Source organism: Panulirus ornatus, chromosome 43, assembly GCF_036320965.1.
Source record: "Panulirus ornatus isolate Po-2019 chromosome 43, ASM3632096v1, whole genome shotgun sequence".
Lineage (NCBI taxonomy): Eukaryota > Metazoa > Arthropoda > Malacostraca > Decapoda > Palinuridae > Panulirus > Panulirus ornatus.
The window spans coordinates 28345757-28398616 of NC_092266.1; the positions used below are offsets into that span (position 1 = coordinate 28345757).

At 40.8% G+C, this 52860-nt stretch overlaps 1 protein-coding gene across 1 annotated transcript; it reads left to right on the forward strand.

Moving 5' to 3' along the window:
* Positions 1–34186: 34186 nt before the first annotated feature.
* Positions 34187–48547, forward strand: LOC139762459 (uncharacterized). Its single transcript, XM_071687366.1, has 5 exons — positions 34187–34344; positions 42242–42313; positions 43328–43606; positions 46872–46961; positions 47498–48547. Exons 1-4 carry the CDS (start codon positions 34245–34247, stop codon positions 46949–46951), a joined length of 531 nt encoding a protein of 176 aa, XP_071543467.1. The 5' UTR covers positions 34187–34244; the 3' UTR covers positions 46952–46961; positions 47498–48547.
* Positions 48548–52860: the final 4313 nt, after the last annotated feature.

The following is a 52860-nucleotide window of genomic DNA, read 5'->3' on the forward strand; positions in this document are numbered from 1 at the left end:
AGTCTACTGTGCACTCCTGCTCAACCTGTGGGCGATGCTTAAAAAGAGGACATAGAGAGCATATAAGACCCAGAAACTGGACCACAGGCATTGCATTATATAACATGATATATGAAATGTGAACAGTTCACAACTGGCAAAGTTAGGATGCCTAAAATGCAAATAGTATTGCAGGATATATATCGGGTTCTGCATGTATCTTAGGCTGCGTTACAATAAGTATTCCTTAAGTTTCCCCTTTCCATGATATCCTTTCTCATTCATTTTCAGTCGTAGGAAAATCCAATATAGAGATTCATGTATATGTTCCCCATACTTTTTCTTGCCATGATTAATGGCTGAACAAGAACTCGAAAATCTCCACAATACGCCGCACCTAATGGCTCGAACTGAACCCAACATCCCTTACACTAATACATCATACAGTGAAAAGGGAATTCGCGCTTTTTGTGCTCCTGAGAACCGAGTGTGAAGTGAACGTACAGGAATGAAATAGATCTCCACGAACGCATCTTATTCTTTTTTTTTTCCTCTTAGCTAAAATATGTGAAAGAATATTAGCTTGGGTGAAATTCTCAAGGAGGATCGATGGATGGCAAGATTTAAGTATTATTAGTAGAATTTTAAGATAAAAACACATGGTATCCTTATGACTGATAGTGTCGTGTACTTAGAATATACACTGGAGCCTGTCACCTTAAGTCATTACATTATACCCAACAGTCGTATTGGCAAGTTGAGGGGTCGTATTTTTATGCTAGAATAAAAAAGAAAAGAAAAAAAGGTTGAGATGCATCTACATACTCAATCACTGATTCTGAAATTCCTCAACATTGTAATTCATCCATGCAAAGGTCATTCGCAGCACAGTGCTGAAAACGCGTGAAATATTACAGCCACATCCGTTCATGTAACTTAAAAGTTACTTCCATCGTGTCTTGATCATTCTTATGCTGTCTGGGAAGAAGGCATTCTACCAGCCCCAGAAGTTTCCCAGAAAACCCGACTCCCGCGTTCGACACACACTCAAGATGCACCTGGCGAGCCATCAGCGTCTGACCTACACAACAGTCATAACTACTTGAATCCTTCATCAACACAACGTCTCCCAGTTCACTCATACCTCGTACTCTTTCCCACTGTCGGAAATATTCGTACATAAATGTAATTGATAAGTTCCAATTAATGGAACAGTGTGCAAACGGGTCGGTGTCAGGCCTCGTGAATTTTTCGTCCTTGTTTTGTTATTCTGAAAACTAGGTATCAAGTCTACCCGATGTAACCGAGTTCGAGCATTAATGAGGCTGTCAATGCACTGCTACCTATGAGAGCAAAACCTTACCGTCTTTTATGTAACAAAAATTTGATGTGGAAAGATAGACCTGTGAAATAACGAGGGATCGATCTGGTAATTCTCAGATCGATATTGTAGTCCGATTTTTTTACGACCTAAGTTTGGAGATCGGTTATTTGAAGAAAAAAAAATCGATGTTGAAGCGATGTGTTGGCTTTAAGGGTGTTTAACAAGTAATCGCAGCTCGGCTGACATTCTCCAAGTAGCGGTGAAGGATGAATTATTCTGACGAGACTCTCAAAGATAGGTCGCCCTGCGGCTACGCAGTGAATGTGCGCGCGCACGCACTTTCCATTGGAGTTCTGGGACGCAACTAATTTTTTTTTCCTTTACTGCTTCATGTTGAAAGACTTCTATACCCTATTTTTTTCTCGTGCAAAGATGTAATCGAGGGTAAAAATACACCAAATATCCTATCTTATATAATACAACGACCTTTGATCAAACGGGCATTTAAATGGAACCTGGCCTGACCAATACCCAATTTCTGATCATAGCCAAAAATTTGACTGTGTTGTTCCATTGGCCGTAAGTCAAAAAGCTGAAGTAGCTTGTCGTTTCCAATGGTCTTAACACCTTCCGTGGGCGTTGCTTCACTCCCTTACGTCTTCGCAAGGTCCTTGATGCCACGCTCGCCCGACCGTCCTTGCTTGTACAAATAAGTACATTATAAGTAACCTTCAATAAGTACTTTCAAAAGCAACTGACGTAGAGGAGAATCAGCACTGCTGCATACGATAGAATATTTTAGTAACTAAAAGTTTCCCTACCACTGTTGTCGACTAGCATCATCATACACTGTTCTGACGCTTTACGTAAGTCGTTACTGTCCCGGGGTTCGTTCGTGTGTTTGATCGGCCTCTGTTTACCTTGCAGCTCCCTTTCTCTCGACGTTAGAGCTAGTTTTGTTGAAGTGACTCAACTCCCCCTTCCCCCCTCCCCCCAACACCAGGCCGCCACTCCTCCATATCCACGCTCTTACCCCCATTTCACCCCATCCATCCCTCCCACTCTTGTGTGTTGCTGCGTAGCTACAAACAAACGCACTAGCCTCACTCTCGCGTCCCGTGACATACGACGCAAAAAGCAGATTAGCGTAACCCCACACGAGAAACTGTTTTCCCCTTGATCAGAATTATGTATGGTTATGGTGTCATTCTACCATAATTGATTTTGTGGATTCGAACAGGTGGCAATGTGAAAGTAAAGACGGGTACAAGGGTCTGAAGCCCAGGCCACTCATATAAACGGACAAGTGGCGTCATGATGTGAAGTTCAAGCATATGCTCTGAATTAAGCGCTATTCTTGCTATAATACCATCCAATTTACATAAGTAGAGAGATTTCTATAATTCAGTTATAGGTATTGTAAAAAAAAGACAGTTTTTCATTAAAATTAGGCAATTCAGGAGAGCTCTGATCAACTGAGTTCGAACAGATGTCACTGTTAGTAAAAGAAAACCATAAATATGATTTTTTCAATAATGTACTTAAATCTTCTTGTTATTGTTCATCGCCTATACCTTCACAGACTAACGGCATTTATTCCATATAGTGATCTGTTACGACAATACTAAAGAATTTACATGCATTTTGTAACAGAAAACGATCAATTTCTGTTACAGAAAACGTATCCCTGGTCACGATTTAGGGCCGTCTTTGAAAATCACACAGACACACACACACACACACACACACACACAAACAGACACACACAAACAGACACACACACACACACACACACACACACACACACAATTACCAATTTCCAAAGTTAAGTCCTGACTCAAGATTTTTCACAGGTTCCTGCAACAAATGGGAGCGCTACTTTCAATAACTGGGATAAGGTTAATCCCTTTCAAACAAACAAAAATTGTCTATCAAAGACTGTACCCAGTGATACAACCTCTTCAAAAGTGATTTTACTCGATTAGTAAGATCATGCGAACAGAGTCTGGTTATATATATATATATATATATATATATATATATATATATATAATATATATATATATATATATATATATATATAATATATATATATGGTAAATTGTAACTTCCTCTTTCGTGTCAGAGAAGATTCTTCGCTAGAGATGAGGAGAACTCTGTTCGACTCCCAGTTCTTGCAGTTCCCCTCGCTATCATACTATCTTAAACCAACTAAAGTGGAAAGGTCTTTGAAGTTCGGAAATACATCGTAGGAAATATCAGCTGTGTCGCAACAGAGAGCAAAACTGAGCCTATGTAACCTAACATACCAAAAGAATTCTGATGAGCGCTTTTCAAACATGGGCAGGCGATGAAAGAACACAGTGTCGCCATTTTCTTTTCTGGTTCCAAACAAAGAGTCGGGCTGTGAGCCGCCGCAATTCAAAAAGGCGCGTCTGCTACGCAACCGCGTCGCTAGGCAACCGCTCCTTTTATTTTCGCCCGTCGTACGATTTATACAGAAAAAAAATAATCAAAACTAGAAAATCATGAGTATACAGTAATACATAAACAAGTGGATGATTACGACATAACTCCACGTACAGTTAAGACTTGAATATATAGTACAGCGTAGATGTTCGGCGTTACGCTCAACTTCCAGGAAATGATGGAACAAAGACAGCGTAGCGTTTTCCTCAAGAGAACTTCCCTGGAACTGATCTGAGTCTGTCTTGAAAATTCCTCTTTTCTTTGTCTTTAGAGCCGTTTTCTAATGATCAAAATTTAATATTCATGAAGTTGAACGATTATCTCTAATATATATATATATATATATATATATATATATATATATATATATATATATATATATATATATAGGAACCCAAAAACGAAGAATTATTAATTGCTGATGATAAATACTACGGGAAGTATTCATAGCTTTTCAGATGGATTTGTGATATGTTAAGTAAAGGAAGACATTCAACCCTCCGAAGAAAAGGTTCGCCTTTAAAATAAACTCTCTGTGCTAAGAACGAGAGCACTTCCAGCACTGCAAACACTTATACCAAGAATTCACAAACACAGGCTTCAATACAGAGCAAGTTCAGCCTAGAATTAAGGGCAAGGTCGACTTAATATAGACTCACTCATACTAGGAATGAGACACATCTGAGTCAGTGACTTGGGTCAAGTGAACAGAGAGAGAGAGAGAGAGAGAGAGAGAGAGAGAGAGAGAGAGAGAGAGAGAGAGAGAGAGAGAGAGGGATCACGTAAAGTTATTCAATCCTAGACGGATGCTAGATGAGCAGAGAATTAGGTCAACACGGTCAAGATGGATGATATATAATACTTTAGTCCACCTTCATCCGATGAACAGTGTTGATCAGTCACCCATTATTACATTCAATTCACGAAGACATTTTCTACCGTGTTAACTGCAGAGCCCAAGAACGTTCACCCGTGAATCTTTACCAAAGCGAGCAGTGCGAGGCTATGGTGTTAAGAGGATAGCATGACTGATGATAAGATCCACGTTGACCTCAATAGCTTCCCTCCGCCCGCCCACTCTCCCCCTCTCACCGCCATACACACACACACACACACACACACACCGCTTTGTTCGTCTCAACTGTGCAGGTTTCTCTTTAACACAACTTACCAAGCGTTGTAACAAAGAAACTTACAAGACAGCTCTGAAGTAAAAGATAATCATTAACTACTAAAGGTATAAATTCTTTGTCATTAGGGTTAGCGCGTGGCACCATATCACAGCATTATATCATAGCCCCGGAAACCAGTACCCTAGGACTGTGTATGATGGAGTTGTTTGGCTGGAGAGCAGGGCTTACGGCTTATCAACTACCAGGGTCACTGAGGCCATCAAGGTTTAGATATAACCACCAAACGAATAATCCTTAACACCTAATAATTCTATAACTACATACACTCTTAACTCTGACCCTTGTTGTCGAAACCTTGCCATCTTGTTTAGAATCCTTGAGCATAACGGTACAACCCTTGAACACTGGATCAAGGCGGTGCGATCCTTAAGCACGGCCACACCCACCGAGCAAGATAATATACATGACTTGCGTATGATGGCATGATCCCTTTCCTGACCCTTATGAATGAGATCAGAACCCAGGCCGCCATAACCAAAAGTTAGCAACGTCTTGCTCAAGGAGTCATACAGCTGTACTCAAAGCCAGAAATCAAACTTAATCAGCTGGAAAAAAAAAAAAGGTTAAGTCTTGGTGTAACAGAAGGGCTTTGATCCTCTCGATCTGAGCAGCTTTGTGAGGCTAAACTTGTATAATATTCACGGTTAAGTAATGGATATAAACTTGTGGGTTACGTTTTATTACGACTGAGTCATAACACTCTTTTCTTCAAGGGGATTGTTGACATAAGTCTACGAAAGGCTTAAGGGGAAGTTGAGGGCAACACCATATAAACCGTTTAACAAAAGATTTGACAAATACTTCGCTTCAAGTCCGTGAATTCGTGTCAAGTCCACGCCTCCTCAGTAACATATTTCTCTTTAAATTCATGTTTGCTTATCTTATCTCACTACACTTAATCTCTCTGCTTTTTGAAGTCTTCTGGTATCGTAAACAGTCTCGTGAGGGCTTCGCTGGTCTATTGCTGTTTGCCTTCCTTTGAATACATTGTACTCAACGGTCGTAACCCTGTGCTCAAGGGCTTGAATTTCTCCTTCAGGTACCTCTTGCGTCGGACAGAGAATCAGCTCATCGCAAGGTTGTAGCGTCAAAAGAGACTGTCTGCTGTACTTTACTGTAATGTACTGTACGGTGCGGTACTGTACTGTACTGAAAAGGGACAAATTTGAAAAGATGTAATTCGGAATATGACGGTCAATGTAGCACTTCAACCGTTGGTAGAGCAACATTAAAAACACTATATAACATGAACCAATAAGGAAGACTGTAGAGACGACGAAGGAACTGGGAAAATGTGAGATTAAAACCTAACTTAAAGCTCAGAAAGTCTATGATTTCGTTAGCTTGGAACTGGATACTGTACCGTGCGTCTTACACTGCAACAGTCGGTAAAAACCAACAGTGCCATCGGGGTATAACCTAACCTAAATATAAACGTTTGGCGAGAAAAAAAAATCCCAATTGCATCATTCTATAAAATATGCACTTCGTATGAACTGCATATAAAATGCAGGTGACGAAATCTACCTTATCAATTCTTGAATCCAATTCAACAATGATACTTGAGAGGAAAAAATCATATGCCGTCAGTCAACCATACACTATTGTTAGAACCTGAGAACAAAATCATGAGCTCGCTGTACCTCCTGCTGACGCTGAGAAGTGCATCATGCATCTTAAGCAGAATTCAGCAGCAAGAGTCAGCAGAAGTCGTATCGTGGACACTCCACCTCAGTGCATTCTAAGGGTAGCTTTGTGGTACTCTTGCCCACGGTATCATGACTCTCGTTTATGGTGCTGGGAAGCGGCACCTCATGGTATCCTGACCTTCGAGGGTGCTGTAAGCAAGCCAGCTCATGGTATCCTGACCCTATAGGGTATTATAAACAGGCTAGATCACGGTATCTTGAGCCTTGTGGGAGTTTATCCTTGGGGGCGGGTCCAACCGCTGCAGTCTCCTACATACTAGGCAAGAGTACATCCTCCACTGTTGGGTACAACTACAGCAAACCTTCTTTCATCCCAAGCTTGGACAAATCCTCCACAGTTGGGTACAACTTCAGCAACTTTCGATATCCCAAGCATAAGCACATCCTACACTCGTGGGTAAAAGGACAGTGACTTCCTACATCCCAAGCAAAAATACATCCTACACTGGTGGGTGCAACTACAGCAGCTTTCTACATCCCAAGGATAAATACATCCTACACTGGTGGATACAACTACAGCAGGCTTCTATATCACACGCTTGGATCAGTCTTAAACTCTTGGTTACAATTACAACAACCTTTTACATCCTAAGCTTGGTTACATCCTACAATGGCGGATAGAACTACAAGCTTCCGTATCCCATGCATTAGAACAAGTGGGTACAGCTACAACAACCTTCTACATCTGAAGTTAATAGATCCTTCACGGAGGATGCAATTAAAGCCTTCTACATCCCAGATAGAAATACATCCTATACGAGTGGATAAACCTAGCCCAACATTCTCCATGCCAGGATTGTTTACATCCTGGTTGGCGGGTAGGGGCGTGCGGGTGAGTTGCATGGCGGTGGCAAGCGTCGCCCTCCACTGCCGGACCTGCCGATGCTCCCCCCAGTACCACCACCACACTGCTCCTGGTGGGTCCACTGGTTGTCAGAAGACAAGAGTCCGTGCCAGACATAAACCTAGCGACTCTTTAACAGCCCATTGCTGAAGGCACCTTCAAGTTGCTCAGTCTTGTATCCTCACAATTTTGGTTATATGTCCTTTCATTATTCCCTGAGCCCATAATTGCAGTGCTGACTTTGCTTTCTATCACAGGGTTTAGCCATACCTAACGACCACCTCACTCAATGGCTAGAGATTCCCAAGGCAACCAAAGCTTCCTTTCCACCCTTGCTCTGTCTATCCGTCTGCCAGTCACAGGTTGAGGGGTTCAAATTCATTCGGGTGGTCGTGGAAGCTGACGCATCACGACACTAACCTTCGTCATCCGGTCAACTTCGGACTGCTGTCATTGCTGCGGAGATTATCGCCTCCGTTTCATCGTTTCCAGAGGCTGTTATTGGGTGTAGTTTCTCAAGAAATGAAACAGCGGGAGGCTAGGCAAGAATGGCAAAAATCGACAAGGCATCTCGGATCCTCAGTTGTATATCATCAGTGTAACACTACGTGTTCTGCAGCTTACACCTGCATTGATGACGTGAATGAAATTCACCATCAATACGAACATCATTACAATCATCAGACATAATTATATACTATTATGCTTCATAACAGGTTTCTCCAGAATCTGAACGGGAGTTCTGGCCTACACACACACACACACACACACACACACACACACACACACAATTTGGAAAAATATTTCATTCTTTGTGCTGGTCTGTACTTTTTTTTTTTTGTATGAAGGATCTGATATAAACATCTATCCGTATGTGCTCGGTCAAGAAAAAAGTGATCACAAAGTTTTACAGATAACATAAATCACAGATATCAAAACTCCTAGCGATGTCAAGCAAAACATTCCTTATCCACAACATTTATTCTCCGGAAGGGAGGGAATTAATGAGCCTGTTTTTCGCTGGAACACGACATCCCTTACCACGTAAAACGGAAGCCTCTCGTTACATCTGTAACGACCTGGAAATGGGATAAAAAAAAAAAAACTGCGACGTAAATGTGGCTGTAACTGAAGTATTACTGAAGCAAATATAAAGGGTAGTTCAAATTACATATGGCGCCGTGTGGTAAGACAGTGTATAGTAAAGGATGGTCATGGAAGCCGCTCCGCGCCAGAAATACTAGGCAACAGATACGTACCGCTGGTAGGAGAGGAGAGGGTATGTGTTATGACGCCCACACTGACCCGCCTAACCTTTACCGATTACCCGTCCCCTTTACCCACAAATAATCATATTGACGTCACTGATAACCGCAGCATGTGTTTTCACAACGCTGAACATCTGCACTCAATTTAGATCCTTTGTGTCAACCAGAATCCGCGCCATAACGTAGCCGAAAACACAATCGTAAGGTCCTTTGTTGCTGCCCGTTGGTTCCGCATGTTGCAACACTTCACCCTGCGGCTTCTCTTCAGCCAAACCTGATGCAATATTTCATTCCTTAGCCATGGCCACGGCTAGGGTTCCGGGGTGAACCTACGATTTACGAGAAGAGCCGCTGGGGGGAGTATGGAATCTTTCATTTTCGTTTCTCCGTGGAGAAAACGGGAAATGTCAGGTAAGGCGTAAACGAAGCACATACGAAGAGACAAAGAAGCTGGAGAGGTTCGAAGTCGTGGAAATAGTCCTTTCTTGGGCTTTGTAGCTTGCCTATCCCATTACAACCCATGGCGTTCTTTTTGTAAAAAAAAAAAAAAAAGGTACTGTTCCTTAAGCACAGGTAAAACAATGAAAGATAGTTATGCCCAAAAGTTCAGCAACTTCCTACATGAACATAAATCAGTTTTCAAGAGTTAATATAATGTTCCGTGAGATGGTTTGTTCCAAGCCATATATTGCGTTGTGTACTTGCCATGGGAGCGGGCGAGGTATGAATACGTGAACAGGCACACGTCAGGGTCTCTCTATGTGAGATGTGAGAATTTAAACCCGTAGACTTGCACTGTCTTCTTGCTCATACCTTTGCTTTGTTCTACCGCTTGTTTGTCTCTCTGGACCCGCATACATTTTTATGGAAATAAGAAATCACGAACACAAAAATGAACAGAAATATGCTACATGAACCTCAACACAAATAATGACAACGTAAACAAATCATAGGAGCATGAACGCACACACATCCTCAATTATACTTCAACCATACTTTTCGTTGGTCTATAAGAGAGTGTGCTAGGAACATGCGCAATATCAACAGACTCTATGTCCCGAAAGGACCCAGCCGAAACACTTGTTGCCCCCCCCCCCCTCCAACACCGACCTTAGGACCCCAGAGAGCTGAGTGACTGCCAAGACTGCCAACAGCACTCGAATCGCTGTTTCTTGGACTGCCATACGATGCTGTTTAAAGCTTGCAACACAAGAAAATGTCTAAAACTAAACAAACCTAGTACAATCTAATGACAGGTATGTAAGTCACTCGTTTTGATGCACAGAAATGCAGTAACTATCACCCCTAGTTTTATTCACTAGCATTTCCCGTACCTAGCGTCCGCCGATCTCACACTCTCACCCAGACATGCAAACGTGCTTATATAACGAATCAACTATGGCGCTCCTTAGTTTTAACCACGGACAAACATTGTTTCAAATGTTTATAGTCGTGGTTGTTTGCCGTACAACAACGTCTTGGGAGTCACACTAACTATCGAGGTTTGTTTTTTTCCTACTCGGTTCTCGTCAGGAAGCTGAGAGGTAAACCTTCACCGAGAAGCATGCAATAACAACAAAAAATACGTTGCTCCTGACACCTGTAAAACGGCTCGAGAACAATCAGATTCTTCTAGACTAGTTACATTTACAAGAGATGTGTAACCTCAAGCTTCCAAAGGTGGGCTTTGGCTCTTAAGCGAAAGCAGTAGAGGCGCCACTAAGTCGGGATATCCACCCTCTCCACCCCAGTGGGCTCCCCTAGAGAATATCCCCTAACCCCCCCATCCAGAGCTTATGACCCCCTACTACGCAGCAGTTTTGAACCGCGACTGTGGAAGTAAGGTTTAGTGCTCGCGCAACCCGACTCTTTTAAACAATTCTAACACTTTGAGTTTACTTCATTTTCATAAGAAATGCTCAGTAAAAACGTTGCAATGTCCCTAAGTTGGTTACTGTCCAGCCTATATCGAACCAGAAAGCTTTTCAGACAAAATTTTGGATTTTCATTATACAGAACTTCATTTTGTAACTCTGACACTATAACCATATTGTCATCTATTTCTAGTAACGTAACAAAACTTTTCGTCTTATGTATGTGAATGTTACCTGAAGATAATCGGATTCTAAATTCAGCTGCTACTACCCCGTGGCGAGGTTCCCGCCAAAACCTGCCGCCCGCCTCGACCAGTTGTGCGGGCTGGCCCAGTTTTGTCTCGCTCCAAACACCACACTCCACACAGCTGTCGTCACCGGTTATTGCGTAACGTTTGACTTGAGTTACGATGAGCAACTAAAGTGGTTAATATGAAGTGACCTGTAGCTTCACTGACTAGATTGCTATGCCCAACTCATCTTCAACAATGATGAAACGCTTGAGAGCGGCTCGCTGCAACAGAGGTTGCTATTGGTCATTTGTTTAGTTTGTGCTCGTCGCAAACTGAAAACTTTACGGTTTGTTTACTATCAGTAAGGAGTCATCTATATGGTACGGATTGATTTGTCACATCTCGGGTCGATGGAGCGTACTGCAAGTCGTAATATGGACAAGATGGACAAGAACTCGGAAAACAATAGTTTTTCAGCCAACTTAAAAAAGTTTGTTCTTTGGGGAAAAAAGTCTGTATACTGCTTTTAGCGAATGTGGTTGCGATGGCACGTCAGGTAGTCGCTGTGATAAGCATGTAGTCAAAACCTCTCAAATGCTTACAGCTTGAGTCAGCTGTAGCATCTCAACTACTGCTCTCACCAAAAAGGTAAAGAAAGTAAGACTGATGTTGCTGTTGCTGCACTGTCGTGGGGTACGACACTGGATTACCATTTTGGCAACAACAGGTTCATTTGTGGTCTATATGAATTGCCTTCCTCTACTTCTCTCTCTCTCTCAAGTTTTTATCACCTCTGTTGTTCCCATTAAGAAAGTTGCTGCTTGGTCTAGAACTTTTATTCTTTTTAGGCAAAAACATAAGGTGATGTGACGCAGTTCTGTACTACAACAATCAAAATGTCTTTTGAAGTTTTCAAAAACTCACAAGTATATCCTTCACTCACATATATAGTGACATTGCTCGTATTTCCTTCATCTGTAATATAAGTGGAGGAGCACATATTGACAGCCTCTACACTGCTAAACAACCAGTACTTAACTAACATTATGGATGTGTTCCAAGTTACATTTTACGTGCGATGAGGTTTTTCTTTACTTCACGAGAAACAGGTAAAGCTTACCTACATAAGCCAAATATCATCAGCGCGAAAGCATCTAATCCTATAATCAATTTTTAGCGTTATGATTCTTGGTCCTCTTGTTGAGATCGGGGCACTGAATGTACCAGTTCCCAAAATTTGGGTAGATATTTTTTCCAGAAACTAGAAAGTTTAGTTTCTAATAAAATTCCGCACAAATCTCACTAGTTCAAACATACACTTACCGTCAAAGAACAACGTATGTGCCTTTCCTGAAAATAGTGAAATCGATTACAAAACTTTCTCGAATCAAATCAATATAACGCAGCAATGAGTGGTATAATTCCGTTTTACTCTGTAAACACACAATCTAAAGGCTGAAGCCACACTCAATCGTCTTCTGGTTAACTTTGAAAAAGGCCTCATTATTTCTCCCAAGCTTTTCTGAAGAGCAAGGGCTGCATGCCAAGAGCCTGTGTATACAGTGGCCAGTGTACACACCAACCATCCCTGGGTACGATCTTTAGTGTACGGTTTTCGGATGGTAAGCATCGTACCTTGGCATACTATCTTTGATGCGTCTTATTTTGATATGACGTCACAGGGCATCGTGTTTATATTCTTCATAAGAAAAACAGATTATACTTATAATGTGGGAAGGACTGTATCATAGCTACCCCTCAGATATCGATAACAGCAGGCCCTGTGTATGTTAACTTCCAGTTCTTAAGTCTGTAACGACCAGTCAGGGAGGGTAGATGCCAACAATTGATCCCTACTGGTTTGTACCCAGAGAGTAGTCATGATTCTTATTATACAGGTTGTAAATATTTTTCTTTCTCATCATAATAAAGTCTGAGGTTTACTTTTCCAAAGTGAATGATAAACAGAAAGTCTGGCCACCCCTGGACCCTTCCACGTCTACAAATCTCATGTTGGCAATCCAGTTTTAGTAGTGATAGTGATATCTTTTTTCTCTTTGAAGGTTAATAAAGGAAGACGTGATCGATAAACACAGATCACCATTCAAGAGGATCTTGCACAGACGCATGAATATGGCCCAGCACATGGGGGAAGTAACGCTGGTGTCTTGGCAAAATGCCAGAAGTCTTGCAGAATCGAGCAATGATAAATTTACTATAGAGCTTTATCAAAGAGAATGTTACAACGGATCTATACGACATAAGTGACACCTTGAAACATAATTGTTGAAAGTTTCGCTAAGGGCTAATACGTTAGGATATTACATCGCCCATGGAAACGTATCCTCTCATAAAAAAAAAAAAAAGTGGTCGCCAAAGACACAGACAATTTGGAGTACGTATCGAACAGTTTGTTAGTCTGTCAGAATATGAAAGCGTCACTATGCCATAACAGATATACAATAAAATTCTTTTCATGTATTACACTACTTGTTTTTTTTTTTGGGGGGGGGGGGATGATAGCCCAAACTTTCTGCTCATCCTCTAGAATTCTTATCGTGTGTCCTTCAGAGCGGACCAGCGCACCCTCGAGGTAAATAGATTTGTACCCATGCTGTGTACTGGTTCAGACTAGTTCCTTTTGCTGGGCTAAACCTGAGTCACCCTGTAGGTAAACCTGGCTCATCTTGTAGGTAAACCCGAGTCATCTCATAGGTAGACCTTAGGTTACACTGCAGGTAAACCTGAGTCACCATATAGACAGAACTGAGTCACCGTAGATAAAACGGAGTCATTCCCTTGGTAAATTCAAGTCACCCATTTTACAGATAAGTGACACTAAGTAAATCCCAACAAACTTGTTGGGTAAACATGACACACCAGATGGATAAAACCTGACTCACCTAAACGATAACATCATTCTCGTCTATTGAATGTTACCTGACAAATCTAATGGAGAAAAACCACCTTGATCTAATGGGCTAAACTCACTTATATACAGGTCAGACCTCATTCGTCTTACGTGGGTAAACGTTACACGTTTTCCACTGACTGGCTGTGTGACTTTGGCCAGCCAGAGTTTAAGACCACCAATATTGACACGGAGGATGCAGTAATACCACCTACACCTTTAGCAAAAACTGTCGTAGTAGCAACAGTATGCACAAAATATTTGTCGCAAAAGTCATCAGAGCGTATGCAACAGAGTTTGACATCAACAGCGGTAACTGTATCAAAGTGAGCAGCAAAGCCTCAGCGTTGCAGTAACTTGGTCGATGTACCTACCTACGGTAGCAGTGGAGGCAACAGTAGTGGAAGTACCAGCGATAGATAAGATCATTGTCAAATGCATCGTTAGTGGTGCTTATATTCTGTCGACTATTGTTGAAGGTTTCTGCAGAAGTGCTTTTGGTAAGAGTACTGCTGGTTTCACCATTACTAGCTTTATTTCTACAGATATTATCATATCATAACGACAGCAGCTATAGCGCAGCAATAGCATTTTAGCAGAAGTGTTAACGTTCCTGAAGCAACTAAGGAGTGGGATGGTATGCTTGTGGCAACATTTGAGGGATGCTTCCCGCGCTGGCCACACCTGCAGGGTACGGAGTACTGGTTCCTTTATTTGAATTTACTGCCTTTGTAACGGATTTCTTTTTTCAAGAGCGTGAGACGTTTTGCGTACCAGTCTGACACTGTGGGTGACTGACTGTTATTAAAGTGACGTGTGGACTTCCCAAGCCTCCACTGGTATCAAAATATAGATCATAAAGTTGTATACAGATAACCCGTTTGGCTTGACAGAACGAGCCAATCATCAACCATCCTGTACCCGCGGATGTTGCTAGTGGCGGATGTGCCATTTTTTTTTTTTCATTTTACTAGACTGACAGAGCACTGCTGACCTAGCAACCATCAACTCATCACGGATTGATATCCTGTATTTCATTCTAGAAGCACGACTGAGAAAGATGTCACCATTCACAACGTTTTCTTTTTTTCTTTTTACCATATCATTACGCGTGGTTGGTAGCGTGTTAGGTGACCTGGCTCGGTACCCTTTTACCGTCTGACAGTCGCAGTCATTTGACTCAACAACAGACATACGCTATGGATCTGTCTCTTTTTTTTTTTTTTAGTCCTGAAAACTAATGCGTTCATCGACGAAGGAAAAACGTCACATTGGTGCGCCTCCAGTTCCCTGATCTTCACCACAAAACACTCAAATGTGTGGCTAAGGATGTATCTTCCATTCTCAGCTCTGCTTGACTTCAGACCCTGAAGAACTATGATGGGGCAGAGAAGTAAACTAAAAAATCTGGTTTGGATGGAGAAGAAATGTCAAGCTTAAACTATTGAAGAGAAGACAGTGAAGTAGCAAAGATATCTTGAAGCAAGCCAAAGCTGACTTGAACCACTAACTCAGCTCCTAGACTGGAGAGATCCCAGGCCGTCATTATTGAAAGCATCTCCAGGCATTTAGCGATGTTTGGTGTATCATCTGGACACACTCATGTCGTCTCTACCGTTCCAAACATCATGTTGGCAAAAGTGATGCCAGTTCATACAGGAAGTGGGAGAGGTGTACCCAGCAATCACTGCCCTGTGGCCCTTCCCTCACATCTAATCCAAATCTCTGAGGTCTTGCAATCACAGTTCACAAGCCACCTTGAGTTGAATCACTACCTCAGTCAGGATCAATATCAGTTCCGGGAAGGAGGGTCAACCTTGACCTAATCACTGGCCCACCACAAAAACATATGTCGACCTCGATTTTGCCAAGGGTTTCAACGTGGTGAATTATTGTATGAACTTAATGTTTAGGAATATATGGGTTTTTAAGGAGACTGGGCCGGTGGCTCCATGTTCTTTCTTTTTTTCTTTTTTTCTTTTTAACGGCGTCAGGTCATCTATGTGGCCATAGCCAATTTTGCCTCCACTCTTGTCAGCAGTGTTACCCAGGGGTCTGTACTGGGCTCTGCACTCTTCCTTGTTCTCATCAGTAACAAAGAAGTTACGTTCTCTTTCCTGAAGTCGTACGTGGATGACACCTGATTGACAAAGGAATTGAAGACAGCACAGGATGGCCGACGACTACGGGGAGATCTGGACTTCATCCGCACTTGGGCTATCACCATCACGGCTTTCAACTTGGCCAAGTTTGAGGTGACTCGCCACAGAAGCGACGGCGTCCAGATGGAAACTACTGCCTGATATGAGTCATCACAAAGTAATCCCACATAAGGGAGAGACAGGATGAAGGAACTTCGAGTTCCTTATGATCAATCCCAGTGCATACTGAGAGTGTTCCATACACGAGACCAGACCCTCCTAGTGCCTAGAGAGATATTAGTATTGACTGGGCTAGACTATTGCAAGAGACATTACACATACTGCTCTTGGGGACTGCTTGGGAGCGCCTCAGCCTCCATGGCCTCGTCCAAGAGGAAGGGAGAGACATACATGGTCATCTACACTCGAAAGATACTCGAGGACCTTGTACCAAACCTGGCTCCAGCAGGGAAGGAATCACCGTCCACACAAACCCACGAACAGGCAGGATCTGCTTGTTCCAGGCCACCACTGTCCAGGGCAGCGTCAGAACACTGTGAGGGGGGGCTAGTTTTGCCTCCCGGGGTCGGCTCCTCAACCTGGCAGAGCCCGACAGCTCTGCTGATGCCTTCGAAGACGCTTGGACAGGTTCCTTCGCGCCGTACCCGACGAACCCTCTCTGCCCACACTACATGGCGCTCCAAGGGGTTGCCTTCCACTCGATTTATCTCATTTACAACAGCTTTGGACGAACGCGAAGCAGATGCTGAGCGTTGGTATGAAACCAAATAACCACTTTAAATAAATTCAATAAAGCAGTGGTCATAATGGCCAAGGAAAGAGAAAGTATTACATAATATGACGAGTAAATGTAGGAACGCTTGAGGGAGGAGTGGCCACTAACAGAAAACTTTACTACAGGCAGAGCATGACTCCTCATCGCCATGATACAGACCAATATCGGCGCCACAATATGATTATTAAGTTAATCTTCTGAGTCAGATTGGCAGGACGAAATTGACATTCATGAGTTTGTTCGTAATTACGTTCGTACGTTCGTTTCGTGTTTTCTTTTTATGTGTGGAGAGTATCATGGGTTTGTGCTGCATGTGTAGTACAGTGTGTTTGCGTGTGGTGATTTCCTGCTGCTGCTCACAGGTTTGCCAGGCAAGGATTATGACAGACAATAAGAGGAAAACGGCCTGAACCCGAAAGCGAACAGAAGCTTAATTCAGAAAGGATATACATTTATGAAAAAAAAAAAATCCTGCATAACAGCTGCATGATACAGGGAGCTGACCAACTGAACTCTACGTAACTCAGCGGAAACACCAACACTACCACAAAGGCTCTAAACTCTGTCTGTATTTATGATTACTGATCCCTCACATTCGTCGGGTCTCCGATGATATCTTGCCCAGTCCATGCCATGTGAGGCAGTAAACGTAGGAGTTGAACCACCTAAACCAAGAGCGAACAGACTTTTCAGCTTTTGGGTATCCACGTGAATTTCTAAGAGGATTAACCCTTGCCCCGGTGTAGCTCATGAAACAGCCTGCCTCTAGAGAGCCTTAACGGAAGCCCAACAAACAACCCAGATTTAGAAGAACTGAACAAACTGGACCGGGGCGCAGGGCATACCCACTCACCCTAAAACTCCCCGAGCATTCTCGGTGCTTCACTTAGAGCTATGAACACTCTTGCACGTATTTACGGTTATTTTTGAACACTGTTTAGGGAAAGCGAGTTTTGTAACACGAAGCCAGCATAGGGTTGGTAGACAATTGGCTTTGTTTACCACTTGTGGCAGGTGTGTATTGTTGGGAGTTGGGTGGGTGGGGTGTGGAGGGGTGGTAAGGGAGGGCTGGCGAGGAGCGTCCACCTCGGTGGCAGGTTGCCAGAGTCCGCTAGATAAGCCGGCACTCTAGCTAGTCACTGTGAGCAGGACCCGTACTACGACTTGGGAAATGGTTGGTTGGGGGGTAACTCAGTCTGGGGAGGGGAGGGACCGGTTCTCTCTGGCTACGCCCCTACTGAGTACTACAGCGCATAATGAAATGATGGTATGGTAAAATTAGCTCAGGGTTCGTGGTGACACATGGTCAGCATTTATTTCCCATGATCAGTTTTTAATGGTAAATATTGTATCACAATATCAAACGTAAATTTTCAACCGAAAATTATATTGAAAATGGCAAACATAGCATTTTCAGATGCTCCTAAATACAAATCTATTGATGCGTTGAGGTGGAGCATGGGTGAGAGGAGTTAGCGTGTTAATGTTTGCGTACCCACGAACCCTGTTCGATCCACTTGTATACATACGCGACTTATCATTTCTATTTTGTTGACAGGTATGACGAAACTCTAGATTCAATACGAATAAAGACAGCCACAGAAATCTTTCTTGAAATCGTAAACCCTTTGATCCTAACTATTACGTGGTACAGCGCCCAGTTGCGTGTGGCAATCTGCGGTTTCCGTCCCCTCTAGGAACATCTACATTTGGATAGATTTTTTTTTTCGTCTATGTCTTTGTTAGCGTTTGTTGTATGCATGTGTTCATGTATAACATCTGTACGTGCACTGAGCATGATATTCTTAATACATGAGTGTGATTTTTTAATTCAATTATTAAGTAATAGTTTAAAGAACGTTATCATCACAACCCACGCTGGGGAAGACGTCAGTTGGCATGGCTGCCCTTCAGGATTGGGACGCCGCCTATTTCAATAACACTATATTTAGGGATGCAGGTGTCGCATGATCACCCTCACCTCCCTGAGCGCTTGGCCCTCCCCTCTCTCCTCTCTCTCTCTCTCTCTCTCTCTCTCTCTCTCTCTCTCTCTCTCTCTCTCTCTCGTAGGTGCCTGTATACTCTTGAATGAGTGTACTGAGAGAGCTTTAATGGTTATCTTACTATGTACTGAAGTATGTTTTTATATACCTAGACGTGTGTGTGTGTGTGTGTGTGTGTGTGTGTGTGTGTGTGTGAGAGAGAAGGCCAGCAAGCCAGTGGTGTATGTCCAAGTGTGTCACGCTGAGGGTGTCATAACTAATGTTGTCAGCTAACTCCGCGCTTCTGGTACCAGGCTCTCTCTCTCTCTCTCTCTCTCTCTCTCTCTCTCTCTCTCTCTCTCTCTCTCTCTCTCTCTCTCTCTCTCTCTGTCTCTCTCTCTCTCTCTCTCTCTCTCTCTCTCTCTCTCTCTCTGTCTCTCTCTCTCTCTCTCTCTCTCTCTCTCTCTCTCTCTCTCTCTCTCTCTCTCTCTCTCTGTATCTAACTATCCATCTTTTTACTATTTCTATTATTTCTTTTTCAGACTCAGGATAAGTTGATCAATGTTCACCGAAAATGAAACGTAGCAAATGTGACTGACGCTACATTTGAAATAATGTCCCCGGATCATTGCAAATATATATATATATATATATATATATATATATATATATATATATATATATATATATCACCAGATTCCTCTCGCTTTTGGTCACACGCGAGTGAGGTCATTTAAGCGAGGCTACAGCATCGTCTGTTGACGAAAAAGGGTGTATGGTCTCTCTGAAAACCTCCTCGCTCGAAAGAAGTCCATCATTCCTCTACTGGAGTTTTAGGCGCAGCCTAGTCTTGAAGTTGCAGGAGCCCCTTCAGTGAAAGGAGGAGGCCTTGGGGTTACAGAATGATAATGATAGAAGGAAAAGATCCGAGTGTGACACTGATATAACATGGAGGCCCCCGTGTTCCACCCAGTGTGTGACCCCTCATAGAAGTGTCTGTGATGCTGACTTAAGATGGAGGCCCCCAATATTACCCAGTGTGTGACGCTACCAGAAGTGGCCATTAAAGAAAGGTGTGATGGCGAGCCACACTCACACACACACACACACACACACACACACACACACACACACACACACACACACACCCCTCGCATTAGGGTCAAGTTGGCTGCCAGGGTCTCTCGCATTCAAGGCCTTACCTCTCGGTCTAGACAGAGGGAGAGAGAGAGACAGGGAAGGGCTTGGGGGAACCTTCAGCTTGGAGGACAGCAGCTACCAGACGCCCAGGCGTTTACGCAATGATAAAACTTTAAAAGGCAAAAGGCAGGCAAATAGATGGAAATGAAATAGAAATAAACAACTTCAAGGAAAATCATTATATCAAAAAAGTCTTGATATAAACAAAAATGCATATTTCAACGTTATTAATAAACAGTAGGTAACTCTACCAACGGTTTCATAAACTGCAAATTTTCAAATTCAATATTTGCACTTTAAGCTATGCATCCTCTCATACAGAAGACATGAACAAAACGAAGGTGCATTTACTGGCTATATAACAAAAAAAAAAAAATTTACTCCAAATTCACAGTTTTACAACAGGTCTTCCGTTGGAAATTGAATACAAAAATGCTTTTTCTTTTTTTCAATTTATGACGAATTTTCATTTATTCTCAGAGCAAAATCTCTCTTTCCTTTCGGAGAAACTTTGAACAAAATAAAGGTTGTTTTTATGGGTAGACAACATCGTTTTGTTTTCAAAATAATTCTTCGTCTCGCCTCACAAAGAAAATACAGAAACACTAGATTGTTCAACTATTGGTTGGATGTAACAACAACAATAAATAAAGAACATTTAGTTGAAGTGTTCGGAGCACATTTGAGCCATACAACAATGGCGGGGTATACATCACTTTCAACTGAATTTCCATCAGGAACCTTTGCAGTGTTTTTTTCCAATAAAGTTCTCTAAGTCTTGGGTAAAAAAGAGCAAACTTCTTCATATACAGCAGGACACATATCCTGACACTTATCTCCCGTAGCACTACTAATTTCCCTCGCCATCTTAGTAACAAGAGGCAAAAAGAAATTGTTACGGTCTCGTCTCTTTCCCCCCCCCCCCCCCCCCCATAGTGCAGTAACAGCATCTGGTAACCTCGAAAAGTGAGCAGAAATGAATGCCGGATCTTCGTGGACCTTCTTCAAAAGAATTTTCACTTTCCTTCCTGATGACACACCATCCTCGCCAAAAAGCTGGTCATGCTTACGATCATCTTGTCAAAATTTGTGGTATGACGGAGCCCTGACTGACACCTCTTCAGGAACGGGTTGAGAGATGTAGCAACAGGTCGGGTGAGATTCCGTCAAACACCTGGACTCGCGATGGAGCTTCAAGAATTGAGCTTATACCCATTTAGCACGAACAGATCAGCGTCATGATACAACCCACGTATCTTCTCTGTAAGTGTGTGTGTGTGTGTGTGTGTGTGTGTGTGTGTGTGTGTGTGTGTGTGTGTGTGTGTGAACGGCATGCACTCATGAAGTCGAGTGAACCACTGCAGGGAAAAGGACTAGCGGAGTTCCTGCGGCTTTATTCGAGGGTGCAACCATCCTTCAGGAGCAGAAGTGCATTTTCGTGCTTGATTTCATCTGGCCAAAGCAGTCAGTGCATTTGTAAAAAAGGTGGCCGAAGGTTACAAGCGCCTCCGACACAAGTATGTATATTTTAGTGGACTGACTCACCTCCTCCATGATTCCAGTGATCACATCGGCAACATACAGTCCCACAGCGTGTGTTGCATTGTCGGCGGAAATCCAAATCAATTTGATGCTTACTTCATCCTTTATATTCTACAGACCATGAACAAGTGTCCACTTAATTCTTTCTTCATATAGCCTCGGTACGTTTTCCTATTTCTCAACAAAACAACTTCAAAGACTCGTTATCCGTTCTCCACAGTCAGGTCGGCATCTAGAAAGACCTTGCACAGATCCAGCGGAAACCGATACTGCCAACCGCAGGCTCCAGTATATGCAGAAAGGAGATGCGTCCTCTTGGACACAGTCAGGAGAACCTGCACAGAAAAAGCCTTCCCGAAGCCAAACGCAGGTTTCAAGACGGATCATTCCTACATAATTCATAACGGGACATTTCGGACATCGTCTTATCGTCGTCTACATCTTCATTCCCTTCGATAAGACTCGTCAACGAGGGTAGCGAGTCTGCCTGCCTCCAGGTAGCTGGGCGTCCCTGCCCTTGAGACAGCCAGCCTGCAAGGTAAGGCGGTTAGAAAGGTCCCCGAGACCCGGGGTCTGTAAGACCGTTTTCGCCAAAGGGAGGTTCACAAACCTGATGCGACTCGTGCGTACGTGGCAATAGGGTTCTTCATGAAAAATAGATGTAGAGACAAAGGAGGGATCTCACAGTCTAGGGATTTGTCCAGATCTGTTGCAGTTGCCGAGTCTCTCTATCCCTGCAAGGAACACGGTAGCACAGGGTACTGAAGACTCCGTCGGTATGATCAGTCTGTCTGTCCATTCATTGTCCCTCCTTTCCATTCACCTATCTATCCGTCCATCCTCCCGTCTTTCCGTCTATCCGTCCGTCCAACCATCCGTTCGTTCATTATGCAGGGTTCCCGTGCCAGACGCAACGGTTTCCGTGCCAGATGCAACGGCTTCCGTGCCAGACGCAACATTTCCCTTGCCAGACGTGACGGTTTCCGGACCAGACGCAACTGGTTCCGTTCTAGACGCAACGGTTTCCATGCCAGACGCAACGGTTTCACTCAGCTCTCCGAACTGTTCATAGAATGCAAGGCTTGTGCGTTGGTACCAGTGTCATGGCCACAGGTCCGTTTCCCGAATGGGATCCGGAAATGTAGAATAACATCAGATAAACGCATACACGCTGGTCGTGAGGTTATGGGAAGCGAGGACCACTACAGGAAGTGGCGTTCTTACGTCGTGGTGGTCCACAGACGCGAGAACCATCGCAGGAAGTGACGCTCTTAACGTCGTGGTGGTCCGGGGACACAAGGGCCACTGGAACAAGCTATGCCCGGGGATTGTGAGGGCACACAAGGACACCTAAAAGAAGCCATTGCTCGCAGGTCGTTGGGTCCAGTGATACAAGGATCACTTGAGCAAGCCACGTTCACAGGTCGCAAGGTCCATGACTCGATGGCCACTGCAGCGGGGACCATACTCACCGGACCACTACAGGAAGTTACGTTCGTACGTCGTGGTGGTCCAGGGACACAAGGACCACTACAACAAGAAGCGACGTTCGCACGGCGAGGGGACCATCTCGATTCGCACTGATGGGCCTGTCTGAAGGTATAAGTGGTCCCAACGGTGTTGTATGTGGGCTCTAGATGAGAATGCAAGAGAGTGAATGTGTTGGAAGTTAAATGTCTGAGGATAGTATACGGTATGAGGAAGGTTGATCAAGTAAGGAATGTGGCAATGAGATGAGTATGATTGAGAGAGCTGAACTGGTTTGGACATACGGAGAGAATTAGTGACGAGAAGTTTACAAAGAGGGTATATCTCTTGGAAGTGGAGGGGAATAGGAGAAAGAAGAGACTAAACCGGGGATGAAAGAATGGATTGGTAAAGGTTTTGAGTGCTAGGGGCCTGAACATATACAGGAGGGTGTAAGGCGTGCACGGGACAAAAGTGAACTGGAGCGATATGGTATGCTAGGGGCGACATGTTGTCAGTGGACTGAACCAAGAAATATAAGACGGTCAGAGGGAGCCATGGAAAGGGCTATAGAGCCTGGCTATGGGTATGGGGTTGTAGTTACAGTGCATTACACATGACAGCTAGAGAGTGGACGTCTTCGTCTGCTCCTAGCTCTATTTCGCTAACTCTGGAAACGGCGAACTATCAAAATATATGAATAGATTGTACATAAGGCGCGACCAACCTAACCTGTCACACAACGACCGCGACCTACTGAAAACTTTCTTCTTTCATACTACAAACACGACCTACTTAAAACCTCCCCTTCGTCCCACCATGAACGCCAGCTACTCTCCAACCTTTCCTCTTGTCACGGCACAAACACGACCTTCTAAGCGTTCCCCGTCTCTCCATACCTTTACCTTCCACACAGTTGTATGTGCCCGATTAGATACCATTCAAAAAATACATTTCTTATGATGCTTCCACATTATACCGAACGTTCCATCATATTTCAAGAAACTGACAGTTTTAAGTTTTACACGTAATGGAAATCCGTTCATAGTTCCGGCTACGGGGGAAAAAAAAAAGAAACGTAAACAGGCAAGTGTTTCTGGTCTCATCGATGACGTCACATGTTTTTGAGCCTCGTAACTTTAAGGTTGGGAGAGTAAGCAGGAGGGGACGCGGGGTGGGGAAATGCGTAGCCGAGTCCAAGCTGTTGGGGAAGTGGGGGAGGGGGGGGGGGGGGAGCAGGGAAAGGAGTTGACAGATACCACTGGACAGTCTTTTTCTTGGCGGCATCTCAATTTCAGAATTTGAAGGAGTATTTGAAGGAAATTCCACATGAAAATATTTTCAGGTGAACATATATAGTGACACAGACCATGATATATCCATGACTAGCTTTGTTTCTTTTAAGCTACCGTTCCCTTCCATGCATCCTTTGGAATGCTTGAGGGGCTTTGTTGCGTGCGCAACCTAATCAAATACTCCCCAGCGACTTTGAATCTCGAGGTCATTCGCATCCAGCCAAAGTTGCAGCTTTAAAGGCAAAAACAGGCAGGCGCGAGAACGAAAAAATAATATTCAATCAAATGACAAAATTTCAGAGACAGTCCGACCGACAGGTAGCAGATCAGAAATAGTATTTCACCGAAATGCTGAAATACACATCCAGGACGGTTCGTTGTGTATGGTGTTGCTAGGTTCGTGCGTCAGCCTTCACACTCCAGACCCAACGATGGCAGATATCTACTGCCGAACTTTACGCTTAGCAACCTTGAGCATACGGAAGTGTTCACGATGGGGCTTCAGGGCCTCCGACAAACCCTTTATTGGCGTCGGCTCGACTTTTAGCTGGGTTCCTGTACTTAGGCCAAATTACAGCCGCGTTAACATGGCTAGTGATTTCATTGATGCCAACCAAGTTTCTTTGTTGATTTCATGAGACGACTGACATGCGTCGGGTGTCTTAAGTCTGATGACAATGGTAATACTATACATTTTTGTGTGTGGCAAATAGTCTGCGATCTGGTGAATGAAAAGGGACATTATTTGATTATTAAATCAGTGTTTTACAAATATGCTATATAAGAGACACCACTGTCAAGAAACGTAATGTCATGTCATTAATTACACAAAGTTTCGAACTTTGATTACAGTATATCATAATTTTCGTCTAACAAATGTGAGATTACTTACTAGCAGGGAAGGTAGCATACACCCTCCGATATTATGATGTTTCAGAAGTTAAGGAACAATTTGTTAATTACGATGCATAGCAAATTTTCAAGGAGTGGTGAAGGCGGGAAAAGATCCGCTGGGCCAGAAGAGGCGTGCGAGCTTGGTATAGGTTAGGTTTGTGGCGGGGAGGCGGGCTAGTAACACGCACTCCATCGTAAGTGGTGACTATTTGGGCGGGGAGGAGGGTAGTTAGTCTGACTACATGGGACGACTGTGTAGGTGTTGTGAGGGTTGAGTTGGCAGGGGAGTGGGATGGTGAGGAATCAGTGGCTATACTAAATGAATACAATGGGCAGTATGAGTGGGAGGAGATAAGACTGTGAAGATGAGGGCGTCAACGGCGAAGCTGAGTGGGAGTGTGGGCTGTGGACGGCTATATAAGTAGGAGATGTGGGGATGGGAGGGGTCAGGTGAGCTGGCCAGTAGCAGGGGGAGGTGTGGGGGATGGTTTAAACAAGTCAGTTACATAAGATGGGTTTGGCAAGCTAGGCTAGCAGCGCTTTCGCCGCGCAGTGGGAGAAACGTAATCCTGTACTGTGACACTAGCGTATCGAGATTATGAAAATCAAGTTTTCTAGGCAACAACAAAATCTGGTTCTTGAGTCGAGAACCATACCTAGCACACAGACGGTGTTATACAACGAGATTATATTATGTGCGCCGCCAACGAGGAGTGACTTATCTCAACTCTTAAAAAATTCACACCTTAACATTCAAACATCACTCCACTTACCCTTTAACACAACGGAGACGAGCACACTAATGGTAGACTAATCTACTATAAACAACGGCGGGTAATAAAAGCTGTGCATACTTGACCCCTTTTCAGCCTCCATAGTTGGCGGGGCCCAGCGACGTCGCGTTTGAAAGTAACGGATGCGTGGTGAGTTGTCTCGGCTCGTGTAACTTGTGCTACTTTCGCCCGCGGGCGATCCTCAGGGGGTGAAGGAGAATACGACACACTCTAAATTCTGAGTGACTAGATTTATTTTTTTTCTTTATCCAAGCTCAAGCAATTACGTAACTGATTCAACATACCAGAGAACGATCCCAGCATTTGCTAAAAGAGCATTTCTGGAAAAAATGTCCAGAGTGGAATTTGAAGCCTTACAGTTACAAGGCAGCAACCTTAGAGTTGGTAATAGGGAACATGTCCTGAGGATTTAGCTCCTCGAGGTAAAGTCCTAGAAGTGTGAGGCTATTTTGTGATCACTGCCGTGGTGATGACGTCCCGGCCTCGTCAAACCTGCTTCCTGGTTCAAACTAAAATCATTACTTTTCAATACCCACGTTTCTTTTTTCCGTGCATGGAAAGAATTAAAGACCACAAACTTAGAAAAAATTTTCCTAAGAGATCTGGAAAAAATGAAAAATATTACTCTCTTTTCAATAGACATGATTACGACTGGGATATACTATGTTAGCCAGAGCAAAAAATAGATACATATATAAATAGATTTCATGATTCTACATGGAAGGTTTATCATCTATTAGTTAGCTGTTTGTACGAGGGTTTACCTTCTTGATTCGTCACGTCACTGTGGTTGTTCCCTCCAGAGTCAGGGTTAACAGGATCAGACTACTTCATGCATTTTGACGCAGACAGAAAAAGACTTTTGAAAATAAAGCAAAGTGATTCTAAACGCTGCACTGATCTGTGATAACTGTTAGGATGTTGAAGAAAACATTAGGGAGAGCGGGAGAGAGAGAGAGAAAAAAAAAAAAGAGGTACTGGTATAAAAACTAGATTATCAGGCAGGCAGAAGAGAGGGACTCATTCAGTGGAGTGAAACTCCCCAGACATAGGGGAACAGAGAACACATGCCAGAGGTGCTTTTATTTTTTGACGAGGTAAGTGGCCATGGAAGGCATACTCTTGGGACCACATGTACGCTTGACTGTGAAATTGATATATGGACCTAGATCATATTTCAATAAATCTATAGATATCAAAGTTATGAGAGAAAATGACGTTTATTAAAGATTGTGAGAACGTACGAAGATTCTTGGTAAGCCGCTAGCATCAGACGTATGCATAACATCAGAATTTCAACCCGACTAAACGCTTAAAGATGAGGCACAGCGACGTATGACAAAGCTATGCCTATCATCGTGGAATGAAGCAGTTACAGAATTCTGCGCATGAGGTACCTGGAGTGAACACAGTACTCATTACGACACAAGAGAACTTTATTAGATTCGTCAAAGAAGTAGGCTAAACTAAGCAATGTGAACATAATCTTCCAGGACACAGGCATATGTTCAAAGAAAATATTTGCAATTTGTTAGACACAATTTAGAGTGTGTAGCACCAATTTGCTGTCGCTCTTGATGTTACTGTATACAGATGTGTTGGAGAAGGTCCAGGTGAGGCAAACAAATATCGTATTTGAAATGATATATAAAAGAACACAGCCATAGTGACTGCGGAAAACGTACCAATATTTCCGAGTGCATGACTGAATAAGAGAAATTGTGATAAGGACCTTTCAGAAGTGGTAGAGGATGTGTGGATCAGGTGTTTGCTTTGAAGAATGTATGTGAGAAATACTTAGAAAAGCAAATGGATTTGTATGTAGCATTTATGGATCTGGAGAAGGCATATGATAGAGTTGATAGAGATGCTCTGTGGAAGGTATTAAGAATATATGGTGTGGGAGGCAAGTTGTTAGAAGCAGTGAAAAGTTTTTATCGAGGATGTAAGGCATGTGTACGTGTAGGAAGAGAGGAAAGTGATTGGTTCTCAGTGAATGTAGGTTTGCGGCAGGGGTGTGTGATGTCTCCATGGTTGTTTAATTTGTTTATGGATGGGGTTGTAAGGGAGGTAAATGCAAGAGTCCTGGAAAGAGGGGCAAGTATGAAGTCTGTTGGGGATGAGAGAGCTTGGGAAGTGAGTCAGTTGTTGTTCGCTGATGATACAGCGCTGGTGGCTGATTCATGTGAGAAACTGCAGAAGCTGGTGACTGAGTTTGGTAAAGTGTGTGGAAGAAGAAAGTTGAGAGTAAATGTGAATAAGAGCAAGGTTATTAGGTACAGTAGGGGTGAGGGTCAAGTCAATTGGGAGGTGAGTTTGAATGGAGAAAAACTGGAGGAAGTGAAGTGTTTTAGATATCTGGGAGTGGATCTGTCAGCGGATGGAACCATGGAAGCGGAAGTGGATCATAGGGTGGGGGAGGGGGCGAAAATTTTGGGAGCCTTGAAAAATGTGTGGAAGTCGAGAACATTATCTCGGAAAGCAAAAATGGGTATGTTTGAGGGAATAGTGGTTCCAACAATGTTGTATGGTTGCGAGGCGTGGGCTATGGATAGAGATGTGCGCAGGAGGATGGATGTGCTGGAAATGAGATGTTTGAGGACAATGTGTGGTGTGAGGTGGTTTGATCGAGTAAGTAACGTAAGGGTAAGAGAGATGTGTGGAAATAAAAAGAGCGTGGTTGAGAGAGCAGAAGAGGGTGTTTTGAAATGGTTTGGGCACATGGAGAGAATGAGTGAGGAGAGATTGACCAAGAGGATATATGTGTCGGAGGTGGAGGGAACGAGGAGAAGAGGGAGACCAAATTGGAGGTGGAAAGATGGAGTGAAAAAGATTTTGTGTGATCGGGGCCTGAACATGCAGGAGGGTGAAAGGAGGGCAAGAAATAGAGTGAATTGGAGTCATGTGGTATACAGGGGTTGACGTGCTGTCAGTGGATTGAAGCAAGGCATGTGAAGCGTCTGGGGTAAACCATGGAAAGCTGTGTAGGTATGTATATTTGCGTGTGTGGACGTGTGTATGTACATGTGTATGGGGGGGGGGGGGTTGGGCCATTTCTTTCGTCTGTTTCCTTGCGCTACCTCGCAGACGCGGGAGACAGCGACAAAGTATAAAAAAAAAAAAAAAAAAAAAAAAATATATATATATATATATATATATATATATATATATATATATATATATATATAATATATATATATATATATATAATATATATATATATATATATCTTTTTCTTTCTTTCAAACTATTCGCCATTTCCCGCATTAGCGAGGTAGCGTTAAGAACAGAGGACTGGGCCTTTGAGGGAATACCCTCACCTGGCCCAATTCTCTGTTCCTTCTTTTGGGAAAAAAAAAATGGTAATGTGAGGTCTGAAAAACGTAAGCATATTATAATCGTCAATATATTTCGTCAAAGAAATCGCTTTCTAAGGATGGACTCCTTCGAAAGCGAGTTCTTTGGCGAGAGTGTACCAACGGTTACAATAAACTTACGTGTTAGAGTCCACACATTACCACGTATGTTTATTCAATGACTTACTAATTCACAGCTACACCAGCAGCGTGAACAGACAGAAACTTATCATGCACGAAGGAAGATAGCACTGCACAAAGGCAGACGCATCAGCGCTCCCGACAAAGTTTGCCCTGACCCACGCACCCGGGGCATCACTCACGGTCAAACCTGAAGCGCTTGAACGCAGCGAAGCGGGCGCCAAATGGTAATTCTATTTCCATAAAACCATGTTCCGAGATGCACAGCAGAAAACCGAATTTTCGTAGGAAGTGAAAATGGTGAATTTGTTTAGTTTTTATCTATTTCTTTTCAGAAATAGGAGAGGCAAAGTGAAAGGTGTATAGTTACGAAAAATACGTCACCAATATGATGATGTGTGAGGTCGACTACATAGGTAGATGCACCGCGGGTTTGAAATTAGGATTGCATCGTGCGTAACATACAATAATTTGATCCATCCGAGGGGGTGGAGGTGCAGTGGGGGGAGTGTGTGTGGGGACAGCGTGGGTGTGGAGGTTCGGATGCCTATAGCTCTTTTTCGAAAACGGTATAATGGGAAACTCAGCCATGACAGTGTTGCCACAAAGATAACTCTGTAAGTCTTATCAAGAATTGTTGAAAGAAGCGGTGCGGGATGACATATTTCGTCCCTCACGGACAAATGTTCCTTCCCCCTCCCCTTGCCTTCCCGCCAAATCTACTACGTACTATAGTTGTTATGGCCTTGTAGGGCCACGCTGGCCCTCGCGTATGTTATCTCTACCTACTATTGCCACTTCCAATTATCTTGAAATATTTATGGTGCATATGAATAAGTAAGATGGAATCAATTCGATTATATACCACAAACTCACTCAAGAGAGAGAATATATCAAGGGTGACTATTCCAAACTTTTGCGTACAAAGCAATATTTTATCAGATAATAAGTAATATACTGCGCCTCACACTTTTTTGTTTTTGGACGGAACGCTTATATAACATCATCACAATCCACCCCTTCTCCTACCCCCCCCCCCCACTCACATTCACTCTCTCCCTCCCACCTTTCCTGTCTCGTTCCCCCCGCATTCACGTTACATAATCACTTATAGCTGTCTGCTGATTATCGGTAGAAAGCGAGAGTAAAGTGTCTTAAGATTGATTTTATGGAATAATCTATGCTTGTACTTCTTCATATATTCACTTCCCTGCAGTGCTTAAAGTTAGGATGAAAACTGTATCGCACACTGGCCGCTGACACTAGCTAGTCTTTGGAGAGGCGCGCGCTCGTTCAAGTGGCGTCCCACTTAACATATACGCATGTCCCTGGGTTATGAATTTATGAATTTGTTATCTAGCCAAATTTCAAGGTTTGTTAGTTGCCAAGATGCATTACCATGAAACAATGACAGTTTCATCGTACAAAACAATCGAAAATACTCGCGTATAAAAACGTAAGATTCGCCACTTGATATAGTTCCACTAATGGCGCGGGCGAGGTGACTGGTTTTTGACGCGTCTCTGGCCGGGTTGTTTATTATTAAATCTTTCGTCTGAGTGTCTATAACAGAATGTTCAGCTGCATCACATATATTCTATTAAAGCTCTGCGGTTAAATTACCATGTATATATCAACAAGAAAAAGGGGAAAAGAGGGCAAGAACCATCTGAGTCACAACCGACCGACGGCCTTGTGCTACTTCTAGGGTGAAAACCTACCTATCATCCTTGTACTTGACTGCCAGGACTGCTATGGAGTACCTAATGCGTTGCAAAAAATAGGATGAATCAGAATATTTCCTCAAACCATCCATGCATAGGCTATCTGTTTACTCCCAAGTATGTGTCATTCATCTTATACTAAATAAGAGTGTGAGGTACTGCAAACTTTTTACATGGCAACCACTGAGTAATACCGTTAATTAGTCACAGTAAAAACTATGTAATGGCACCCTCTAACAAAATAATTAATGTGAAGCAAACTAGTTCTTTAAACCTTTCCTACCCTGACTAAACTCGGTGTGCATTTGAACATCATCTGTTCGTCGTGTGTGTATGATATATATATATATATATATATATATATATATATATATATATATATATATATATATATATATATATTTCCCTGGGGATAGGGGAGAAAGAATACTTCCCACGTATTCCCTGCGTGTCGTAGAAGGCGACTAAAAGGGAAGGGAGTGGGGGGCTGGAAATCCTCCCCTCTCGTTTTTTTTTTTTTAATTTTCCAAAAGAAGGAACAGAGAAGAGGGCCAGGTGAGGATATTCCCTCAAAGGCCCAGTCCTCTGTTCTTAACGCTACCTCGCTATCGCGGGAAATGGCGAATAGTATGAAAAAAAAAAAAAAAAAAATATATATATATATATATATATATATATATATATATATATATATATATATATGGAAAGGATCACAATTTTGCGCGATCAAATATATTCCTATGAGTCCACGGGGAAAATGAAACACAAGTTCCCAAGTGCACTTTCGTGTAGTAATCACATCAGGGGAGACGCAAGAGAGAAATATGTCAGTTGATATACAACGAAGAGACGTAGCTAGGACGCCACTGGCTACGTCTCTTCGTTGTATATCAAATGACTGTTATACTTTTCTCTTGTGTCTCCCCTGATGATGTGATTATTACATGAAAGTGCACTTGGGAACTTATCGTGTTTCATTTTCCGCGTGGACTCATAGGAATATATATCCCTTACGACGTGCTAAATGTTTGTAACCTGTTAACCTGTGTACCCTCTGACACTTCAAAATTCAAGTTTTGTCAATTTTCCAACCATAGATAAAGATGAATATTCTCAACTGTCAAGTCAGTATTACCAATACGATCAATTTACAAAAAACAAAACAAAAAAACGTTGGTATTGCCATTAAAACGCGGATGTAATGGCGTACAATGGAGGCTGCAGGAAGTACCATTATAACCGTTGAACACAAAGAGATCATGCTATGTTACTTCTAGTTGCTAAGGTATTATTTTCTCTTTATACTATTCCCTTATAGTCCCTTATAGTCTTACAATTCCCCGATTCATTCCCGTTTTCTGCATTAACGGGATGGGTTGTGTGTGTACGAGCTTCTAGTATTCACGTGTGATTAGTATGATTGTTAATTATGTGTTACGTGAGAATCTGACTATCGTGTTGCCACGTCTCAACCTAGTTAAGAATGTACCATTTGTGATTATAAACTGTATTACGGGGAGAGAGTTTCATACTCGTGTTGTCTTTTGAGAGAGAGAGAGAGAGAGAGAGAGAGAGAGAGAGAGAGAGAGAGAGAGAGAGAGAGAGAGAGAGAGAGAGAGAGAGAGAGAGAGAGAGAGAGAGAGTGTACGTGTAGTTAATATTAGTGTTATAGCAAGAGAGACTTACATTCGTGTGGGTGTAGAAAATCTGATGTTAAAGATATTCGACTGATGTTTGAGCTAGTTAAACACAAAAAAGGAAATGAAACTTACGAAAAGTTTGAAAGTTGGCATTTTTTTCGGTTCGATGGTCTTACTTCGTTCACCAGAGATTATTATTACTTTATGTAAATTAAAATTACATCAAATAATCGGTTTTAACTTGCAACCGGGCGGGAATTATAATGCAATGTCTAGATAATTTAGTCTAATTTTGATCGTTCGACATAATTTTTTACGTGAAACAAGAAAGTAAATCACATGATCAAAAAGGTGAACTTGATAATTCCCATCCAAATTCTATACAGAATAGTTTTAACACAGCCCTGGAAGGTATGGGGCAGGGTCAGATTTTCAAATCCATCTTTTACAAATCCGTCAAAAAAAATTGACTGCTTATATTTGACAATTTTTCTACAGGTCGTCAGTTTCTAAGTGAATTGCTGTTATAGTCTGATACAAAACTAGACCAAATTTTACCATGTCCAACGTTTCTAACCTAAGTTGGGTGGGTTAAAGTTCGTCAGATTTAAGATAACCGGGTGGTCCGAAGTTCGGATCAATGACTGGCTTAAGATAGGCAGGATTCTGAGTCTGGTAGCAGTAAATCTGTGGATGGATATTTAGTTAAGCCCATATTGAATATTACGATTGTGATATTATCTGTGACCAAAATCATCACTCATACAAGCGTTAAATATTTCATATCATAAATCTAAATATTATGAACGTTGTTAGAGCGCAACAATGGCTTCGATTACTTTGAAACCAGTTATGTCCTGCTGCGCTAAAGAAAGTGCTCTAAATAAATTTCACGTTTTCGAAAAAGTTAAGGACTTTTTTTTTTTTTGGTTACAAACTGCTATGTTTATGTCTAAAAATGTGGGACAGTAGAAGAGATGCATCTTAGAACTCATACAAATCGCTCCTTCCATTACGGATGAGTGAAATCTATCTTGTGGTTTAATTCTCTCTTAGTACAACCTGACTTCTAGTTTGAAAATAATTATAGACCAAGGATGCAATAAGACTAGATTTGAATAAGGTTTCCATTGTTACGTTACGTAACACACACATGGTTATATAACCAAGCGAAGCGTCTTTCGTGGCGCCCCCACTCTCCATCCCCTCCCTCTACAGTGATGCCATATTGACAAAAGCGTAAATGTATTGGATGGATCACATTGCACCGTTTAACCACCTTAAAAGTGCTTACAGAACAGTATTATTATATCTTTATCATATAATTTGAAATTGTATTGAAAAAAATGATCTGAAATGCAAATTTTGAATATTTCAAAACTGAGTAAGCACGGCATCAGTATTTCCCGGGACCAGTAACGCTGTTGCCAACCAGACCCACTACGACGCGGAAACTCACTGAGTCAAGATGCCTACAACTCGCAGCAGCGGTCGAAGGAAGGCACCTGAAATTAGAGAAGTACTTCCTACGAAAAGAGGAAGGAAATCAGCAAAAGCCAAAGCACCAGGTAGGTGCCATGTGAATTTTAGCCCTCTAATGTCCAATTAACCATGTGATGGACATCCAAGCCTGGAAGATGTTGACAGGCTCGCGCATGGGAGTCGCGCACTTCCACCATTATTCCATCCTTGGAACACCTTGCAACTTTTTGGGAATAGTGTACCTGACACGAGATAACATGAGTGAACGGACGTGAAAGTGATTGAAAATTTTTTTCCTGTGGTGAAACCTAATTATCCTTAATGTTTGTGTGATGTGTAGCAGTAAATGTGCTATCCACGTGGTAGTTTTGTTGAACAGACGAATGGGTTTTATCTCGGCCTACCGTCAACATCAGTTGTGGGATCAAGGAATAACTGGCTGTTAAGCGTGAGTCTGAGCTGCTGTTCGTCTGACGAAGGCAAGTGTGTATTGCCTTTTGACTGCTGTTTCATGGTGAAAATACACGTGCATGGAATATGTGTATAAATATTAGGATGTCGGCCATTAAGGTGTAACTGTTGCTGCATCGTAAATTTAATAACAGGCCACTCATGGTTAAGCTTCATATACTAGACCTTATGTGGTTTCGAGATGGTGTTGTGGGTGACTGAAGGATTAGTTTACTGGATTGTGAGGTGGCGTAAGGTTTTCGGTTAATACTCGCACAATACTGGAACGAATCGAGATTGAAAATTTGAATTTATTTCTTCTGCTGCTGCGCAATTTGAAATATTTTCTCGAGAATTTCATTAGAGTTACAAAGTTTACGATTGTGGTGAAGAGTATTACTTAATCCCAGGTTTGAAAATATATACTCTTAAAGGATTTTAGTCCTTGGCTTTGTGCGTTGATGCTTGAGAGCTATCCAAGTGGTGCGTGACGCTCGTCTTAAAGTGGGACTACAAAAGACTTGCCAACCTGTTATTCAATCAAGCTTCATACTTTGCAAGATTTCGAGCAAATACCCAATTCCACTTAGACATAGTGTTCATTATTAGAGTAAGTATGCTCATTACTTGATGTTTTTATACTGTTTAGAATTAAATAATGACCGCACCACGTTTCAAATCAGCGCCACAATATATCATTATCATTATTAGAAAGTTTTGTAACGGTGTTTACTGTACATGTGAATTAGATAAAGATTAGAAATAGTCTGGTACAGGTCGCATGAGAGCACGTGGTTTGTATAATAGTCAGAATAATCATGTTATTTTATAAAACGCTGTTCGTGTCTGCTTTCTTAAACGTGCATGTAATTGGTAGTTGGGTGTATGTTTTGCAGCGGAATAATATCCATCGCTTTTGTTTAGCAACCGACTTGAGTGTTTATCTGAAATATATGTTAGTCTTGTGTTCCGAAAATATATTTTAGTCAATTTTAAGTGGTTCTTAAATATTGATAATGCGACAGTGACGGACGCCTACTGTATTGTACTTTGTGTTTATGTAGAACTTGTGTTGCCAACTTTGGTTATGTAACGTTACGTGGGTGTACAACACGACACAGCGGTCCATATGATTACCCAAATGAAAGCACGCACATTGAACTCAAAATTATGATTAGCGTGAAATGTATTGAATTAAATTGTGATAATACAAATGATAGTATTTATCATAAGGGATCTCCGTATGACAATACATCCTGCCCGATCAACTTCGGCATAGGTCTTCGCTAATAACGAACGCCATCGGAAACCATATTGTAAAGAAAGTGTATACTCATCTGTAGATGGAACCGAAGCATGATGAACGTGGGAATGTATGATACAAGATACATTTTGTGTATCAGTTTATGGTGTGGTTTTTTAGAACTGCAGATTAATTAAGTATGCAGACTCGCGAGTCAATGTTAATAAGTGTAGCGCATACTACAATATTTGTTACATGCTCCCAGTTTTTATTTGTGTATTTATTAGTGCATATTGAGGCTTATTATGGCTTGTTTCTATTTGGTAGTTTTCTTACGTGATGATGATACTAGATATTAATTTTATTTTGAAAAACCTTGGATACGTTTTTATCTACTTATGTAATAGTTTATCCGAATGAAAGCACAGTGAACCCAGTTGAAGTTTTTAGTGTTAAGATCGCCATAACTTTAATTTAGTTACATATTGATATTAATATTTTTTTTATTTTAACCATATTCTCATTTTGTATATCATAAAAACTGCTGTAACCGGCCTGACCACTCAGCCGATCGGTATCCCTATCAGAGACCACCGAAATTCAAGAGGACTGCGGTGGAAGCCGTAAAACACACCGGTTTTACTGTGGGTGATCCAGTCGACCAATTTATATATATATATATATATATATATATATATATATATATATATATATATATATATATGTGTGTGTGTGTGTGTGTGTGTGTGTGTAGACAGGGTTTTGTTTTTCTATATTTTCGTTGAAGTGGTTCGTAGTCTGCTGCCCGATTATGAGAGCCCAATTTTTTTTGTTATTGTTCTTCAAGTGAAGTGAAGATCAGAGTTTCAAGAATTATTTAACACCTTAATAGAAAAATAACCAAGAAACAAGTAATCATAGGTTTTACGAAGAGAGAAATAATTTGCTACCTAAAACATATTTTTTTGTGGATAGCGCAACACAGGTCCTGGCACCTGTGTTGACACCCACCCACCTGCGACTGATGCCTCACATAAAAACTTAATATATAGTTACTTTTTTATTCTAATGCTTCCATTAATTCTACAGTTGTGTATGTAGTGTCAATATGATATATATGTGAGTTTCGTCGTTTTGGGAGACAGCCATCGGGAAGGTGAATTAAAGGATCCCTTTGATGATGATTCTCTATAATATTTCCCCGGGCGTAATGTAGCCCATTAAATGTAAATAATGAGTTCATATGTACCCATTGTACTTTCATTTGATTGAAATGACCCTTGGGTAATTCGATCAACTCAATAGTTTATAACGTCTCCAGATTGGAACTTCAACATTTTGCGTAATTTTTTTGGTTATCCAATCCATCGTCCTGTGTTAAGATTTGTTAACTATGAAATGTAATATCGCAGAGTTATTCTGTGCCAGTACTTTGAGAATTAGTTTTCCCGTAATTAGTAAAGCAAATTGTTGTCATTGTCAGGGGTTTAAAGAATTAGAAAATGCTCTTATTTTAACGGCGCCATTAGGTAAAAAGGACGCATAATGCGATCGGGAAGCAATAGTCTTCGGTAATCTAACGAAGCCAGAACTAACCTAATGTACCTTAAATATGTATGGAAGGAAATATTAGATCTTCGTTACGGAACATATACCACTTTAAAGAAAAAATAGCGTACTATTAAATCTCCGTGTGATATTGTGTTGCATCTTTTTCGGAATTTCAAAAGAATTGTGCCAGTTTATCCTATTTTTGACGTTAGGTGGCTGAAGAGCGACTCCGTTTCATACCAGAGGCATTAAGGATGGCCCAGTTTTCTTATGTTCTGCTATATGAAATATAGTTAATAAATGAACTCAGACCCACTCCTATTTCTAATCGGGAGGCGATATAGTTTCAAGTTACACGAAAGACTTGTCATGACGTAAACTGGTCGGTTCTGATATTTGTAAGGGTCCAGCAAAACGTAGATTTTGTATGTTGTACTGTTGTCAACTTTCCCGTCTGCCTGTTTGTTCATCCGTTTGTCATTCACTTCTGCAGGGCAAGGGAAAACTAAACGTCCTATTTTTATGAAAGCTTAGAATGGCGATGTTTTAGTAGATTTTATAAAGAATATGATTGCTTCTGTAAGGACAAGAAAGGATCTTGTTCATTTGAGGTCGAAATCACAACTTCATATGAAAATGACATCGTTTCGCCCTTAAAACCTAAGTCCAAAACTCTCGTGATTAAGGACACTAAACTTCAAGGAAATTTATTACAGTGCTTCAAAGCTAAGAGTCACATTTAAGATTTTTTTTCGGGAATCTAGTTCATGCAATATAGCGGAATTCGTAGATGACGCCATATTTCATGGAATATTTTATGTCTAGTGATTGTGTGCTTGTATACAGCATTGTTCTGAGTGGCTGATGGTTCAGTTTTGCTTGCATGTGTGACGGAGTAGCTCATGTACTTCTCTTTTTCGTTTTATTCATTGAAAGTTACTCTTAGAACGAATAGAAATGTAGTAAATTTCTTAAGAGATTATCTTTTGGAGATAATAAGGAATGTGTTGTTGAGTGAGTTTGTCGGCAATTTATGAGAGATTAGTATTAGCAGATTTGAAAGCAGGAGTTGATGTATGTCGCAGTTGGGGTTATGATTGTGTTGCATTGGGAACTTAGAATAAGTGGAAATGATGAACAGCTTGTTGTGTGTTAGGCAGAAAGTTACTGGGAATCCTTGGTTAGATAAGGGTTCTAGGTTAGGTAATGGACAAACGATTGTGTTTGGGTGACGGGTTCACGGTGAGCGAGCATTATTGGATTATGTGCTCATTGATGGGCATGCTAAGAGAGGCTCTTAGAAGTAAATGTGTTGAGCTGGGCAGCTGTTGGGATGTCAGATGTCAGATTATTTATTTTTGGAGGAAAGGGTGAAAGTTTGTAGAAGCTTTGGAGAAGTGGGAACCTGCATGATGGGAAGGTGGTGTCGAAAGAGAGAGCTTGATAAATGGGCTTGAGTGAGGAAACGAATATTCGGAGAAACTGTTTGAATGGCTAAAGTTGAGTAAGTAAAGCTTGAGGAGTTATTAGGAATATATGGTACGTAAGGCATTAATGCCTTCATGTGTAGCGGCGTATAGCTTGTGTAAGGTGGGATGTGGTTATTTGTGAAGAAGTAACGATTGCGGGATGAGGAAGGTCAGTTGCCCACCATAGAGTTGGTGAAGGGTCTTCGGGACATGGTGGTACGCGGAGCTAAAGAGTCAAGGCAAAAAAGGTTTAGTGAAAAGAGAAGAGGTAGAAAAAACTTTAAAAAGGGGGAAATATTGGAAAGGAAATTGGGATTGCAGTTCTTTAAGAAAAGCGGGTGACACTTGTTGAATGCTTTGTTAGGATTTTCATTTTATGTTTGGCTCCAAATGGAGTGCCAGTGGACTGGCAGATTGCCATTATAGTGCGTTTGTATAAAGGCAAGGCGTACTGAAGTGTTTACTGAGAGGATGGTGGCATGCACATAGCATCAGTTTGGGGGGGAGCTTTTTGGAATCAGCAGCTGTTGAGGGTATGTGGACTAAACGTTTATTTTGAAAAACTCTTTGACAAATATTTAGTGAGAGATCGATTTGTGTTTGGTATTAATGGACCTGATAGACAGAGATGTTTTACGAAAGATGCTGCAGTTATTTGGTGGGGGGTAGATTGCTACTAAAGGCAATGAGGAATTGCTCTTGGGAAAGTAGGGTGGCGGATCTAATTGATAGAGATGGTTTGTAGAAGGTGCTTTAGGTATATGGAGTGGTAAGACAGCTGTTAGAACCAGTGATTTGCTTTTGGGAGAGTGTATTTGTGTAAATAGGAAGTGGGGGGGGTTGATTCCGGGTGAAGCAGGGTCTGCTTCAAGCGTGTGATGTCACCATGTCTGATTAACTTGTTTATGGATGGTGTAAGGAGGAAGGTAGGTATGAGGGTTTTGCAGAGGGATGGGTCCGTTGTTAGGTCGGTGTGGGATGGGGCTAGGAGTTAAGTCAGTTGCTACCTGCACATGATATAACTCCAATTTCTAACTCATGTGAGTAAATGCAGAAGCTAGTGCCTTGAGTTATATAGTGTGTGAGAGGAGGAGTTAGAGTTAAGAATAAGAGCAAGGTAAACAGGATAAGTAGGTCAGAGGGTCAGTTTGAGGGCAGGTTTGAAGGGAGTGAACCTAGAGGAGAGGAAATAGGGTGTTGTAGGTACCAGGAAGTGGATGTGCATTTCAGTGGATGGGAAACAGAGCTGAAATGAACCATAGGATCCGTGAGGGGGTAAAGGTCCTTGGTTCATTGAGGAGTGGGTGGGGGCAATTGGTGAGTAAATTGATAGTAGTGTAATTCTGACAGTGCTTTATAGATGCTAGGTGTTGGCCCCAAGTGTAAAAGGGTTGGGGAGGGTGCATATGATTGATTATATGTGTTTTATGGGAAGATAAAACTTTTAAGCCAGTGTTCCCAGCTTTTAACCATGCATATATAAACCATATATTTACTCCTGAAAACAATCATTTATGACAAAATCTTAAGCTACAAAGGATCGGCATGGATTGTAATGAAATTGCTCATGACAGCAGGACCGTACTCTGTGCTATATATATATATATATATATATATATATATATATATATATATATATATATATATATATGTATGTATGTATATGTATATATATATATATATTCCTGAGTCCACGGGGAAAATGATCACTCGCAAAATTGTGATTCCTTTTTTTTTTTTTTTTTTTTTTTTTTTTTTTTTTTTCAAAAGAAGGAACAGAGAATTGGGCCAGGTGAGGGTATTCCCTCAAAGGCCCAGTCCTCTGTTCTTAACGCTACCTCGCTAATGCGGGAAATGAATAGTTTGAAAGAAAGAAAAAAGATATATATATATATATATATATATATATATATATATATATTTGCGTGTGTGGACGTGTGTATGTACGTGTGTATGGGGGTTGGGCCATTTCTTTCGTCTGTTTCCTTGCGCTACCTCGCAAACGCGGGAGACAGCGACAAAGTAAAAAAAAAAAAAAAAAAAAAAAAATATATATATATATATATATATATATATATATATATATATATATATATATATATATATATATATATATGTGTGTGTGTGTGTGTGTGTGTGTGTGTATATTATCCCTGGGAATAGGGGATGGAGAATACTTCCCACGTATTCCCTGCGTGTCGTAGAAGGCGACTAAAAGGGGAGGGAGCGGGAGGCTGGAAATCCTCCCCTCTCTCTCTCTCTTTTTTTTTTTCCCCAAAAAGAAGGAACAGAGGGGGGCCAGGTGAGGATATTCCACAAAGGCCCAGTCCTCTGTTCTTAATGCTACCTTGCTAATGCGGGAAATGGCGGCTAGTTTGAAAGAAAAAGAAATATATATATATATATATATATATATATATATATATATATATATATATATATATATATATATATATATATATATGATGGTATGACTAGAGGTTAGATGAAGATTTATGAAATATTCTGATTATAACATGTTTGACAGGGAGAACAGAAATAGCTAATCATACCTATTAGTAACCCTCAAGTGCCCCACCTAACTAATAACGTGCAGCTGACAATATTGGATGAAGAAACATCCTCTTACTGGGAAACTACTAAATACAGGTATGAGAACATTAGGAGAGGAGACATCCTCTAGCTGGGAAAGTCTGGGGTGAAACCAATACAGTTGGGCGAGAACAGGAAAACACTACTATAGTAATGTTCACCACTACGTTGTGGAGGCCTTTTGTTGTAATATTGTGGAAATTGATATTTGATTGCATTATATGGTATGAGTAGGATTGATTGAGAAATGACAGTGTAAGAGAGGTGCATTAGTAAGAAGAGTATGGTTGAGAAAGCTGAAGAGGGTGTGCTATAAGGGTAAGAGAGAGAGGTGTGATAGTAAGAAGAGTATTGGTGAGAGCCAAAGAGGGTGTGCTATAATGGTTTGGATACACGAATGAGAGGAAAGTAATTGGTAGTCAAGCTTGGTCATCCTTTCCTTTGGAGCTGGTCATTGAACGGATGCTTAGCATAAGAAGGAATGTGGAAAACGTAATTAAGGTAAAGACTGTATGCATGGGTTAAGAATATGAAATGAAGATGTTTTAAAATTCTTCTGTAGTCATCACAAATAGCACATACACAACCATGATGTGTATCTTGCAGCTTTTTAATGGTTTTAAGAAAAAAGTACCTTTAAAGTGCATGAATTATTTAGTAAGACATTATTTTTGACAGAACCTGAAGAAGTGAAGGAGCCAGAAGTTGTTCCAGAGGAGAAAGAAAATGAGCCTGTAGCAGCAAACACTGGTAATTATTGAGTTTTGATTTTGTTTGGCTTATTTCTTATACATTACCATATTATGGTAATGTTGATTAATTATTTGTGTTGGTACTTACCATTAGGAATCAGCCAGGTTACATGTTTTTGTAAAGCCTTTTTTTTATTTAATTTTATTTTAAAAGTGTGTAATTTACTGATGAGTTGTTTTTTAGTATATTTTTTTTGGAGAGAATTATATATATATATATATATATATATATATATATATATATATATATATATATTTCATACTATTTGCCATTTCCTACATTAGTGAGGTAGTGTTAAGAACAGAGGACTGAGCCTTTGAGGGAATGTATATTTCTTCTTTCTTTCAAACTATTTGCCATTTCCCGCATTAGCAAGGTAGCGTTAAGAACAGAGGACTGGGCCTCTGAGGGAATATCCTCACCTGGCCCCCTTCTCTGTTCCTTCTTTTTGGGGGAAAAAAAAATATATATATATATATATATATATACTATCCCTGGGATAGGGGAGAAAGAATACTTCCCACATATTCCATGCATTTCATAGAAGGCGACTGTAAGGGGTGGGAGCAGGGGGCTGCAAATCTTCCCCCTCAGTTTTACTTTTCCATGAGAAAGAACAGAGAAGGGGCCAAGTGAGGGTTTTCCTCCAAGGCTCCATTATCTGTTCTTGTCGCTACCTCGCTGATGTGGGAAATGGTGATATATGAAAAAAAACATTATACATATGTCATTTTTTTTCCCAGTGGAGCCCCTGTATGTTGGGATACAGTAAATGTTCTTTGTACTAAAGTATTTATCGCAAAATGAAAATGAAGTATGAATGTTTATTTTTTTGGATTCTGAGAGGAGGCAGAAAAAGAAGCTACTTAAGCCTTTATGTGGATGGTGGCTGTTCCTTGAGTTCATCTTGATTTATAAAGTTGTTATTATCATTGATGTTAAAAACTAATCTGAAAATTTTTGTGTTTAGTTTTCAGAGTATTTATATAGAATACATGATTCTTTATGCAGAAGAGCCTGAGGAGAATGGGGAGGCAAATGGTGAAGAAAATGGCGAAGCTGAAGAGAATGGAGTAGTTGAGGAATCAAAAGAAGAACCTATGGAGGAGGAGGAGGCACCTAAAGAGGAAGAGGCAAAAGATGAAGATGCAAAAGAGGAAGAAACAAAGGAAGAGGAGGCAAAAGCAGAAGACCCAGCCAAAGATGAAGAACCAGCCCCTGAGGAAGAGGCCCCAAAGAAGGAGGAAGTAGCTGCAGAAGAAAAAGAAAATGAACCAGAAACTAATGGAGGTACTGTACTCTGTGGTTATTTTCTTACTATTAACAGCCAAAGACTTCTTACTGTTACAACTGTATGATATAGGTATTTTCTCAAGACTGCTTTTTTTGTGCTGAATATTCTTTAATCTGATTTTTTTATGTACTGCATTCACTTCATGAAGACCCATTAGCATTGGTTGAAAGAACCACACAGCAGTAGTTTACTATTTCTATTTAATTTTAGTCATAATATGATATGCATGCACCAAGATTTTTCCGTCAAATTCAAACTTGATAATGAACATAACTTTGTTGCGTAGACAGTTTGATGTATAAAAGATTCTTTACAAGGACATTATGAGCTTGGTTGCAAGTTTGATTTATGAAGTTCTGAACTCTATGATGGGTGTACAATTTACTTAACGCCCTCATAGTTATCACTTAAAGTTTTACACCAGTTTCTCATCTGTATGGATAATTAACATTTACTAGTAATGTTCATTTACTGTTTTATTAATGTATTTTTTGTTTTACCTTTTAACAATTTAGAATTCAATGGTATTATTGTGATTAATGTGCTAAATGTATTATGTGCTAATATACCACCTTTGACTTATCTGTAATTTGATAGAACTCCATGAAGTGAATTACCTGTTTGCAGTGACAAAAATCTTTTACTCAATATTCAGAGAATCTCATATTTATTTGGTACATATGAATGATTAGTATTCAAAGGTGCCTCCTGTTAGCTAAATTGAAATCAGAAGGTTAGCCCACTTTATTTGTATTCACATTTGATCTGTTTGCTGCTTGTTATACACCACTGCTGATTTGAGAGTAGGCAAAAGGGTTCATTTTTATATTTTTTAAACCTTGCTGCCTTAATACTTTAGGGAGGTAGCATCATGAACAAATGGACAGGAGCCTAATGTAATCACATCCAGTCTCTCAGTCATTATATATAATGGGCCAGTCATTATGTATAACACGTGAGAACCGGAGCCCACCATCCATATTTGATTCCCATTACAACTTCATACATCCTTGTGTTGCTAATAACAGTATGTCTTCCTTTTATCACACTTCTCCAGCTCTTTCTGCCTAATTCCCCCCACCCCACTCTTCTGAAAATTGGGCCCAGATGCCCTAAGCTTCTCATTATACCCTATATTCTTCTCTGTCTTCCCTTTCCACTTGCGATACATATATCTCTTTTGTCAGAGTTACTTCTAAAGTGATTACCTGCTGTGCACCATGTATTATTTATCAGTCATCACTCATTTCCAGCTCTTTCATCCTATTCCTTGCCTGTTAGAAGTAAGAGTATAGTATGACCCTAAGCCCTTAAGCTGTTAGATGTGTCAGCCACACCCGTCCTTGTTACTTAATACATCACCAGGCCGTATTGTTTCTCAGCAAATCCACATTGCTTTTTTTCATTGCATATTATCTACTCAAGGATAAGAGTAAAATTTAGCTGGTGTTTGGGACATATTTATAATGCATAGCAGATGTTATATCCCACAATGATTTTGATTAGCTAAGAGAAAAGAATTATGTAAGTTATAGATAATAGTGAGGAGAGATTGACAAAGAAGATATATGTGTCAGAAGTGGAGGGAACGAGAAGTGGGAGACCAAATTGGAGGTAGAAGGTTGGAGTGAAAATGGTTTTGAGCAATTGGGGCCTGAACATACAGGAGGGTGAGATGCATGCAAGGAATAGAGTGAATTGGAACAGTGTGGTATACTTGGGTCGACGTGCTGTCAGTGGACTGAATCAGGGCATGTGATACGTCTGGGGTAAACTACAGAAAGGTGTGTGGGGCCTGGATGTAGATAGGGCGATGTGGTTTCAGTGCATTACACATGACAGCTAGAGACTGCATGTGAATGAATGTGGCCTTTTTTGTCTGTTTTCCTGGCACTACCTCACTGAAGCAGGGGAAGGTAGCACTGCTGTTCCTTGTGGGATAGGGTAGCAACAGGAATGGATGAAGATAAGCAAGTATGAATATGTACATGTCTGTGTATGTATGTATATGTGCATTTATGTATATATATGTGTATATGAGTGAATGGGCCATTTTTTGTCAGTTTCCAGGCGCTACCTCACTGATGCTCTATACAGTGATCAAGTATAATAAATGAAATAAATATGTATAGATAGGACTTGATGAAAGCCCCAAAAATAACAAATTACATTGGCTAAAGAAAGGTGTTGAAGTATGGCATTCCTTCTTCAACAGGAATTGCTGTTTAGGAGAGTTCTTGGTTGACTGGAGATAGGGACTATGTTGACCAGTGGTCACTTATGGAGAAGAGATCTGCTGCAGAGTGTGACACCTGCATTTGCAATATTACTGTGGAACGTGCACTTATGGAATGCCAAAAATGTAGGAACCCCAGAGTCGAATATGAATGGCTCAATAACATGTGAAGGAATAAAAGTTTTGGACAAAGTTTTAAAAATTATTTCCTTGCAGACACATGAATATATATATGTATATATTATTATTATTATTTTGCTTTGTCGCTGTCTCCCGCGTTAGCGAGGTAGCACAAGGAAACAGACGAAAGAATGGCCCAACCCACCCTTATACACATGTATATACATACACGTCCACGCACGCAAATATACATACCTATACATCTCGATGTACACATATATATACACACACAGACATATACATATATACACATGTACATAATTCATACTGTCTGCCTTTATGTATTCCCATCGCCACCTCGCCACACATGGAATAACAACCCCCTTTCCCCTCATGTGTGCGAGGTAGTGCTAGGAAAAGACAACAAAGGCCCCATTTGTTCACACTCAGTCTCTAGCTGTCATGTAATAATGCACCGAAACCACAGCTCCCTTTCCACATCCAGGCCTCACAGAACTTTCCATGGTTTACCCCAGACGCTTCACATGAGAAGTCAAAACTTAAAATTTTATTTAGAGAGAGTTTGAAGCTTTTGATTATAATTAGAGAAACCAAAATGTGTAATCCTACGTAAATAATTTTTAGATTTAATGTATATTTCATGCCAAAATGTTGCTTTACAAATTCCTCAAAATCACATCCAGTCAAACCTGCTGATTAAGGATTTGATGCCATTGTCTTCGACTTTGTTCTTAACATTTGATTGACGTTGCATAAATAGTTATTTGTGCAGTATAATCCACATGTAGTAGCTAAGAGTGAGGTGCTAAGAAAATTGATTTGGCATTTTTGAATGGTGTTTGTTGTATAAGTGATAACTAGTTAATTATTATTTTACTCAACAGGTGCGGAAGAAGCGGAAGAGCCACAGACGCCAGCACCCCCAGCAAAGGGCCGTCGAGGACGCAAAGGAAGGAAGGTCTAGTTGAGCATTGGTAAGTTTTCACTGAGAGTGCTAGTATGAGCACTTCTAGGAATTTTGTAAAGTTTTAATTTAAGAAATCATGTGGTGTGCAAGTCTAATTTTTTTTCGTGTGATTTTGTAATAACCGGTATATAATTACCCGTTTGTACTGAATGGGGAGGGAGTCTTACATTCATGGCCTCCTATCATACAATTTTTTTTTTTTTTTTTTACCTTTGTTTACTTCTGGGAATTATGGAAGTGGAATACCAAGGCTGTGAGAATACATTTAAATTTTTGTATGTTAACAAAAAAGTATAGCAAGAACTTGGCATAAAATGAACTACCTGCCAGTGAGTTGAATTTATGGTATATATTGGCACCTTGAGTGGTGAATTTGAACTTCACCTTGCATTGATTCTCTTGGTGTGCACTGAAGCTGTTAGGGAGGAGCAGTTGTCAGTGTTTTAATACTGCTGTGTGTGTATTTCAGTGACTTTGTGCATTTTTTCAGTTTCATGTAATAATTTTTGACATGTAATATATACATATTTTTTATTTCAACAGATCACGGCAACCTTTGATGGAGAATGTGAACTGGTGTGATCTGGTCACAAGAAGGGGCCTCCTCGCAAGCACAAGTTCCCTGATGTTTAGCTTGTGTTTGAGAAAATAAAGAACCAAATGTAAAAGGGACACAGTTTATATTGAATGTAATATAGGTCTACAGCCCTTTGCTGAACTAATATCATACTGAAGTTTGTATAAAGCAGTACATTTCACATATTTTTTATTTTCAAAGCAATATTGTATTCTGTGTGAAGTTTGATATTAAGAGGATGACATTGTTTCTGTATACAGTAGTTAATATTTCTATTTGTAATACAAATGTGTAAAATAAGGTTTCATCTTTATATCAAACCTGTATTTTGTTAATGATAGCATTGGGCTCTGACACGAGAGAATGTCACCTCTGGTTAACTTTGGGAAAGAACTCTTATTTTGTGTTTATTTATGAAAGTTGAAGGTAAAAGCTGCAGTTTGCTTTCATCTGGATGTCTGTGAACACTAACTGAGAGTATATGAATACTTAAGAGTTTCCACAGTTGATGTTCATCTATATTGATACCAAACTCCTTTCAGTCCCTACCTGTAATTTTAAAATATGTACAAAGTTCACCGGTGCTGGCAGAGGTCTTGGATGTAGATATTGGCCTTGTCACTGCCAGTATTGAGGCTTTTGGGTTGAGATCTTAACTCCCCAGAGCTGTTTATTGTGTAGTATAAAGGACACTTTCATCCTTCTCTCCCTGCCTACTCCTGTGGACACAACATAATAGCCCAGCTACCATTTTCGGAGGATTTCGAATTTCATATTCGTTCCATAGTTATGAATTCAGTCCTGTGATTTGTCTTGTGATTTGTTCTAGTTTTCAGTAGGATTTTAAGAGTATTTTGTATCGCTCCTGTCAATTACAAATAATAATTCAGTCACACGATTGGACAAAATTATTCCCACTAAGTGGTGCTAAGTTCTTGTTCTCTATCATTTATCTTTATGTAGCTGGAACCAGATTTAAAAGCATTGCTCAGATTAAGTATTATTTTATTATTTCTTTCCACCTGCTTCTGTATTTTTAGAAAGAATAAAATACTCTAAAAAAATATTTGTATTTCTAAACATATTTGTTCAAAAAACTAATTGTATTTCTAAGAGATTAATGCAATGGTATTGCCAAAAATAATGTATGAGAGATTAATTCAACAACAGCCTAACAGCACTGTCTAGCTATACAGTGAAAAGTCTGTGTCAAAGTCCATTACTATTCCTGCTCATTTAATGAATTGTCACTTGATCATGTTCATAATGTGTAACCTACAGAAGTCTTGGCTCAGTCCTGCATACATGGACAGACCACTTCTGCTGAACATTTTTTATTCTTATCATTGCACTTATCATAACCTTCATTCTTAATAGCACCACATCTCAAAATTCTCCAGCAAACTTCATGCTCTTACTGTTGTCATATTCATTTGGGCAACTCATCTCGGAAAGTATATTAAGTGTGGAACTGCAAATTCCCTTCCCTTTCTAATCTTGCATAATGTTGAGCTAAAGTGGAAATCAGCTTATTCCCAGAATGACTGACTGGTTTGTTACAGAAGATTTTGATGAATGAAGTGAATTCTATTGGAAAGATTTTGCATTTAAGAATGGGTTATTATAAGATGTAAAATGTCTTGTCATTGCACATATTTCAGCACAGCAGATTCAGATTTAGACAGTATTTGTGCATTCATTGCTAAAAACCATATTTATAGAGTATTCTGTTGAATTATCTTTGTTAACATGGGTAGATGAAGTGCATACTATCTCTCACTTAAACAAATACCTGAGGAAAAGCATAACTGTATCTAAGGAATTTTAAGGACAGAGATGCTAGTTTAGTCACTGTTACTATCATGACAAAGATGGAATTAAGATGAGGTATTATAAGCAATGAGAAATCTAGGAGACTTGGGTAACAGACATTTAGGGTTGATATATTAGTTTATTACCAGAGATTAGAATGGAAAAGCAGACTGCTGGGAGAGTGGTCACATGGTGAAGAAAATTATTAGACCTTTTAATTTCCTCATTATAAACCTTTTTATTTTGCAATCTCGGAATTTTTGGTGGAAAGGCTACTGAAGGTACTACAATAAGTTCATTTATAATTGCTTCACATAAGTATATCCACTTTCAGGCAGTCTGAATAATACTTTTTCTTAAGTGCACATGGGCAAAGTGTCTATGATATTGTGGGGGAAGGGTACAAAAGGGGTAGGTAATGATAAGCTTACAGCATACATTGTGTCTACAGTTGCCATTCTCATATTTATCTTTAATTTCTACCACCACTTTTAATCCAATAATGGTGATTTTGCCTATTACAAAATCTATATTCATCTCATGGACCTTGAGCTACCCAACTCGAGCAATCTAACTCAAAGTATCTTTAACCTCAAAAACTTTGCCTTTATATTTCACATCCCCTTCCCTCCTATTCCAATGGTGGCAATTGTGCCTATTTTAACAAATAACTTCATTGCATCATGAATCTTTAGCCACCCAACTTTGAAGCCTCCTGGTTCAAACTTTCTTTAACCTAAAAAGCTTTGCTTTTACATTTCATATGCCCTATTTCCCCAGTTTCTCCAACTTTTGTGATATGTCTTGCCACAAAGCATTTCTCTTCTCATGTTCATAAACTAAAATCCTTTATACAAAGGACTACAAAGTACTACACAAGAACTGATTAGGCTCTACTTGGGATAAATCCTTTAAGTATCTGGAACAAATAAACTCCTGACATGAGTTTTCTACATTTATGACCACTCTCCATCATACTAAACCTCTTTCTTTACTTCTGAATCCTCCTGATGTACACATTTAGTTCCCTTAAGTCTGACCTGTCTATTTTATAAATTCTAAGTGGGTATACCTATCCTCTAGCCCCCTCCTCGTACGACCACCTATATCACTGAGAGACCTCAGCAGTCAAACCTATGCAGGTTTCCTATTTTTCCCAGCAATACTGCTTCGATGGTCAGGATGCCCTAAGTATGCTGTGTTAATGCATTGTGAAAGTTATCTTGGCAGGAGATACTGCCCTACTTCCCTTTTACTAGATCTCTCTCTCTCTCTATTTTAAATCATGGTTTGATGATCAGTTCTTGATTTGATGCCTGTTGCACCAAGGAGAGAATGTATTACAGTATGAAGCTCTTCCCTTCTCATGAACCTTTATGCTTTCATTTCTGCTCCAAGTCACTGCAAATCCATTCAAAAAGTCTAGTGCACTTTCACAATAAATGCTCATCTGATGTCTTCTGACAAATCTTTCTGGTTCTTTATCAAAATATTTCCAATCTGACTTTACAGACAATTCTTTTCACATAAACAATCTATAGCTAACCCTCCAACTGTTAAAGCCATTCTTCTGTTACCTTACTTTCCTTCAACTTTAAATGATTCTACGTCTAATCCTCCGCCCTCATCTCCTCCCACTGAATTTATGTCATCTAAGTTTTCCATGTGCCAGGGTATTGGAATACTTTCCTAGCTTCAAACAAGGTGAAAGGGTTACGAGGCAAACTGAGTGTGCCTATGAAGTTCCTCCTATCCTTGCTGACTTACTTCGTTAATGTCTAAAAACCCACCTCTCTTTCTTAGTGCCCCATTGCTCTCACTGCTGTTGTCTCAGTCTAGAACTCTCCTTAACTCCCTTTTTCTCAAACAATTAGAATCCCACTGCCTTTTTTCCTGATCACCATTATGGATTTCGCAGTGCAATGTCAACTTTATGTGTGATTCACTTCTGGTCAATCTCTTTTTGTGATTTCCATAGAATTTTTTATTGTATCCCTTGATATCTCCAAAGCATATGACAGGGAGTAGCTTAAGTGTTTGCTTTCTAAACTTCCTTTGGTCTTTCTGCTTTTATCCTTTCCCAAATGTATAACTTTCTCTCCAGCTATTCCACTGCAGCAGTTGATGGAACTACTCCACCCCCCTCCCTCACATCATCATAAGTAGTGTTCCTAAGAGTTCTTTCTATTGCCTACAATCTTCTTTCCATAGACTCGCTCTTCAACTTCCTTCTCTATTCACATTTATGCTGAGGTCCCCACCACACATTTCGTCTCACTTTTTCTCCCCTTCTCCGTTTAATACTCTTTTTCTCGGACTGAACACGTACCCTCTCTCAGTTGGGACCTATGCAACATCTCAGAATGGAGAAGCAGCAACACTGCTAGCTAAAGTCAATAGTGACGGGATGGATTTCTCCCTACATGTCTTTATGTTCGTCTTCGCTATCCATATTTATGTTATTTGTGCTCAGTTTACTTGCAAAACACCATAATTCACCGTTGTAATGACAAAACATGGGCACAATCATATATTTCACTCCAAATTGGAAAACCCATATAATCAGCATCAAAGTCTGCTTCCCAAAAGTTAATGGGTGTTTTACAGTTGCCAACCAAGATTCTGTATCAGTGCCGCTTCTCTTTGAAGAGGTACCTCAGGATCAATATTGCTGACCCATTCAAAGCTATGGCCAACTGAGTGGCACACTCCTTTGGTATTCAGCCATTGCCATCCAACAGTGTCTTGAACTGGGCCAAATATGTCTCCCACAATTCATTCTGCCAAAATCTTGCAGTCCAGTGAACCAACAGGTCTTTCTTTCGTTTCCAGTTGTAAAGGGGAAAGTTCAGATGTACGCAAGATTCAGTTTCTCTCGTAAGGGACAGGGTGCTCTCTCCTTAAATGCCATCCCAATAGTGCTCGAGACATTACAGTACTCCTTTTTTTCTCAGAAGGAACCAAGCAGAGAGTGCTCATCCTCCTGAAGGATCAGGCTGGAATGTCTAAGTGTGTGTGGATGTCATTAAGATGAGAAGAGAGACAGGTAGTATGTTTGAAGTAACCTGGACGCTTTGGCTCTGAGTGAAACAAAGCCCAAGGGTTAAGGGGAAGAATTGTTTGGAAATGCCTTTTGAGTAAAATAAGCTGTCAATGGATTGAATCACGGCATGTGAAGCGTCCGTGGTAAACAATGGAAAGGCTTGTGGGGGCCTGGTTGTGGTTAAGGAGCTGTGGTGCACTGCACATGACAGCTAAAGAATGGACGAGCGAATGCGGCCTTTCTTCTTCAGTTCCTAGCGCTACCTAGCTAATGCGGGAAACGGCGATCAAATATGATTTTATATATGTGTATATATTATTTCAAATGTTCAACTCAGTTCAATAATGCTTTTAACAAAACACTGACATTAATCAGAGGAAAATAGCTGTGCTGGGGGTACATAAGGTTCCCCTGACTACGACAATGACTCGACGACGCCTGGCTGGTCATAAATCTTTGGTACATACATATATT

Coding starts and splice junctions, on each gene's coding strand:
- LOC139762459 (XM_071687366.1), top strand. CDS start 34,245: ATGCCTACAACTCGCAGCAGCGGTCGAAGGAAGGCACCTGAAATTAGA. Junction 34,345..42,241: donor AGCAAAAGCCAAAGCACCAG/GTAGGTGCCATG, acceptor TATTTTTGACAG/AACCTGAAGAAGTGAAGGAG. Junction 43,607..46,871: donor TGAACCAGAAACTAATGGAG/GTACTGTACTCT, acceptor TTTACTCAACAG/GTGCGGAAGAAGCGGAAGAG.